Source organism: Ricinus communis, chromosome 3 (genome assembly GCF_019578655.1).
Source record: "Ricinus communis isolate WT05 ecotype wild-type chromosome 3, ASM1957865v1, whole genome shotgun sequence".
In the NCBI taxonomy this organism is placed as follows: domain Eukaryota; kingdom Viridiplantae; phylum Streptophyta; class Magnoliopsida; order Malpighiales; family Euphorbiaceae; genus Ricinus; species Ricinus communis.
Window position 1 is genome coordinate 851,806 of NC_063258.1, and position 72,089 is coordinate 923,894.

The 72,089-nt window shown below is 30.9% G+C and overlaps 5 protein-coding genes across 15 annotated transcripts; 3 read left to right on the plus strand and 2 right to left on the minus strand.

Moving 5' to 3' along the window:
- The first annotated feature begins 24,562 nt into the window (after window positions 1-24,562).
- LOC8260293 (VIN3-like protein 2) lies at window positions 24,563-31,978 on the plus strand. The gene is made up of 5 exons (XM_002530990.4): window positions 24,563-24,816; window positions 24,986-25,066; window positions 26,225-26,888; window positions 29,424-29,743; window positions 30,536-31,978. Exons 2-5 carry the CDS (start codon window positions 25,048-25,050, stop codon window positions 31,720-31,722), a joined length of 2,190 nt encoding a protein of 729 aa, XP_002531036.2. The 5' UTR covers window positions 24,563-24,816; window positions 24,986-25,047; the 3' UTR covers window positions 31,723-31,978.
- Window positions 31,979-38,176: 6,198 nt separating this feature from the next.
- Window positions 38,177-40,075, plus strand: LOC125368564 (pentatricopeptide repeat-containing protein At5g48910-like). Its single transcript, XM_048371739.1, has one exon. The coding sequence runs from the start codon at window positions 38,253-38,255 to the stop codon at window positions 39,843-39,845; it is 1,593 nt and encodes a 530-aa protein (XP_048227696.1). The 5' UTR covers window positions 38,177-38,252; the 3' UTR covers window positions 39,846-40,075.
- A 443-nt stretch (window positions 40,076-40,518) lies between these two features.
- Window positions 40,519-41,928, plus strand: LOC8260288 (ribulose bisphosphate carboxylase small subunit, chloroplastic 3). Its single transcript, XM_002530985.4, has 3 exons — window positions 40,519-40,809; window positions 40,893-41,024; window positions 41,485-41,928. The coding sequence occupies exons 1-3, from the start codon at window positions 40,657-40,659 to the stop codon at window positions 41,719-41,721; spliced, it is 522 nt and encodes a 173-aa protein (XP_002531031.3). The 5' UTR covers window positions 40,519-40,656; the 3' UTR covers window positions 41,722-41,928.
- A 1,389-nt stretch (window positions 41,929-43,317) lies between these two features.
- Window positions 43,318-47,888, minus strand: LOC8260286 (U4/U6.U5 small nuclear ribonucleoprotein 27 kDa protein). Of its 10 annotated transcripts, none has more exons than XR_007215061.1 (4): window positions 47,090-47,888; window positions 43,830-43,902; window positions 43,563-43,662; window positions 43,318-43,344 (listed from the first exon to the last, which is right to left on the minus strand). XR_007215061.1 is itself a non-coding variant. In XM_015726515.3 (2 exons), the coding sequence occupies exon 1, from the start codon at window positions 47,764-47,766 to the stop codon at window positions 47,125-47,127; it is 642 nt and encodes a 213-aa protein (XP_015582001.2). In that variant the 5' UTR covers window positions 47,767-47,886; the 3' UTR covers window positions 43,318-43,662; window positions 47,090-47,124. The 10 variants fall into 10 exon arrangements, 1 of the variants encoding a protein (XP_015582001.2); XR_007215059.1 differs by having other exon boundaries at window positions 43,318-43,357; XR_007215060.1 differs by having other exon boundaries at window positions 43,549-43,662.
- A 19,422-nt stretch (window positions 47,889-67,310) lies between these two features.
- Window positions 67,311-71,172, minus strand: LOC8260285 (AP2-like ethylene-responsive transcription factor AIL5). 2 transcript variants are annotated; one of them, XM_048372224.1, is made up of 10 exons: window positions 70,773-71,169; window positions 70,203-70,647; window positions 70,035-70,117; window positions 69,659-69,667; window positions 69,214-69,302; window positions 69,058-69,131; window positions 68,899-68,949; window positions 68,750-68,826; window positions 68,152-68,651; window positions 67,311-67,854 (listed from the first exon to the last, which is right to left on the minus strand). In XM_048372224.1, exons 1-10 carry the CDS (start codon window positions 70,897-70,899, stop codon window positions 67,831-67,833), a joined length of 1,479 nt encoding a protein of 492 aa, XP_048228181.1. In that variant the 5' UTR covers window positions 70,900-71,169; the 3' UTR covers window positions 67,311-67,830. The 2 variants fall into 2 exon arrangements, with proteins under 2 accessions (XP_048228181.1, XP_048228180.1); XM_048372223.1 differs by having other exon boundaries at window positions 67,311-68,651; window positions 70,773-71,172.
- Window positions 71,173-72,089: the final 917 nt, after the last annotated feature.

The following is a 72,089-nucleotide window of genomic DNA, read 5'->3' on the forward strand; positions in this document are numbered from 1 at the left end:
ATAGATGTATTGAAATTTATCAAACTTTAAATTTAATTAACTTAGACAAGCAGTTAAGCAAGGAGGAGTAATGCAATATTAAGTAAAAAAGGTAAGGTATTTTGTCATCCATAGAGAGGGATACATATACATAAAGGCATTTAATATCTCGGATTAACTTCACTCAGTCATAGACTAGTATAGAGAGAGAGAATACCTGCAAGTAATCCTAAGCTAAGCATATCCAATTGAAGTCATAATCCAGTATAAGTCCTAAGTTAAGCATATCCAATTAAAGTCGTAAACTAAGCTATTGTAATTCTAGTGGTAAGCAAGCCTAGGAAGGGAAAATTGTGACTATGCCAACTTAAGAATAACAACTTTACTGTATAAGGGGCTAGCTATCAAATATCATAGTAATTGGGCTAAGACAATCCATCAGTAACAAGTTCACAGCACAAGTAGGAAGTCATCGAAAGGGGAAAGGGCGTCGAATGGAATGGTCAATCTATCAGGCAAGAGGGGAATCCTCCCTTAATACTTATAGGTCGAGTTTTGGCTCGAGTGGCAGATTTTTTTATTGGAGATAAGACTATATGGTCAAAGAAGACCATCTCTATGGATGCGAGATTGCTGTTAGAATAGAAGCATCAACCTGGTCCATTTATTAGCCTAATGAAAAATCTAAGGAACTCAATCAAGCTGTTATGCTTTACTACTTCCATCGTTCCGAAGAAGACTGGCTTTCTAGGGTAAGGAAATAACTATTGGGCATGCAAGAGTATGTTGAAATCTTCGCTAAGATAATGGAAGGTGACGTATGTAGAGCCGACGAGAGTGAGGGTTGGTGACTGAAGGTAGTGATTATCGAATGTTCAAATGTTGTGATTAGCGATGAAACTAATTTACATTATAATAAGTTTACTAGGAATTTTAAAAATAAAAAAATATCCATTGGGATCCGTAACCTTCATCCGGAACCCACTTTCCATACACCTCCCATGGTGTGTTTCATTGCTTCAATATTAAAGGATCAGGTGGATAACACCTTTCCCACTAGATAACAGCATTCCACATGGACCGTCTCTTGAATATCTGATTTGGCAATCGAGATTCTTATATTTTCTTCGTCAATCAATTTCTAGAGAAGTATATCGAATCCACATCCATTACTGAGAAAAGGAGAGGAAGATAAATGGATAACAAAAGGAATGCAATTAGTCCTTCGAGATTCTTTTTAGTTCTTTCACTAAAGAACCACTTGTGCAGCACAAGCACTCACACTACAAGAGGCTTACAACACTCACGTGGCTAGAATATGCCACTCACTAACACACGTGGACTCAAAAAAACCAACACAGCAAGGCTTGTTATATGACTCAATAGATTAGGTTTCTCGTTGGATGAACTGCATTGTTGATATTGACCTACAAGGAGCTCTAGGAACTCTGAATAGTTGTTTGACTAACGAGTTATATTTATGTACCATCAATGTGAATCTTGGCATGTTTGGAGCGATAAAAGAAATAACTGATTAGTCCTTCTATTCTATTGTAGGCATTATTTTTTTTTTCCAAAAAATTAAGAAATATTCATGGTAACCATTTGAATCGACAAGATTAGTAATATTGTGGTACTTACAGTGAACACAAAACTACATGCTCACATATCGGATGTCGGATAAGATTGATATCATTGGGTATACTGACTGTGATTTTGTTGGATTTCAAGACGGTATGGAATCCACTTTGGGCTATATATAAATGCTAGTTGGAGGTGCTATCTCCTAGAAGAGTGCTAAACAATCTCTTATAGCCTCTTCTACTATAGTAGTAGAGTTCATAGCATATATTATGAGGCATATAATCATAGAATATGGCTGCAAAATTTTGGCATGGGGCTGTACATAGTGGATGGTGTTTATAGACCACTAAAGTTATTTTGTGACAATAAAGCAACACTCTTGGATTCCAACAACAATAGGAGCTCGACAAAGTAGAAGCATATAGACATTAAATTTCTAGTTGTTAAAGAAAGAGTTCAAAGTGGACAGTTGTTTATAGAGCACATCAGAGCAAACTCCATTGTTGGGGATCCGTTTACTAAAAGATTGCCACCCAAGATGTTTCATAAGCATATTGCTCATATAGGTGTCATGTCATTTGATGATGTTTAACTTTAGTGGGAGTTTGTAATTTTAGATGCTTATACATTATAGACATACTTTCAGTTATTTCGGTTATGGTATTTTGAAGTTTTCTTCTACAGAAATAAAGTTCTAGTTTATTCACTTTGATTTTGGTATGATTTGATCTCACTAAGGTTTAAGGATGAACCCGTAGGAAATAGACATGTTAAGATCACATTACATGAAATTTTCATGCTACACATTCACATCATGATCCATGTCATTCAATTGTGTCAACATACATGACCATTGATAGGTTGAATTATGAAAGATGTAATAAAGGCTGCCTTGATCTTATATTGGTATAGTTGATAGACCGAATTGGTTATCAACAAATTTTAGATATGACAGCAAAAGTGGAGCTCATACAATTATTTTGGCAATGCATAATTATAAGGATATACATATAGCCCAAGTGAGAAATTGTTGGATCCTTAATCCAACATTGGCTTATATGTGAGTAATTATGTATTACATGTTGTTATATAAGGTTGAGCCTAATTAAAAGTGATTTAATAAGGTTTATGTAATTTGGGCTCTAATGTATCTGATAAGATGCAGGCCTTTAATGTGTAGAGACATAAGGGTAATTTTTATTTTTATGATGGGTTAGTCTCCGGGTTACATGTGAGGATTTTTATTCTAAAGTGGTGTCTCACCATCAGTTAGAAAATATATAAAAAAAAAAAACTAAATGGCTCTTTGCTGAATACATGTTGATTTGGAAAGCTAACCACACGCCTCTTGAGCAATTAATCATTATAAATTTAGGTACGCTTTCACATAATTATACATAATTGGTTTTGTATTTATAAATGATGGTTTTTACCTAGAGTTTCAACCTAACAAGGGCTCCATAAAATACCGGCATTGACGAGGATCTACCAATAGTAAGGGCTCCATAAAATACCGGCATTGATGAGGATCTACCAATGGCAGTCAATGAAACAACATGCAATGGCACATTAATATTTGAGCAAAATAAGATCTAAAGAAACCCATAAAAATAAACAAAAATATAACTATAATATTTACAAATCCCATAACTAAACAATTAAATATGCACAAGGGTAAGGTTTTTGGGGGCTGAAACTATCCGGCAACTAAGGTTACTAACTATTCATAGGGGAATTATCTAGAAAGAGTTCCAATTATTTATGAATCTTCTTACTTAAATCACTTTAGATTGTTCACTAAAACAAATAGATTTTCTCTCACATGCATGAGGTTAATATCTTTCTCTCCTCATTTTTATAATTAATTATTCTTTATATTTGCAAAAATTCAACATTCAGAAACCGATGAACGGTGAGAAAATTAAGAAGGGCTGCTTTTTTATTTGAACCACCTACATATGTCTCTCTCTATCTATAAGAGTAATGGGTGAGAGTAAAACAAGTATGGTAAAAGTGTAAAAAGAAAAAGAATAATTTGATGCTCAAGTCAATATAGTATCATATAGTGAGAGTCTATGGTAGATGCATGATAAAGAAGATAAGCAAGCATAACATATTATGGAGTTTCTGTAAAAGAGAAAGAATGCAAATGTAATGAATATTTTTGCTACTAGTAGGTAGAGTTATGGTTGCTCAATCGACATTATTTGTTTTATGTAATAAGTTTATTTACATCAATAAGAGGCTTGCCTGCAGTTTGTCTACATCAACAAAAGACAATGGAAGTCTTTGGTAAGACGTCTTTAAGGAAACCCTCATGATGGAGCACATGCACATATTAGAGGCTAACACTAGTTCATGAATATCTTGGCCAATTAAAGTGGCATGCCATTATCATCATAAAGTAATATTTTGTTGGTATCGGCTAAGAGGAGGTATCGGGTTATCTTGGCTATTTAGTTGATTTCAACTTAGGGTTAACCTATTCATAAGAAAACCTGACTAGTCTAATTATTGTGAAAATCTTGCTCTTTCAAGTCATTTTTTTTATCTTAATAATTATGTAAAACTTGGTTTCACACGTAAGTGATAGTGTCCCAAATAATTTTGCTAAATTTATCTTAGTATGTAACATTTAACTGTAAGTTTGAAAGAAAATGTATTATTTTGCTTAATTTATATTAGTTAATACAATCTTATATTGGTTTACTCTTACAATAGAAGTCATTCCCCGCCTTCTAGTTTCTTTACCAAACTAATAAGATGAAATCCTAAGAATATAAATACTTTAAAAGAAAATTATAAAGTGATTATAATTATGGAATTCTCATTATATTAAAGCTAGTTAAATATGTGAAATTATCATTATGTTATATCACTTATATATGTAATAAGCAGTTAAGTGAATGTTCTGACACCTTTATTGGTTAAAACGTGGATGTATAAGACAATCTGAATAGTTCGAATTTGCTCAAATTCTACTTTTTTATTTTTAACGCATTCAAACTTGTTCAAAAATATGATGATCAAGCTTGATTTTACTTTTAATTTTATTAAGAATTTGACCCGCATTGAAAAATAAATGTTTGATTTAATATGTAATAATAAGATAAAATATATTAGATAAAGTTAAATAATTTTTTTTTTATTTTTTGTATTTAAACATACAATAATTAGTTTTAAAATTGTTTTACTAAAAGAAGACTTTTAATTTTATTCTCGGTTGACTAAGGTATTTTTATTTAGTTCTTTTAGAGAAGTGTTACTTTAGATTATTATTTTTGTGTTATTTTACATAATTAGTACAATATTAAAGAAATTATTTTTCTTTTATTTGTTATGATATATATATATGATAAAAGTAAATGAAGAATTTTAAAAATATAATATTCTAAATGGTTTCAGCTTGACTTGGATTGCGCTCGCTATTTAACTCGTTTAATATATCTCAGAATCAAGTTGATTTTAATTACTAATATAAATTCGCCAAGCCAAATTTGAACAATGTCATGTTGGGATTGGCTTGAGGTTTGAATCCTAAAATTTTTTTTTGAAGTTAATACTTAATCTTATAGATGAAATGATAGAATTTAGAGATAAAATACATTAATATCTTGTTATATTATATAAATAAAATTGATAAAACAAAATAATAGTAGAGTAAAATAAAACATAACATAACATATATTTTTTGAAGTTATATATACAAATATTACAGCATAGAAGAATTTTTTTCTTTTGATGGAATTAAAAAATTTATAATTTATTATAATAGAGAATATATTTATATTTATAACTGGTCTAAATTAAAATTATAATTTTTTATCACTTTATATATAAAATATTACTAAAAAAAGATTTTACTGCATTATGCTCATAGTATGGGAAGAATCATCCAAGCTAACCCAATAACACCCATCATATAGGGGAAATATAGATAAGGAATCACCACTAATAATTCATCCACCCCTACATCCTTACTCAGTTAACTACTTCAATTGCCATAATTTACCATAAAATAAGTGTAAATAAATCCACTATGCAAGACTAAGACCCAGAGACATCAAAAGAAAGCATATTAATTAGGAAAATATAGGAATAAGTATCGGCTGGCAAATTGAAGTGTTGGCCAACACTTCATCAAGTCGCTATACTCACTTGACCACTGGCCCTGTTAGCTACTTTATGCTCAACTTGCACCATTTAGGGTTATTATAAATCAACATTAGATAGATAACAATATTTTGACAAATCAAACAAACTCACTTTCAGAAGCTAAAAATAATTAAAAAAAAAACTTATTTTAATTAGACATCTAACTATGCATGTAAACATCATTTATTACTTTTCTCAATTTTAGGTCCCATTTTTTTAATATGTATAAATCCAATTCTGTTTTTCTAAAAGTGAACTGCAGTTCTTTTAATATTTATTTCTGTTGACTATTAATTTCTTTTATTTTTCTTCAATTTAATTAAAAAGCTTAATTGATAAAAATTTAATTTAATTCTTAAATATATTATTAAATATTAAACTTTTCTAAAATTAGAATTTTACCAAATTTGAGTAAAAATTGATTTTATTTTAGAACAATTTAACCTTAATTTTTAATTGCTGATTTTTCTAAGAAACATGGATAGCTCATTTTTATTTATTGTTTCTAATTTGTAAAAGATATGAAGAACTGCATTATATGAAGGCTTATACGCTTCTTACCCAAAATTTAGCTAAAATGGGGTTGATTGTATAGTTATTGTGTATTCAAAATTTTTGAAATGATAAAAATAATAATAAAATTGGATATAAATTAATATAATTTTTGTAAGTGATCTATACATAATAAGAACTAAATAAATAATAAAAATGAATCATCTGATGAAGAAAAGAATTCTTCTTTATTCTTCTTTTGGCCTCCAATGGTGAAAGGAGGGAATGATGGAGTTAGAGAATTAAGTAGGAAAGAGCGGATTCACGCACAGCTTCTTATTTTTTTCTTTTACGCGCATGCTTTTTAGGGGACCTGGGATGAATCTCCGACAGTAGCATAGCCTTCGCTGCCCTTTTAATTCTCAAAGAAAAATGACCTTACCAAACAACCATTTCTTGATATGTTGCCAAAGGAAAAAGAATGAAGAGAAGCCATTGAAGAAGCAGATTTAAGAAAGACAAATAAATTGGCTAGGTGAAGGGAGGGAGGCCACGCCTTGGAGCCTTTTTGCTTGTGACTAGATATTGTTGTTTCTTTTAATGGTGGATATTCACAAAATATAGACAACAACGTTTTAGTTAATTTTCGTGGATCACTTTCCTCATATAAAGTCTCAAGATGTATTCTTAATAAATTATAACAAAGAAGATTATTGAGTTCCAATTGGTTGAATATGTAATTTATCTCTTGACTAGTCCAATCACTAATTCAATTTTTAGAGAACACTAGTCTGAATTAATGGCAGCATGCATCAGAAATTGAAGAAGAGTTTCAGCAATTGGTTGAATATGTCACTCCCACAACATTTGACTGATGATTTCTCCTACTTTAAGCCGATTGTAGAAACTGGTTTTGGTAATGATGGACGCGTTTTCTACGGGCTTTTCATCTTATGGTAGTGACATAATCTGGATTGGCATTGTGGGGGAGTGAGAAATTCAAGGCAATATTTTGTTTTTTTCTTTTTTCATTCCGGCTACCTCTAAATCTAAACAACTAAGAGAATTATATTCTTGCCGGCTTTTTGAAATTTGATGATTGAAACTATCTTTATGGGGATAATTAAATCCGCCGTTATATATTTAGATTTGATTAAGCCATTCAATTTCAATTAATTTTATTTTCAGTTGTATAGTGATTACTTAACTTCAATTTATTTTATGAAAGTTACTTAATTTTAATTTAAGTTGCATATACTCATTTTAGTTTGAGTTTTAATTTTTTTCATATTCCCATCAACATTAAATTTAGGATATCTAATTTTTACCTTCCTATTCACATTATTTTCATCTTTATTATATTTTTTACTTTGCTCAATACTTTCATTTAAAACTATTTTATCTTTACTGCCGTTACCTAAAATATCTCTCTCACTACTTGTATCAATAAACTTTTCAAGTGGGTGATTTTCTTTTTAAAAAGTTTGTTGACATAGGTATTGAGAAAGATATATTATAGGTAGCAACAGTAAAGACAAAGCCGCTTTAAATGAGGGTGCTGAGTGATAGATCCAAATTATATATAGATATTTAAGGGTATTTTAGAACTTTAATGATATATTTTTATATATAATATGATAAAAATATGTGTTTTTACCTCACTTTAGTTTTCTTGTCTAATTTCAGGAAATAATAGCCAAAGAGGAAATTTTGAGCCAAAAATGTATAAATGGACTTTAAATGAATTGCGGCGGTAAAAGACTTGGAAATAAAATATGTGGGCTACCAATAGCGTGAGCCTAGTCGAACTTATCAAGGCCCACGAATAGGGAATTAATTAATTATGATGTAATTAATGGATAATTATATGTTAAGTTGTTTATTTTGTTTAAAACGATAAGAGATTACTATAGTAGTTATGTGCTGAGAGAAGGACTCTAAAAAAGAAATCTCTGCGATAAGAGGCTTCTACTATTCTCTCTGTAAGAATTTCTACAGTTCATCATCTTTTACATCTAGTTAGTATTGTTGCATTGTTCTTTCAAGAATCAAAGAAGCTTTTTAAAGACGTGGGGAGTGGGGATAAATCTTCTTCATTCCTTGAAGGGCCTTTGGATTTTTGAGGGAGTTTTAATTTTTTGTTCTGTGTATCTTATTTCTTTCTATTTAATTACAATGACCATTGAATTAAGTATGTCAGGCTGAGGTCCATAAGTGTTTAATTTGACTTTTTATTTATGTATGAACCTTATATATTATGAGTTCGATAAATGATTTCTTTACCTTCATATATGTATTACTTTCATCTATTATTATTGGTTGACCATCATATCAATTTAGTAATAATATTTGTTATGAAAATCTTAGGGTTAAAAGTATTAGAAACATCATCTTTACTTTACTCTATATTGTTATAAGAAACCTAGGTTGCATCATTAGCTTGAGTGACTTAGGAAAAATGCACAACACCATCTCTTTTATTAAATTTGGACTTAAGGGAAAATAAGGAGATTACTAAGTATAAACTAGACTAAATTGCTATTTTATCATATAGTTCACATTAATCATTATAGTTGCATATTTATTTTCTAATTATTTAATTTCTTTTATAAACCTTAAGATCATTCTCAAAATATTGGCTTAGAGTGCTTAAATTTATTTTTAGTATTTTGTGTGATACTTGGTCTTTATAATATCTACTCTATAATTCCTTATGAGATCGATCTCGTGGTGAACTTGCCCGTACTACCATTCGGTTCGTATACTTGCGAGTGCTAATTTAGACACATTACTGAGCAAAGTAAGAAACATAATAAAGATAATGGAATGGTGTAAGTAAGAAGGTAAAAATCAGATATCCTGAGTTTGATGTTGATGGAGACATAAAACAAATTGAAACTCAAACTAAAGCAACCAATATACAACTCAAATTAAAGTTAAATGACTTTCATAAAACAAATTAGAATTAAATGACTACTATGTAATTCAAATTAAAATTAAGTGACTTTCAAGAAATAAATTAAAATTAAGTGACCAAATTGAAACTAAGTGTATAGTTAAATGACTACTAGTATAACTATCCCATCTTTATGGTGATTCTAACGGAAAATCAGACACCCGAATTGTGATTTACTCATTGAAATGAGTTTGTTGGTAACCTCTAGATGCTAATCAGACATTAGCAACCATTAATGAGTTGATGAATGTTATATGCATCTATGTAAATTAAAACTACTAATTTATATTAAAAACTAAGGTTAAATTATTCTAAGAATAAGATTAATTTTATTTAAATATAATAAAGGCTTAATTTTGGATGAGTTCATAACTTAATAATAAGTTTAAGAATTAAATTGAATATTTTTATCAATTAAATTCTATGACTAGATTGACTAAAAAATAGAAAAGAATAATTAATAAAAATAAAAGCTAAGGAAGTAGCAATTCACTTCTAAAGAATATAGTTAGACTTGTAATATTGTCCAACCTCAAAGAGGTAATTCCAATTTTTCTAAATTCTATCAATATTGGTGGATAAAGGTATTTGAACTTGTGACCTCCGTAGTCTTTACATTATTCACAAGCATAAAGAACCATTATGTTGAATCCAATTAGCATTTACAACCTTTTATCTCACAATATATAATGCTCCATTACTACAACTAGCTATTTAGTTAAATTTTGATTTACTGGGATTAATATTTTTTTATAGTATCAATTAAATAAATATTTTATTTAGTTAAGAATTATGATGACGAATTTTTGGTGAGCTATTTGCTCTTTTAAGCCTAAAAATATTAATCTTAAATGAATACTATATTTAAACTAATTTAAAGGGATAATACCTTATTGTTTCATTGTAAATGATACTACTAGTAAAACATCTTTCTTAATATGAGTTAGGGCTCAAACAACTTCTAGAAACAATGTCAAGTACAATGAGTTTATAATGCATGAGTATTATGAGTATCTTTAGCCTCCAAATCAAGAATGTAATACCAAGACTTTTTTTATACAGATTAGCCAACCACCAATCAATTTAATAGTATGAAAGAATCAGTATTTAATGGAGGCAAATAATGATTGAAATATAAAAAGTAATTATATATAGGGAACAATACATATGTACCCCTGTACTTGTCAATTTTGGTCATTTTGCCCTCTCAACTTTTAAAAGAGTTATTTAAAACGCCTTCACTTGCCTAAACTCTTCTCCATAAGCACCTTTTTATATTGTTGGTAAATTATGAAAGCACATTTATTCTACTTGCGGCTACAAGTCCACAAAGCCCACTAAATAATACTTATGTGGCAAATAACTTGTAATTAGACATAATTTAATTGTATTAGAGAAACTTTTTTAATGTCTTTATGAATCTTTGTTTTGATAAAAAATAAAAAAAAAATTCTCCAATATTTTTTTGTAAATCTTTTCATCTTCTATAATATGTTAAGACATATAATCTAAGCCTTAAATAAAATTCATCTTGTTATTGTTATTAAAAACAAAAAACCTAAAAATTCTAATGTTAATAGTAACAGTGATAAGCAAAAATTTGTTAAGATTCATTTGCAAGTTATTGTTAAAGTATTATTCTATATTAAAGCAACTTGGTTAAGAAAGTAAGGAAAAAATAAGTAATTTTTTTACTACTTATTAGTATTTTTATGAGTAATTACTCAATTAATGTTAAAATTATGATATTTGCTTTAAATTTTTTAGACCCATGTATTAAAGTTTTTTGTTGTATTTTTGTGATTAAATTATTAAATGATTATAGTGTGATTAAAATTTGAAGTTTTTTTGGTTAGCTAATTTTAAAATATAGCTAACAGAGTACTAATAGCATTGTGTTAGCATTATGGTAGATATCCGGTTGGTGAATCAAACCCTATTTATGAACACACAAGTGAAAGTCTTAGAAAATGTGAACTTTGAAAGATTATCAATTTCAAAATTGATGAGCTATATGAAACAAGATTTTGGCTATAATTAAGCAAAAACTTATACAAGGTTGTAAATAATAACCTTCAACCTTTAGCGAATGATAAGTTCACTGTAGATCATGCACGAGATTTCAGTCATGAAAAGATGGCAAATCCAAATACTGCATAAGTGTTAAGGGCATATATTGCAAAATGAGGATATGAACTAATTAGTTTGTGTTTTAAGAGTTTGGAGTTAGGCCAAATTTAAATAGGAACTATGAGCATATAAATAGAGAAAAAGTGAGGTTGTATCTGAGGATGCAAAAATAGAAATGTGTTTGTGAAAAAGAGTTTAGGAAAGTTGAGGTATTTAAATAGTTATTTAAAATTTAAGACCAATGTTAGTAAGTATAAGAGGTTGCATATGTATTATTAACTACTTAAAGAATGGACCACTATCAACAATGATCTCTTTGTTGACTTGAGTTCCAATATTTTTGTAAAATATTAACAGTGCTTTTTGACCATTTTGTCGATAGTTAAGTCAACAAGGAGACCTTAAAATAAGAAAAGAACTGAGTTGTATTAGAAGTGTGTATCTATAAGTCTTGAGCTCATGCTTTTATATACGCTTTGGTATCATCTTCGTCCTATCTAAAGTCGGACAATCTATATGAAAACTCTCATTCTCTTTAGGATTAGTCTTGTCCAACGTGTCATGTATTTAAGATATTTTCATATCTTATTAAAATATTCTTATTAGAGTTCAAGTAGGATTAGTCTTTAGTTTAGACATGTAATCCTAGTAAGATTTGAACTAAATCAATGTTATTTATTTGATGTAGTCTCCTCAGTATATTTTGCTCGGTTATTGTTAGTCTCCTCCCCCTCCCCCCCTATGTAAGTGTATTCATGATTGATAATGATTTGACCTTTTGACTTCAGTTGAAATTATTTTCATGAGTCCCAAGCTCTTACAGGAAAGCTGAAACTAATGACTTGAGTGATCCACTATGTGTATCCTGACGTCTTTGAGCATTCTTTTCTTAACTCTACTTGCTATTTATCAGAAAGTCTCAAGCTCATTTGATGTTCGATCATTTAGGATTTAAAATAGGTAGCAAATGAAACAATTGAGTTTCTTTCTAATCATCATACTCCATATCTAACATAATGGTACAATTTCCCATGAAAGATGAAATACCCACTTTGCCTAGTTCTTCTTGAACTTTACAATATGCCTATATATCTCTTTATTTCTTCCTTTTTGCCTTATTTTTGCGATTTTACTCCTTTCTCTCGTATATTCTGCATTTGTCTCCTTACTCCCATTACATTTCCAATTTCTTTCATTTAGGTCCTCAAGTTTATTGAAGCAATTTAATCAGCAAGTCAATATCTCTTTGTTTTTCTTTTCTATTTCTTATTCTTTTCTTCATTTCTTAGTTTTCTTGTTCTAGGTCTTCCATGGCTTTTAGAACTAAGGGCCTTCAACCACTCTTTTCACCTCTATACTAGTTGATGAGAATATTAAGGATCATGTTTCTACCTAAAGGGAGGCAAAAATTCCCATCTTCTCCTTCTAAGAAGGGCATAAATGACCACCATTTGTATCCCTTAGAAATGAACATTGTCTAGATTGAGTTTGTATAAATTATAACATCCTTAAAAATTACAGTTTAAGAGAATATCGTCAGGATTTTTTAGAGAATGGTACTCCTAAGCTCAATTACATAATTACATATAAGGAGCTCACCTAAAATTTGGTCTCTAATTTCCTTTAGAGCCCTTCCTTAAGGTTATAACTATGTATATGAATGTCTCTCTTTCTCAACTTCATCATATTCTTACGTTTAGATATAGCTTTGTAAAATCTTAAAACAACTCCAGCTACTTATCTCTTTTTTATTTTGTATATTACAACTCGGGCCTTCGAGCATGCCTCCATGTACCTCTAAGCTCGGGCAAGTCATAAAATTATTTATGGTCTTATCTCTTCAACCAAGAATTGACTTGATCAATACTTTCTAGTTGCCTATCCTATAGACTTTACTGATCTCCCAAGATGGTGGCTGCCTCCATTTCAAACACTCAATAAATTAATCTTAAGGTGGGCCTAATGGACAAAAGAAGTTTTTAATCATTAGGAATAGATGGATACCACTTATGGTGTCTCCTATTAAAGCAACTTGTAGGTGAGTATAATACCGTTGAGTAAGAAAGTGATCTATGTGTCACTCTTTAGGTATGCTTACTCACCTTCTCTTATTTTATTTTTCTCATGTTTCCTTATTTTATATTTAATGCAATCTTTTTCTAAGTGATTGATTTCGAACAATTGAAGCGAGTTAACGCCTTAAAATGGCAAAAGAAGGTACTTCTGTTGCACGGTCACCTCCCTAAATGTGGCATCTCAGGAAGCAAGTACTTTTAGTACTCTTCCATCTCCCTCTCCAATCTCAATATATAATGAGTTTTATAATTCTAAACTTTTTATTATCGACTCACTAATCCAACTCTTCCACTAAGCAAAAGACCCCAAATTAAGGACGATCATGTAGAGGTGGATGCTATTCACTCTTCTTCTAAGTTCAAATCCTTACACATTCTTGGAGAGACAATACATGCACACTCCTTTTGTTCAGACTCATCCTCGCACTGAAGAGCTTGCTCGACTGATCAACTTTGCTAAGGAACTTCATACTCAATAAACATTATTGCTCTTCTAGGTAAGAATCGTTTTCCTCTTCTTTCTTTCCTTTTCAACTATTTTTCCTCAATATTATAACTTTTACCACTTGTAGGTAATCACTATAAAAAATTCTCAAAAGAAGCATGAGCAAGAGCTAAGAAAGTAAGCTTTTATGGGCTGAACTCGAGTTGAGAATGTTGGGTACTTGCTCCATAAACAAACATAAGACTTTGCTCTGAAAGAGAAAATAATAGGATGTCAAGCTTAAGTCTACCAATACTCAAGTTGAATAGGCTGCTACTAAACTTAATATGGTTATGTTTGAGAAGAAGTTTGCTGACTGAAAATTTTATAGAGTTGGAGCAATATATAACTGAGCTTGAGCTTGATTCCGGCAGCTCGAAGCCAAAACTTGATGATCAGTTCGCTACTAATTAGAAATTAGAGGCGATAAACACAACTTTTAGCAAAAGCTGTCTTTTTCTCTTACCGGCATTGAGGAGGATGTTAAAGAATCTATCAGTGCTAAATTGGGCGACTAAGTACTTAACTTTATGAATGAGCTATATATTAAAGAAATATAAACAAAGCTCCAAAAGAAGCTATAGGTTGAGATAGTTAAAAAGCGAGCTTAAGAAGCAATTGAAGTTGGCAAGCATAACCTAGGTTTTAATATAAATCCTTTTTCTAATGAATGAAATGATTTTGTTGTAGATAGAGATCTCCATTGAAGCTCAGAAAATGGTTTATAATGATCCCTAAGCCAAAACACTTGTAATCTTTTTTTCATAAAAGACTGTTTTCTAATTTCATAAATTCCTTCATGATTTCTTTAAAATATTCTACGATGAAAAATAATTGAAGAAGTCAAACCTCAAGGTATTAATAGAAATAGATGAGTATAAGAACTTTTACAGCCTTTGTAGTAGATATTTGAATAGCCTTATATATATATAGGTGAGTAAGAATTACTTAGCTTAATTTCTTTATATGGCGAGATTACATACATCTTTTTGCCATTCTCTTGATCATTTTTTTGCTTCAGTAATGCAAGTAAGTTCTTGATGCTTCTAGAATGAGCTTGATATGCTAAAAGTAGCGAGTAAACAACATTAAAAATATACTTTAATGCTTTAGAACTTATTTTGCCTAAAGTGGTGAGTAGAACAAAATAAAAAATATGTCTTAATGCTCTATAATAAGCTTTAGAGGCCTAAAGCAGTGAGTAAAACAAGATTAATGATATGCTTTAATGCTTTAGAATAAGGTTTTTATCTCCCTAAAGTGGTGTATATAACAACACTAGCAATATGTTTTAATGCTTTAGAATGAGATTTGAACACCTAAAGTGGAAAGTAAAACAACATTAGCAATATACCTTAATGCTCTAGAATGAGCTTTTGACACCTAAAATGATGAGTAGCACAACTCTAGTAATATGCCTTAATGCTTTAGAATGAGTTTTAAGCACCTAAAGTAGTGAATAGAATAAGACTAACAACATGTCTTAATGCTTTAGAATGAGCTTTGAACATCTAAACAATATTAGAAATATATCTTAATGCTATAAGATGAGCTTTAACGCTTGAAATGGCAAGTATAATAGCACTATAAATATGTCTTAATGCTCTAGAATTAGCTTTAAGTACTTAAAGTGACAAGTAGGACAACACTAGTAATATGTTCTAGTTCTCCAGAATGAGCTTTAAGCGCCTAAAATGGCAAATAAATAGTAATAGTAATATGCTTTAAAAGAATTATTTTGATGATAAAGATAAAAGATATATACATCTAATGATAATACTTTTTTGTTACTTGCACGTTCTATTAACAAGGAAGTTCTCTACCTGCCACGTCAATGATCTTTGTATGCGCCTCCTTTGAGCACTTTAATGACTATGTACAGTCCTTCCTATTTCAACTATAGTTTTTTTTACTCCAACTCCTACTTTATCATGTCAGCTCTTCTTATCATGAGCTTAACTTTACTAAATGTCTCGGGCTTGACTCTTTAAACATGATTTTTTGCTATCCGCTGCTTATAAGCTTCATTTCTTATGTTTGCTTATACTCTTCTCTCTTCAAGCAAGTATAAATATAATCTCATATTACTTTTATTCTTTTATTCACCATAATATTGCACTCTTAAAGTTGGCATTCCTATTTCAACTAGGATGACAACATATTTCCTATAAGCCAGCCTTAATGACGTTTCTCTTATTACTATTATAAGAGTGGTTCTGTATGACTATAGAATATCTTAGAGCTTCTCCACCTATTCGCCTCACCATTCTAAATTGATCTTTATAATTTACATTGTCAAAATACTTCTTGTTTTTAGTTACAATATATGTGATAGCAAATCTGTACATGATTTCTCTCTAAAAAATATGTTGTTTTCTTCTCAATAATAGTGGCTATTGCTTTAGCTTCCATTCATTTAGTAAAATGATCAATTGCTATCAAGAGGAATTTATTTTAGCTAGTTGCAAGTGGACAAGGTCCAAGAATGTTCATCACTTATGCAGCAGAACGTCATGGACTAGTGATTGGGATTGTAATACAACTAGAAGATTGTGATGTTCTAATGCTCTTGTCTTTTAGTATAGGTCCATACTATTTTTTTACATCCTTATGCGTAATGGCAAAAACTATCCCTATAAAAGCATTTCTAGCAATAGTTGTTTCTGCTTTATATGCTCCACAAATTTCTCCATATATTTCTTATAGCACATATTCACCTTTTTCTTTTGTTATATGGACCAAAGATCTAATAAAAAATTTATATCTAATATTCTCACTTGGAAAGAATACATAAATAAGCTCTTGCTTATCTTAGTCACTAAATTTTTATCTTCTTGTAATTTTTCTTTTTCTAAGTATTGGATGATCATACTCTTTAATAACAAGTGCCTTCTCTCTAGCTATGCTGGGTGCCTCAAGCAGATAAAAAGATATATTTATCCTCAGTTTTCCTTATAAGCCTAACTTTATTAAGATATTTGCTTCTTTATTATCATCTTTTGATACCTGAATGATGTTTCATTTGTCTTCACTCATATATTTTTCTTAATATAGACTTTGCCTAGTTTACATATTTCACTAGATCTCGATGTTTGGTCTTAAAAATATCTATGATTAGTTCACGAACAACATAAAGTCACTGATGATGCTTAGATGTTCAACTTGGATTATAAGGGTCATTTTTAGGCCAACAAGTAATGCTTTATATTCAACTACATTATTTGAAGCTTTGAAATCTAGCTTTGCCAAACATCTTAAGTAGATGTAGTTCGTCCCTTCCATTAATAGCCTGCCATTGCACATTCTATGTTGGAGGCTCTATCATTATATAAAGACCATTTAATTAAAACTCTTATAAATTTTCTCTTCAACTTTATACATATTCATTTTTGCTACAAATTGAGTTTCGTATCGAACTTCAAATGCTCTTGCCTGAATTGACTAATGTATAAACCTTTCAGACGTTTCTGATCTTTGTAATGCTTTCCTTAGTGGTTGATTAATCATGACCATCACTATATGTGCTTGAAAATATTATCATAGCTTAGTGATAGTCATTATAATTAATAAAGCTAGCTTCTAAATCTTTGGATATCTTATTTCTATCCCCTTTTAGTTCTTTGTTTGCATAATATGTAAGATTTTGCTCTCCATTATCTTCTCCTCTGAGAACTAATGCAATTATTTTAGTTATGCTGGACATATATAAATCTAAATTTTTCCCATGTATTAGCTTGCTAAGTAATACATGGTGGAGACCTTAGAAACCTTTTTAGTTCTTCAAAGGCTTTTTGACATTTTTCAATCTATTGAAAATCCTTGACCTTTTTTAATACCTTAAAGAATGGTAAGCATCTCCTAGCCTAACAAGAGATAAATGTTTAAACATAATTATCCATCTTTTGAATTTTGGTACTTCATTGATGTTTCTTGGTAGTCTCATGTCCATGATTGCTTTAACTTTTTTTCGAGTTTGCCTCTGTCCCTCTTTTAAAAATCATAAATCCTAGAAATTTTCCTACTTTACATGCACATTTCTCAAGATTGAGCTTAAGACGATATCCCACTAGGATATTACATGTCTTTTCCAAGTTCCTAGGATGATTTTTTGCTATGTCTGATTTGACAATCATGTCATCCATGTAAACTTCTACAGTTCTACCAATTTGGTTTAAAATATGGTGTTATCCGATATTTGGTAAGTAACCCTTATGTTTTTATACTAAATGCTATTATTGTGTAACAAAAAGTTCTAAGGTTGGCAATAAATAATATTTTTTCTTCATCTTCTTTGAACATAGGAATCTAGTGATATCCTTATGCGACAACAATAAGACTATAGACCTTATATCCACTAATTGAGTCCATTAACTGATCAATATTTAAGAGTAAATAACTGTCTTTTAGACATGCTTTGATCATATTCATAAAATCCCGCAAATTCTCTACTTTCTATTTGACTTTTTCTTACTAAAATCATACTAGCCACCGATTTGATGAATCTTACCTTTAGCAACTTGTTTACTTCCTCTGCTATAGAGAGCTGCCTTTCATATACGAAACTTTTTTTCTTCTATTTATTGGCCTGAAGCCATGATTCACATTTAACTTACATGTCATTATTCTTGGGTCTATTTCTTCTATGTCTTTTAAAGTATAAGCAAAAAGATATTTTTTTTAGCAGAACTTCTTTTGTGTTTTGTATGACTTGGTAAGGTAGTTTTGTTCTTACGTATACTATTTTTTATGAGTTTTCTCCTCGAGAGAACATCTTTAACTCACCCATTGTTTCAACCTTAGTTATATTTTCCTAATCTAGATACAGATTGTATCTATCGTAAAAGCTCCACATACTTATTTATTTTAATGCCATAAGATGGCATTCTCTTACTATATTTTTATTTCCATAAGTGTAATAACCTTTATCAATATTTTTACTTTCGAGTAACTGATGCTTGTTTTGCTTTTTTCTCCATCAACATAGGTCTTCTAGAAATCACATCTTATGTAAATGAATTATTACTACCATAAAGAATATCTTAAACTTCGTGGTTGAAACTTTTACTCTATGTTCTTTTCCTATTTCTTCTCTCAATTATATTGCCAGCTTCATAGTTTCTAAAACTTGTACCGGCTGACTACTTAGACTGAAAAAATGAGTTAAGACAGACTTTAGATTCATTATTGCTCCTCTAATGGCTTTATAGTATTCCAAAGTTATGATGTTAATTAAGCTTCCATGAACAACCTTTTGACCTAGTAGTACTCAATATACTCTAAAATAACCAAGGTATCTTGATGAAAAATCTTAATTTCTTCAGTATCTTTCTTAGAATACTAATGCTATGTCAGGGAGCTTTTGTTGTTCGGTAGTTAATACTCTATATTTCTTTGATCATCTTCTTAAGTTTTGGTAGAAAAATTGCTCCTCTAAAGATGATATTGACTTCTCCATTCTCTTTTCTTTTTTAGACACCTTGGTGATCTCTTTTCTCATAGGTATCTTTATCTCTACTTGTTCTATTATCTTTACGATCAACAGATTCTTTCAAGCGGCCATGTTGAATTAGCCTTTCAATACAGTCATTTATATCATGTCCATGGCTGGTGTGGAACTTATAAAAATTATCTTTATGTCTCATATCTACACTTTGTCCTCTAAGGGATTTAAAATATTTTATATCTCCTCTATTTCTTTGAACCTAAAGTAGAATATTTGTTGAAGTGTCAAGTGGAATAAAATCTCTATAATCACCTCTAGACTCAGGTTGTTTATTCTCCTTATTTAATCTTATTTTCATTTGAACCTCCTTTTGGTCGGTATTCTAAATTTGCAGGCTTTCCAAATCGATAATCTTCATTTAGTGAGATAAACTATCAGTCTATGAGTTTGACATACAACTTAGAAGAATATATAGTTAAGGAATATCTAGACTTGCTCATGCAAGTATTATCAGTTGTTGTATCAACTGTTAGGTCATGATTTAGCTTCTCAACCTAGACAACTTCTTTATTAAATCTTCTAGTGAATTCTTTAAGCTCTCATCTTTTCTCAACATATATATATATATATATTATTTAAGTCATTTGATCTCATTATAAGAAGGATGCTAGTAATGAACCTTGTTCTAAAAAGAGAACCCAACATCTCAAAATTGTATATCAACCCATCAAGCAAACACTAGTACCAGTTTTAGACATTTTCTTTTAAAGTAGTTGGAAAGATTATGCATCATATTGCATCTAATACATTATACAATCCTATTTTTATAGGGAAGTTAGAAATATGGCTTTGAGATCACCTAACCAATTGTATGAATCTAAAGGTGGTAGCCTAAGTTTTTCTAAAAGATGCTCATCTAAGATGGTCGGACATAACATATATGAAGCTAGAGGGATGCAATTTTCAATGTTTGATAGTCTTCCTAAGCATTTGACTAATATTAACTAGAGAACCTGTCTAAAGCAAAGACATATTTTATTTTTCCGAACTTTTATTGAGCATATTTCCATAACGACTGTACATCTTCTCTATTTGTCTATTATACTAGCCTAAATATTTTTTTTCTAGAGTTAATTGCCATATAGTTTGACTTTATGGCATGTTTACTGGATTAATTTAAGGTTCTTCAGATATCATTTGTCTAGGAAAAACGGACTAAGATAAGGGTGTATAAGGATAAGCTCCTATCTCTCTACTAATTACGGTTATATAATCTTCTATTGGAGGTGCTCCATTCCATGTTGCATTACCATTAAAATTTTGCTATGGTATTAAGTTTTGATCTCGAAAGAGTGGTCTCCTCAAAGGTTGCAGTATTGATGTTCTAAGAACGGGCTAAGTTCCTAATGGTAGTCTTAATGTGTTGTTAACTTTAGTTGTTGAGTTTACTCTAGATAGAGGAAATCAAATATTCTCGTTGGTTGCTATTGATTAGCTTGCGATTTGATTACTATAGAAGATATTTCTATATCCTTTTTCTCTACATTTAATAATCCATCAAAGAATGAATAATTATCAAGAAAAATCTTCTGGTTGACTTGAGCACTAAAGTTTCTACAAAACTTTATTAGAGTACTGAATAGCCACTTACTTTGATGAATTAAGTCAGGAAAGAGATCTTAAAAGTAAAAAAGAATTAAATTGTACTAAAAATGTGTATATGTGAGTCTTTTTGCTCATACTTTTATAGAGGCTCTGGTATCATCTTAGTCTTACTCAGAATAGGAAACCTATGTGAGAAACTTTCACTCCTTCTAAGATTAATCTTGTTCAATGAGTCATGTATCTAAGACATTTTCATATCTTATTAGGATATTATTATTTGTGTTCAAGCAAGATTAGTCTTCAGTTTGGAGATGTAATTCTAGTAGGATTTGGACTAAGTCAACTATTTATTTGGTATGGTTTGCTTGATATATTTAGGCAAAATGCATACTTAGACATCTAAACTATCATTTAGTAACTTTACACCTTAATTTTAAATTATTTTTATAATTTCTTAAACATTTTCTTGAACTATGTTTATGATAACAATAAAACACTTAGACATATTATATATGAATTTGTTGAATGAGGCACATGCCAAAAAAATGTTTAAATATCCCACAAAATATAAATTGAGATATCGATCAGATTAGCTCAAAAGTCAAAGTGATCAAATGAAGATGTCTGAATATGCATTTTGTCATACATTTTAGTCCATTATTATGGGTTCTTAGAACATTTTCAATATATCTTTTATATATATTAAACTCTTTAGTTTAAGGAGTCATATAACAAAAAGCTAAACTTTACTCTCTACTTTATATTTAATAAATGCATTACAAATTTCTGTATATTTGATTAATTGATACTTGTAATTTTTATTTTTCTATTGTAAAATTAAAAAGAAAAGAAAAAAATAAAATTATTAATACTTATAAAAATAAAAGCAAAATAAATAATAAAATATAAAAAATGCATTAGACTTATATATATAACATATTTTATTTCTTATATTTAAATATCTTTTAAAATAATTTTTATTACAAAAATTATACTCCTTAAAATAACATAAAACACCAATTGGAGATAGATTTTAATATCATATAACTCTTTCTATAGCAAGGTGTTTAAGTATTAATTTCTCATTTATTCATAGGTGACCTTAAGTCCTTCTATGTTTCATTTGTATTGCTCTTTTTCCAACAACTCTGACTTTTACTTATCCTTATTCATTCAATCAATTAACCACCTTGGATTTGGCTTCCAATAAAAGGATTTGACCGAATTTTTATATACTTGACATATAATTAAATAATAAAAATTATCTATTAAAAGCAAAAAGAAAAGGATTATGGAAATCTACTCATATTATTTTTTTTTTGAAGACTTAACTTTTATTTTATAAATTAGTTTAACTCAAATAGTAAGAATATTTATTTTTAAAAAATAAAAGATTTCAAATTCGAGTCATTTCCCTCATATTATATAAATTTTCATCGAATATAAAATAATGACTATTTTTTATTATATAATTTAAAGCCAATTAATCCTCTCACGAATAAGGAAAACAGGGATAATACATTTTCAAATTACTTAATTCTGCAAACCAAACCCACTCATTTACATGCTAGCAATATTTCATGGATGATACTATTCAGTTTGATACTAAAAGATGACAATGGTCAAATATGGACAAATCTTCATCTTCCAAACATAATTTTGAATCTTTTAACCTATTTTCAATTCATAATTCAAACTTTGTAGCCTAAAGTTGAACCTTGTAAAATAAATAAATATTTTATTATCATTGTAAGTATAATTTATTCTCTTATATTTAATATTAAATAAATCATTAATTATATTTATTAATAAATTTATGAGAAACTGATTTTGTTCTTTCTTAAATAATTAATAATTCTATTACTTAATAATTAATAAAAGTTAAAAAAGTAATCTATATAATTATAATTATCAGAGAGAATATTTAGAATAGAATGACTAATTATTTATATATTATTCTTTTTATATTATATTCAGTTGAAATGGATAAATTATAGAACTCATTCTCAAATTTAGATTTAATGCGTTTGATTGAAATGAAAGCTCATTTAGATTCATAAAATTTGTCGTAATTAAATTAAAATATAACATAATAATAATATAATTTATGAATCAGTTCCATTTATTTTTTTGCCATTTTCTTTCATATACTATTTTTATGAAACTTTTTATTATGAATTATTCAAAATACAATATAATTCCATTTAAAGTAAAACTAGTTATTATTTAACTCATAAAATATATGAATTTAATTATAAATAAAACGAATTTCTCAATAAATTTCAACTAAAGATATAATATTAGTGTTTGTTATTTTAATGCTTATTATTAATAATGAGTTTAAGATATAAAAATTACTAAATAAAAAAATTTTAAAGTCATTAAATACAAAAAAATTTACACATGCGCCACTAAAAGAAAGCAGTAAAATTAAATTTATATTTTTTATTAAAAGAACTTTTAATAAACTTGTAGTTATTGTAAAATTATTTTAAAATATGATTTTTTTTTTATGCCAAACACTTATAAAATACATATTTTGCCTGTATTTTTATAATAATTTTTTAAATTCATATAGTAACTTATTAATTTTCAGTTTATACATGCAATTTACTTTTAATATATTAATTTTATACTATTTTATAGTTTTATTCTTTGTGAATTTAGTATATAAATAATTCTAAAATATAATAAATTTTTTATTCATTAAATATTAATTATAAGAGAATTTACTTTTTTATATAATTAAACCTCATTTAGCTTTTATTTGAAAGATATTAATATAGACCTAGATGTTATAAAAGCCCAATTATTAAAAATAATCTAAACTCATAAGTTACATTTTAATTTGAGATTGTGTTAATGGAAAATATATTAATTAGTTTTATATATGTGTATATATATATTAAAAGTTTTATTTGAAAAATCCATTATATATAGTAGAAGTTGACTTTAAATAATAATTCAATGCAATAATAATTCTTACAAAACATAAATATAATCAATAAAAATCCGACTAAAAAATATAGTAATCTTATATAGTAAAATAAAAAGGATAAATAAAAAACTGTCTTACAATTTTTAGTACGACCTTTTAAATAAAAAGAAATACATCATCACGAAATATGAGAAAAAAGTATTTTATTATTAAAAAATTTTAATTATATAAAAATTTAATAATTTTTTACTTTGATAAACTATCATATATATATATATATAATAATATGAATTTAGAATATAATAATTTAAAATATTATTATTTAATCGTGAAATACTGATATAAAATCAAAAAAATTTTAAATTATGATTTGATAGGTAAGAACCAAAATTTTAATGAGATGTCTATCTCAAATAAACCTCTCAATTTAAATGACAAATGCTCTTATTATCCATAATTTACTCGAAAGAGGACTAGGAATTTCATGTCCGGACAATGATAAACCGAATGTGGTCTCATATTTCGCTATGCTAATGCTATGCAAGAATTTTTGGGTCGAAGGACATGCAATGAAGACCAAATATCGTTAAAAGGAAAAAACGATAAATAAATAAACACAAAGTAACGTACACTAATAAGGGTACAGAAAATGGGAAATGAGGCAAAAAAAAGAAAAGAAGACATGCAGCCGCTTTGCAAGCTGTTCTTCTTAATAGCACTATTTATTTGGTACTTTGCCTTTCTCTCCCTCCCCCTCTCTCTCATCTCTTTCTCTCACCAACAAGTCTTGCTCGAATCTCTTTTCACTAAACAGCTTTCGGGTCCTGAAAACAAAAGGAGAGGACCCATCAAACCCATAACACACACACATATTAATATTATATATTTAAGGGAAAAACAAAAAGGGGAAAGAGAGAACCTCTTATAAGTCATGGATTCGCTTGTTGTGGTAGAATTTCAAGCTCGTTTTCTGGGGTATCTCTTTCTCATTCCCTTTCACTTTCACTTTCACTCTCTCAAGCTTTCACCTCTTTTTCTTCATTTGGGTTCCTTCTGTTTTTTCCTTTCCTTTCAATTCCAGCATACAATTCCTTTATTTACTATTTTTGTTCCTATCCTTAAGGAATTTCCCTCTCCTCTGCAGGTTTCGATTTTTGTTGTAATGCGGTGAGCTTATTGGGTTGTGATTGTTCCTTAATTCTGAATATGGATTTCTCTTTTGAGGGTAAATTTCGATTCTTTTTTCTTTTTCTTAGATTCATTTGTTGGATATAACGGTTTCTGGGATTTGGTTTTGATGTGTTTTATAATGCCAGCAATCGAACTGTTGCGCTGTCTCCTGTTTATTGATTGTCTGAACGGAATTCCTTATTGTGATTTGCAATCTGCAAGAATTAGTTTTGTTTTGTAATCTTATTGATTTGGGTTTTGGTTAAAATTTCTGAATTTTCTTTGGCCTAAGAAAAATTACTGCTTTTAAGCTGTTAATTACAGAAAGTTGTTGAATTTTTGATAGCCAATCTCTTTGTTAGTATTCAGCATTCAAATATTCTTTTTCAAAAATATTTTTATTGTGGTAGGTATTTTTTGGAGGTGGGTGAACTCTCTTTTCTCTGCTTATTATATTCTTGCATTATGTTGAATTTTGTATGTATTTGTATGGTGGAAGTAGGATTATTTTAAATGATGGACCAGTATCCTTTTGGCGTACCATTATGTGAATTAAGGCTTGCTGATGGCCCCTGAGGGAGTTTAGAGGCACTTTAGAGCTGAAATCTTTTTTTTTTTTTCCTTTTCGTTTTCTTTTTTTGTTGTGTAATTCTACAATTAACTTGTGTATGCATGCTGGCTCTTCTTATAAGGTTACTCTATAAAATATACTGTGTTGATGTAGCTGGAGTGTTTTTATTAATCAAGTCAATTATTTGTTTATATGTTTGGTGTGTTGTCAAGCGAAGAAGAAATCTATACTAAAGAACTTCAATGATTCAATTAGTTATTAACAAAAGTTAACTTCATACTGGGTACATTCAGTTAATTAATTGAATTCCTGTGGTGTTGTCATCATCTTTTATGTTTCCCTTTTTTTAAAAAAAAAAAGAATTTTCGCATGTCAAGCATCTTGGTCCAAGACATCTTAATTGGAAGAAGATATAAACATTTTATGTTCATAATTGGACTTTTGATAATGCAAAGGAAGACTTATATGGTTATATGTGTTTTATAATTATTCATTATTTTCTCATCTTTTTTAGCCGTGTAAATATACATACATGAATGAATACATGGTGGTTTAAATTAAAACCTTTTTGCTTTTTCTGACTTGTTTTAGACAAAGTCTACAAGTGAGATTTTATATATTGTTTTTTCTTCCTGTCTCCAGGAACTGCACTTGATCCATCAAAAGGCACTAAGCTAAGCATGGATGAAAAGAGAGAACTTGTCTATCAATTATCGAAATGCTCAGGTGCCTCTGAAATGCTGCAGTCATGGAGCCGTCAGGAAATTTTGCAGATCCTGTGTGTGGAGATGGGAAAAGAAAGGAAATATACTGGCTTGACAAAGTTAAAAATCATAGAACACCTTCTGAAAATTGTATCTGAGAAAAAAGCAGGGGAGTGTGAGGTGACAACGGATGCTGAGACAGAATCATCTCCTGCATCAGTACGGAGATCTTCCAAAAGGCAAAGGAAAATTGATAATCCATCACGGTTAACTGTTCCAGTGAACTATACTGCAACTAGCAATGCGGGAAATGATTTAGCTAATGTTATATACTGTAAAAACTCCGCTTGCAGAGCTACTCTAAAACAAGATGATGCATTTTGCAAGAGGTGTTCATGTTGCATCTGCTACAAGTATGATGACAACAAGGATCCCAGCCTTTGGTTAACTTGCAGCTCAGATCCTCCATTTCAGGCTGTTACATGTGGCATGTCATGTCATCTTGACTGTGCCTTAAAACATGAAAGTTCTGGCATTGGAAAAGATGGATATGATGGGAGCTTTCGTTGTATAGCTTGTTGGAAAGTGAATGATTTACTTGGGTAAGTATTTTAGCACACTATTTTTATTCCTAATCTTAATTCTTTCGAAACCTGTTACCTCGGTCAAAGTTATTAGATCCTAAAAAAGTTGTGAATAGAAAATGATGGTCAGTCCTTTCTTCCTTTCTATTGTTGTAAGCGATTATTAATTTGATGGCCAATTTTAGTTTATGTTGTAATACTTTTATTCCTCAGAACTGTAGCTTTATTAGCAAGAGCTAAAAGAGGAGGGCCTTTTCTGGTATAAGGACTAGGAAACTGCATCACCTAGTTTTACATTGTTTTTGATTTAGAAAACATGATTCTTGTCATTTTGTGTAGTTGGTTTGACACCTTGATCACCAGAAAACTTCTGGCTTGATGTCGTGGAATTAAGGAATGTGATTACAGCCTTGTTCTGGGACCAATACATGCTTGTCTATCGTGATTGATGTGTTTGGAGTGAAAACAAAACATTTGACAAACAAAATGAAGTATATAGGACTTAGGATGCTTCTCCCTGGCTCTATATCGGATATCATAATGCTATGCCAAAGAAATTTAGCTTTAATTTGTGTGGATTTTTCCAATTAGCTCATTTATATTTCAGATTTGATTTCTAATCCTTCTAATATTTCCTTCATCCATTTATTCCTGGGTACTAGTCATGGCTCCTGTTGACTCTACGGGTGCAATACCTACAAAAACCGCCTTCACTTTTGATTTTCTGCTATACCTCTTATTGAACTAAGACAGCACATTTCATAAGATAGCTTTTGAAATTATTTTTTTCCAAAATTGGCTTAATAGTGAATATCCTGCAGCTCTCCATCCTGCATCATTATTTGACATTTCAATTGACCTCTCTCAGCTATTTCACATCAATTTTCTCATTCTTTGCTCTGTCTTGATCCTTTCTATTATTATACCTTTGCCAATTGCTCAGGGTCACAGACTACGGAGTACAAGAATGTGGGTTTAAACTGTCATCCACTATGGTTTGCTGTAGTCATTTTAACCATATTATTTATTGAGTTCATATAAAAATTCTGGGGAGGGGATTGTAAAAACTTGATTTATGTTTCTAGTTTTTATATGTGGGAATTACACACAGGTTCTACAATCAACAGTTTGTTTGTTTGTTTTAGCAATGACTGAGGTGTAAAGTTTTGTCATACTCAGTAGAGGCCCTGACAAATTAACCTGATTGATGTGCATGTGAATCTCTGATTTAATTGACATGATGTGAAGGATTGATCTATCAAGTAAAATTGCTGGAATTGGTTTCTAAAATTATATTTGAATCGATTATTTCCCACTCCTGTTGTTAGGACACCATGTCAAATACTGCTATATCCTCTGTCCATGTGGTGCTTAGACTAGATACCTGGCAGGTTTATCATCTTGATCAAAAGGAAGGAATTTTAAGAACTGCCCAGAAGCTCAAACTTGAAAATTAGTTTTGCACATTGTTCTCGTATTTAGTGTTAACTGTTGTTTTAAAGCTTTTGTTATGTTAGTTGCTGCCAAGGAGAAAATTGAAGCAACTTTAGTAAGAAGTTTAGCTATAGCTTTAATTAAATGGGCAGTGTTTTCATGGAACTTTTAAGTCATCTTACCTTATTAAAATGAGAAACTGCACCTTCCTGGAGCTCTGGGGGAGTTCAGAAGATCTTCTGAATATTCAAAAGCATGTGGCATAGTTAATCTCATCAATATGGTTGTGATGAATGTGGGAGAATATGTTTTAGCACTATGGAATTATGCCCATCAGTTGTGCTTCTAGCTGGTCTTTTTCTCTCATGTTTAACAGTGATGCAAGGCTTGTTTAAGTGTCCTCCTCCCCTTCCTCCTTAGATTATGTATTTTAATTTTCGTGTTCATAATCTACTTTGATGTATTCTTATCAACTTTTCTTCAGATCTTTTGCCATATTAACTTATAAAGGTTATTTATTTTTGGTGGGAGAGAAAAAAATAACTTGGATATCTTTTTGCATCTGTGATTAATTCCCCCCTTTTTTTAATCTAAAAAGAAAACCTTATGTTAAAGTGCCTTATGAAATTATTGGTTTAAAATCTCTTCATGGAACTTTCCCACATTCATGAAATTATTTGGAACTTTTCTTATTCTTGCCAAATCAGTCAAGTCCTTTACTCTTGTCATTAGATTGCTGAATGTTCATCTATAACTTATGCTGGTGATCATATCCTGTTCATGGCTTGGGAAATAAGGATCTTAAGAATTTAACTTATGTACTGACTTTTAGACTATGCAAATCCAAAAGTGCATAATACTTTGCATCTCTTTGCAGCTTCTTGAAGAACTTGGAAAAATCTTTTCAATGTTATATTATGAAACTCTAAATTTCTTAGAACTTTGGCTACATGTGTTTGATATGGAAACCTTTTAAGGTGACCTTATGAAATTTTGGGATGTAAGCACATACCATAGTTGTAAGTTGCTCTGTTATGCATTGTTTGTTGCATTGAGTGAAACTTTATGAACATAATAAAGTTTATCTAATTGTGTTGTTGGCATCTTAAATATCTATAGATGCTGGAGAAAACAATTATTGATGGCAAAAGATACCAGGCGTGTAGACATATTATGTTATCGCTTATCCTTGAGCCAAAAACTTATTAGCAGATCTGGAAAGTATCAAAACCTTTATGAGATTGTAGATGAAGCTGTGAAGAAGCTTGAAGATGAAGTGGGCCCATTAACTGGCTTACCTGTAAAGATGGGTAGGGGTATTGTCAACAGGCTTTCTTCCGGACCCGAGGTTCAAAAACTGTGCGCTTTTGCTTTGGAGTCCCTGGACAAATTGCTTTCAAGTACCACTGCGCATTCATTTTCGGCTCCTGTGATAACAGGTAGTTCTTATTTTTTGGCACCACTATGTTGTGTGACTATTGATTTTACATAGATTAAATAATATTCAGTTGCTTCAAAGCTAAAATTTCGTACAAATTCTTTCATTTATTCAATTTGAAGATATTTGCAATTTTCCTTTATGATGCATCCCAATTTAATCTTTGAATCATGGAAAGTTATTAGGCTGTTGCCAGTGGAAATATTTATGTCTTGTATGCTTGTTCTGAAAGTGAGTAAAGTGGTTGGTATCACGACTCTGTATCCATTTGGTACCAATACTTTAAGTTTTTTCTTTTTGGTACTAGTTTTCCTATTTCTGTTTCAATTTAGGGTACCTATAACTTCTTTGGCGTATTTTTACTGACGTGACCATTGAAAATGGAATATTTTAATTGATTTGCCAGATCAGCAATTTTAACTCACTAATAATTCATCTTACTAAAAACATGGGGCCCACCTTTAAATGTATATAGTTAGAAAAAAAAATTTAAAGGGGAGTCTCATATGCTTAGTAGGATAAGCTATTAGTGAGTTGACATTGCTGATATAGCGAATCAATTAAGAATATTTTATTTCCAATGGCTACATCAGCAAAAATTCATCGAAAAAATAATAGGTACCCTAAATTGAAACAAAAATAGAAGTATTGGTATCATAAAGAAAAACATTAAAGTATTGGTACCAATTGGATATTAGGTCCAAAGATTTGGTACTTAAGAGGCAATTTGTCCTCTGGAGGCATTATTTAAGAAAGCTATTAATCTCTTTGCTTCTTGTGTGTAACAATGCAGATCTAAATTTAACTGCTTCAACAATTGTCAGAATTGAAGATGTAAATTCCACTTCACTTACTGTGGTTTTGGGTTCTGAAGATACTTCACTAGATACTGTTGTTGGCTATACCTTGTGGCATCGCAAGACTCGAGATACTGGTTATCCAGCAGAACCTACATGCACACTGTTTGTACCAAATACAAGGTTTGTTGTCACTGGCCTTTGTTCTGCTACAGATTATCATTTCAAAGCTGTTTCCTTCAATGATGAAAGAAGGGAAATGGGCACTTGTGAAGTTCGGTGCTGTACCCAGGATGAAGTTCCAAACTGCTCGGCCGTAGAAAGAAGTCAAAGCCCAGCAACTAATTGTAGCAGTCTTTCTAATCCATCTTCAGTGGAAGATGAAACTAATCACAATGCTCCATGTGGCGACCAGACCGTTAACCGAGCATACAATTATCCTAGTTACTGTAAAGATGGTAACAAAATTGTCTCTTCCAATGTACTGAATGGTATTATAAGTTGTGCTGGCATGGGGGAAGGTAGAACCCTTACAAATGCAGTTCCCTTGTTAGATGAGGAACATACCGTGCAGGTAGTTACCTCCATGCCTTGTTGTGATATGCAAAAGCTTCAGAACGAGCATTCGCACGAGGACCAAATAGTTGATGAGACGAGCACCGAAAATGGGTCCGATGCCCCTATTCACACTGACCTGGAATGTGTGCCATTTGAGGGTAAGGGTAACATAGAAACTAGCTTGCCCATTACTCCCTGCAAGTTGGACATGATCAAGGACGGGCAAGGAAGACATGGAAGGTCCAAGTCGAGCAACAAAGATCTGTTAAATGGGACTGGGAAAGGAGAGGAGCCCCAAGATGCAAGCACTTCAAAGAAGCGAAGCGGGGAAAGACGAGATGAAGAGTGTACTCATTCAGACAGGGATTTTGAGTATTATGTGAAGGTGATCAGGTTGTTAGAATGTGAGGGACATATAGAGAAAAATTTCAGGCAGAAATTCTTAACTTGGTATAGCTTGAGAGCAACCCCACAAGAGGTAAGGGTTGTGAAGGCATTTGTTGATACCTTCATTCAAGATCCAGCATCTCTTGCAGAGCAGCTTGTGGACACTTTCTCAGAATGCATCTCAAGCCGGAGATCATCTGTTGTGCCGGCTGGCTTCTGCATGAAGCTTTGGCATTGACAGCCTTACTATATTCCTTGAATCAGATAACATAGTTCGGGGCGCAAACCTGCCGGGGTTTCTTGTAGCAGTAATTCTTTAGACTCGATTAACATTCTTCATTCAGACTGTTATCATTTACATTTGTCATCAGCATGGTGTAAGAATGTCATTATTCGTTTCTCTTTCTCTTTCCAATTATTTTAGCTTTCGGAATCGGTTTAATTTATTTGCTATACTGCTTATGAATCAATATAAGTTGCTATACTGTTGGGAATCTGAGTACCCGATATTTTACTTAAGAGTCGAACCCACTATTTTACATGGGATGTAATCAGAGGAATTTGTTCGAAAAGCTTAGCTCGAAAAAAAATTTATTCAAATTTATTTGATTAATTAAACAAATTGAGCTAGAGCCTTAAAAATAGTTGTTTTTATTAAGTTTGTGAGTTGTTTCTTCCAATGAATTATTATATATTACCCTATATATATATATATATATCTATATAGGGTACATGCGCGTGTATTGATAGAGTTCAAGTAATTTAATATAAATTTTGTATAAATTTTTATAAAAATTAGAGACAAAAATCATTAAAAAAATATATGATATTTTAAATTTTTTTATTAACATATTAATTTATGTTATTATTATAATACTTCATCAGTATATAATTATTTACTATTTAATATTATATTATCTACTAATTTATTAAATAACTTATATAAATGGTGAACCCATGGAGCCAATGCCCATTGCAATCCTTAAGCAAGCCACCGCTACCAACGGAAGCACTATGATCCTTATAGCTCCCATAAGTATTCAAGAGGACTTAACCTGCAGGCGGAGGATTCCAGTTGATAAGAGAAGAAACTTTACGTAGAGAGGAGCCAAACACCTGAGCATTAGCTGAGAAAGCAGCATTAATTTCTTGCATATAATACCAAATCCAACTGATTTTGATGTTAGTGGGTAAAGAAACATGATTAAAAACTGTATCATTCCTCCAGCGCCAAATCCACCAAATGATAACAAAAAAAAAAAAACTATCCATCTATTCAAGAGGTCGCTAACAGAGTTAGAGAAAAGGTTACAACATTCCAGAGATAGAATCTTCCTCTAAACAATATTAGCTACACCACACCTCTGAAGGACGTGCTCCACATTTTCGATGGGATGCTAGTAAATAGAGCAAGACGAGTCAAAACTAAAGCCCCTAGCCACTCTTTCCTCGTTACACATAATCATCCTATGATAAACTAGCCAAAGGAAGCTACGAATCCTTTGAGGGGCCTCAATTTTTCAGATTCTCTTACAGACCCTGCTCTCTTCAATACGATGCTACCCAAGGGACAACTCATAAGCCGAGCTAATGGAAAACAAACCATTCTTAGCATATAACCCCAACACTACTTATCCTTAACTTTCAAGTCCTCTCTTAGAATGAAGGCATCAAGCTTATTTTTTATCGGTTCAGGAGCATTCCTTCCAACTTACGCCAGTCCCATCCTATAAAAGGAATCCAATAATCATTAACGCTATAGAAAAGCTCATCATCCCCAATGGCTTTAAGAGCAAAGGCAGAAAGCGGAGCATCACCTAGCCAAACATCAAGCCAGAATTTGGTAGAGACACCGACTACTGATTTAACCCCCTTATAAAGGATAGGAGCAAAGTTAGAAATACCTCACCATAATCTAGAAGCCCTTCTTTTAAGCTGAAGATTCGCGATCTCCACTTCACTATGGATATACTTCGCACAAAGGACTTTAGCCCAAAGGCTATCCTTCTCCCGAACTGTTCTATAACTAATCTTAGCAAGAAAAGCCATTCTCATTTCATGCAGCCTACGGATGCCCAAACCACCGATATGCTTAGGCATGGTCACCTTATTCTAGCTGACAAGGCTAACCAGCCTCTTGTCCTCAGATTCGCCCCAAATGAAGCACCCAACCTTTTGCTCAATTGCATTACAAAAATAAATAGAAATCAAAGCAATTTGCATAGAATAGAGAGGAATAGAAGAAATAACTGACTGAGCTAAGATAGTTCTTCTACAAACGAAAGATATTTGGTCTCTCAACCATTAAGATAAGAAGAGATTCTCTCAAGCACATGATTATAATTGCTCATCGAAACTCTGCAATGGATAGAAGGGGCTTCGAGATACATACCAAGATGGGTAGTTAAGGGAATACAATAGACACAAGAAATATCAAGAGCAATACTTTCGTCAACATTGTTAGACATAAGAATATTGGTTTCTAGTAGCTAACTCTCTAAACTGAGGCTTCGCAAAAATATTAAGTCAAGACATAAACACATTAATCTAATCAACAGAAGCCTCAACAAATAAAACCAGATCATCAACAAAGAAAAGATGTGACAAACATGGACCATATCTAGACAATTTGATTGGTTTCCAAATTTCTCGTGAGATAGCATCATTAATAGTATGACCAAGACATTAAATGAAAATAACAAAAATGTAAGGAGAGACAACATCACCTTAACGAGTTTCACGAAAGGGATGGAACCAATCCAGTTACGTCCTATTCTAGAGATTCGACATCCTAGAGGATTGAACACAACTCATGATATTGCGAACCCAATTGTCATTAAGGCTCACCTCCCGAATAGAATCATTAATAAAATTCCAAAAGATTCTATCATATGCCTTTTCTAAATCAATTTTTATAATCATATGACCCACCCCTTTCCTTTTCTTTCGTATAGAGTAAAGCACTTTCTGATACACAATATTATTGTAAGCAATTCGCCTTCTTGGAATAAAACCGCATTGATTAGGAGAAATAATATGCGGCATAATAGATTTAAGCTTGTTTTTCATAATCTTGGTGATGACTTTAGATCCAACATTACAAAGCCTAATTGGACGCATTTGACTAACAAACTCTGGATGCTTAACTTTAGGAATAAGCACCAGGCTAGTATTATTTGAACCCAACGGTAGTCTACTAGAGCTAAGAAAATCAAGAACAAAATTGCAAAGATTATGCCCAACTATGGGCCGCAAATGCTAATAAAAACCAGCATGGAGACCATCCAGGCAGGCACCTTTAATAGGGCCATATTAAACAACGACGACTTAACATCTTCAACAGAAAATGGACTATTAAGAATACCTACAAGATAACTATAAAGATTAGGAAACATATCTTTACACAGCAAGCTAGGATTACTGTGCATATCCTCGTAGAAAAGATTCTAATGAAAATCATGGACCATCCATTGAAGCCTTTCCTAGTTAGAGACCTACTCACCAACATTGTTTTTAAAAACCTCTATATCATTACTGCTCCTACGAACCATAGTTGAAGCATGATAGAATTTGGTGTTCTGATCTCCAGTGTAAATACAATCCTTCCTAGATTTCTAGAACCACAATAACTCTTCCTGCTGAAGACAACATCAAGATCCTGACTAAGTTTCTTTTACAAGTGGATAATTTTATGAGAATGGTTAAAATCAAGAGTTTCTTAAATGCCATTGGTACGAGCCATCAATCTTTTCTTTCTTTTATAAACACTACCAAAAGAGTTATGATTCCAAGTAGTAAGACTGTCAATAATATCTTTGTTATTCTCAGTAAAACTAACATTGAGATCCCATTTATCCTTAATTAACTTGAAAAAATGAGGATGGGTCATCCAAGCCGCTTGAAAACTAACATTGAGATTCCATGTCTTTGCTTGGCTCCAATTCTCTTGGACCTAGATTGACCCCATTAGTTACAATAGACTTTCCCTTATCCAGCCCACTTTGCACACCCAATGTTTGGGCCTGCACATTAGACCTTTTTATTGCAAAGCTTTTTCCCTTTACTAAGCCCACTAAAGTTTCCTTGAAGATAAGCCCAATCTATTTCATAATCCTTTCCACTGTATTTCGCATGCCCATTCTCTCATTATCATCCGTAGCAAGATTACCAATTCTAGAAGAAGTCCCAAACTTACGTGAAATTCCCTAGGGGATGCATGAGAATTGCCATTAGCATGCATACTAGCTGTTTGCATTTTTTTTTCTTGCCTTTTCTTGTTATTGCAAGATTTACGAGATGCCAACATCCAAGGGCCAAAACTCTCCATAATCTCTGGATTAACCAAAATCTCCTTTTTTTCCTTTTCGGCTTAGCATTGTTCCTCTTTCGGTTCCGGTTGCTCAAGAAAAACTGAGCTTGGACAAGTATACTTCCAATGCCCATAGCGACCACACTAAAAAAAAAAACAAGATGGATTCCTTCATACTAGATTTTCTCCACCTGTCTGCGAAGCTTAAACTTAATAAGCAAGGGTATGCTAACATCCACTTCCACACAAAGCCGGGCAAATCTTCCTCTAGGGGCATTACTGGTGGCATCATCAATCTTGATTAGTTTCCCGATTTTGTTACCACTTTCATTAGGAAATCATAATCATAATATTCAATAAGAAGACACAGAATACGAACCCAAACAAGCAAGCAGTCAATCTCATCATTTTCAAGATTATAAAGTCAGGACACCAGGGTCTGATCGTGAGATAATGATCTGCCACCATCCAATGACCCTCATATTTAGCATACTCATTATCATCCTTAGATCCAAACTTGACTAGATAAAAATCATTATCAATAGCAATAAGGTCCACTAAAGCCTGAGAAAATTATAACCAATGGAGCGCTTCGAGAGTTTGACCATAACTGTTTGTCCCTAAGGTTTCCTTAGTTTGATTTTTTTCTTCTTAGAGATTCTAATAATAGGACAATCTACACCCCTCCCCCCCCCCCCCCCCCCATCATCCTTCGAAACTTGATCCTCATTGAACATACATTGACCTTTTCTGTCAGCATTCATTTTTTGGATCCAAATATTGAGAAAATCACAAAAAATCCAATGATGAAAGTTATTGCCTTCTTAAGTCTCGAAAGGTTAATGATGGGCGAATCCCGATTATGGTTAAGAATAATTGAACCAAAATTACTTTTCTAGAATCAATTTGGACCTAATTGGCAGAAAAATTAGGTTTGAAAGGTGAAACATCGGTTTTTACAAGTTTAGTAACTAAAATGTACAATTTTTCATAACTTTTTTGCCTCCTAAGCCAATCAGCTCTGCATACAACTGATCGGCTATTTTTCAAAATCCAACACTGTTTTATGTATATTTTTGACCTAAAATGCCAAAATTGGTTAACAAAATAAGTTTCTGGAAGATATTAGTGATAATTATTAGGATTTTAAAATATATTTATTGATAATTATTTAAATTTTGATGATTTTAATTTGTTTTATTGGATATTAATCTTAAAAAATTTAATTATCTGATAAAAGGAGAAGATAATTATTTTTTTTAATTTAAATAATTAAATACTTATTTATTCTTCTAAGGTTTTCTAAAATCCTACTGCTATAAATAGAATGATATACCTTAGGTCTAGGGTTAACTACAAATATTAAGCTACACTCAATTAATAATTAGCAATTAAAGTCTACATTCATTAAAAGCAGAAAGCTTTAGGAAACAAAGAAATAGATTACTAAGAAAGTAGTTCATATTTTGAAATCCTTTTTTTGGACGCTAAAAGATTCTCAAACCTAAGTACCACTTATCTCAATGAACTCAAAGATCAGCACTCTCAAGTGACAACTTGAGGATTCCCCAAATCTATCATCATCATCATCTTCATCTCGTTTAAACTAGTTCTTTTACTTTATACTTTAGAAACATGATTAGGATGATTTTCTATGATTATTTTATATAATTCACATGATTTACATGATTAGATTTAGGTTTTTATGAATCAACATCTACTAATTCATTGATAAATATCTAAACCAACAACAATCATTTTTACCAATAAAAAAAAAATTATCTTCCTAATAAAACCTAGATCTAATCATGTATAATGGGGTTGTCTGCTCAAAATAATTCACTAAATGCTTTTTTAAATTTATATTGTTATTTGGCCCTTTTAAAATTAAATTAAAAACTGTTAATTAATTTTATTATATGTATGAATACAAGCAAATATTATTAGTAAATAATTTTTAGCTTATGAATTTTATCTAATTTCTTATATTTTTTAAGATTGAGAATACAGTAAAGATAAATGAAGGCGATAATTCAAGAGAATTTAAAAAGAAAAAATATAGATTTTCAGAAAAAGTCTATTGAAATCTTGAAGAAAAGTAAAAGATAAATTTTAAAAATTTTTATTTATGAGAATGCATAAAAATTATTAAAAATATATAAAAATTTATATCTATAAAAAAGTTAATGACTTTTTAAATACTAATTTATTTTTAAAAGATTTTAATAAAAATTATAATTAAATATTTTTAATTTTTTAAATTTTTAAAAAAATTTAAAAGTTAATATTGAATGTTCTATTCCTTATATAAATTCTTTTAAAATTACTGTTGAATATTCCTTAACTTTGAAACTCCATAAGAAAAATTTAAAAGTTTTAATTGATACTATTTGACCAAAAACTGTGTCTACTTTAACTCTATTCATTTCATATTTTCTTGTCCCTATGCTGCTTTGCTTATGACTAAAATCCTCTCATCTTCAGTATCAACTACTCCAATTCTTGTTCTTCTGCGAAAATGCAAGAACGTGGCGGAGATAAAGCAAATACATGCCCACATAATCACCAATGGATTGGCTCGTTTCACCTTTATAACCAGCAAAATCTTAGCATTATATGCAGTGTCACAAAATGGAGACATAAATTATGCACAAGCTGTTTTCAATCAAATGCCATTACCCAGTTCCTTTGATTTCAATTCCATGATATTGGGTTTCTCTCAAAACTCACTTTCTCAAAAGGGTATTTCACTTTTTGCACGTATGAATAGTATAAGGATTGAAACAAATACCCATACTTTTACTAGTTTGCTTAAATGCTGTTTTTGTTTATCTTTGCTTGATCAAGTTCATTGTCAAATATTGAAATATGGATACAAATCTGATGTTTATATCAACAGCTCTGTTATCAGTATGTACTCAAAACATGGAGCAGTGGAATATGCTCGTCAAGTTTTTGATGAAAGTAGTGATACAAATGTGGTTTGCTGGACTAGTCTTATTAGTGGGTGTTGTATTAATGGATTGATTGATGAAGCACGTGAAATGTTTGACAGAATGCCAGAGAGAAATGAAGTTTCTTATAGTGCAATGGTTTCTGGGTTTGTTCGGAATGGTTTCTTCAATGAGGCAATCGCGTTGTTTCGAGAACTGAAGATATGTGGTAACGTAAGGTTTAACGCGTCTCTTTTAGTTAGTGTTCTTAATGCTTGTGCAGCAATAGGTGCATTTCAAGATGGAAAATGCATCCATTCCTATGCAGATATGCATGGGTTTTCTTGTGAGCTTCAGATAGGTACTGCGTTGATAGATTTTTATGCAAAATGTGGACATATAAATGATGCAGTTGACTTATTTAGCAGGATGCAATATAAAGATGTTACAACTTGGAGTGCTATGATTTTGGGGTTGGCAATCAATGGAGAGAATCATAGAGGAATCGGCCTTTTTGCAGAGATGGAGAGAAAGGGACCTAAAGCAAATGCTGTAACTTTTATGGGAGTTCTTACAGCTTGTAATCACAAAACTCTGGTAAGCAAAGCTTGGTGGTTCTTTGGACGTATGATTAAAGTTTATAGCATTGCACCGGAGATTGAACATTATGGGTGCATGGTTGATCTTTTGGCTCGAGCTGGAATGGTCAAGGAAGCAGAGGTATTGATAAATGTAATGCCAATCAAACCGGATGGAGCTATATGGTGCTCTTTGCTTAATGGATGTCTGATGCATGGCCATGTTGATATGGGGGAGAAGATAGGGAGAAATTTAATCCAATTAGAGCCTCAACATAGTGGAAGGTATGTCCTTCTGTCAAATATGTATGCCACTAAAGGCTGCTGGGACGAGGTAATTAGGTTAAGGAAAATAATGAAAGAGAGGGGAATAGTTACCGTTTCTGCTTGGAGTTTCATTGAGATTGATGGGATTGTTCATAAGTTTCTTGTTGATGATAAGGCCCACTCTTATTACAGAGACATGTACAAATTTCTGAATCAACTTAATGAGCAACTCGATTCCTATTCTGTTGCAGAAGATTCATACTTATGTAACTAGATTCTCCTCATATGCAGAGCCTAAAGGCCTTCTGGGGCAACAAAAGTAATTACTATGGTAACAACAGTTGCATAATGTTAAAGCTAGTTGTTTGCCTTGGGCATCATCAGGCAAATAAATACTTTGAAGAAGGCGGTTTATGCCTGCAGTCGTCTCTCTTGCAGCAGTTATGAATGACATTAGCATTTTTCTTATTTCATTGCTGCAGGTAATTAAAGCCTTTCCTATTACTTTTAAGCTTATTTTTAATTGTTTAGTCGCTATAGAGTTGGTGGCGAGTACAGTAAGCTGCTCCTTGTTTACCTGTCCAAAAGATCAAATCTCATTCATGCGAAGGACTCCACTTGATACCCTTTTTGCTATTTTTAAAATACTATCATTTTGGCAATTTGCTTAACAAGAAGCTGTTGAAAAACCCATGTCCACTTCTTGCCATATTATATATTTCAGCCACTTGTCAAAGCAAGCCAATGGAAATAGAGATGGGCAATTCCCCCATATTATAAGCATACGGTTTCGCTGATGTCTTAGGACGGATTTACAGTATAAAAACTCCTCAGTGGCACCAGTGGTTGGTGGGTCCCCAGACTTACAATGCCTGCCAAGTATACTATGGCAAAGAAAGATGGCAAAAGGTAGGAAATGGTGATGATGCCAAAGCTAGAAAGCCTAACAAACATCCAAGCAAAACTCGTTTTGTCCTTTTCTTGAACCGTTTCTATCAATAAACTATCATGATCACTCAGTACTCTTACTAGTCTTCTACCCTTCTCAGCTGTACTCACTTTCTTTAGCAGAGAGTTTAAAGAAGATGTCTGCCGGAATCTTTACAGCTCCGGTTGCTGGATCTGGTTACCATGGCTTGAAAGCCAACTCAACAAAACAAGTGTTCCCTGCCAAAGATTCTTCTGTTGCATGGAGCCGAAAAACTGTCTCCAATGGTTCCAAGACTTACTGCATGAAGGTAATGTGACCAAGAAATAGATCCAGAAATGCCTGTATTATTCTCCTTTTAGATCCTAACCTTCTTTATTGTTGATCAAATAGACATGGAACCCAATTAACAACACGAAGTTTGAGACTCTGTCCTACCTCCCACCACTTTCTGATGATTCCATTGCTAGCGAGATTGACTACATGATCAAAAAGGGTTGGATCCCTTGCCTTGAATTTGATGAGGTAAGAGTGAATTGAAAGTATAAATGTCATGTCATCTTGCATTAGAAATGGATTTCATTCTCATGTACAGAAGATGCCAAGCGAGTGGTGGTACAGTCATTTTCTTTATGCCTCTATTAAATTAAAATCAAAGTCTTATCAATGATTTGGGATTGTGCAGTGTATTCCCATTACTGTTGAAGTCTATATTAATAACATGTGGTGGTTTAGGGGTTAACATATTTTGAGGGCTGTGATCTATTCTTCACAGTCCTTGAAGTGTTAAACTGTTAAAACCAGAGTAAATGTTGCATTTTTGTCCCTTGTTCTTATGTGCTAGCAGAAGGTTTTAGCTTGTCTGAACACACTACCATATTGATTATTTAACTAGAAGTAGAGAAAGGGAGGCTTTGCATGAGTAGTAATCTTGATTTCTACTAGGTTATGATCTTTTTTTTATGTCTCTTCCAAAATGTTACAGAAAGGGTATGTGCATAGGGAGAATAGCAGGATGCCAGGATACTATGATGGAAGGTACTGGACACTATGGAAGCTCCCCATGTTTGGATGCAACGACTCATCTCAAGTGCTTAATGAAATCAACGAATGCAAAAAGGCATACCCAAATGCCTATATCCGCTGCTTGGCATTTGATAACACCCGCCAGGCTCAGTGCATGTCCTTTGTCATCCAAAACCCTAAAGCTACCACTCATTGAGGCATTTTGTTTTGAGCATTCCTTTGGGGAGAACCCTTATTTTCTTCTTTTGATGTTTCATCATGGTTTCTGTTAATTTCCACTTCTGTTGTGCGAATAAGATGGACATGATTCTTGGGGTTTATCAAAGAGTGTCTCGTTTGTGGAGTGTAAGAATATAAAATAAGCTGTTTTTGGATGATTAAATTCTTTATTATGTTCATGGAAGATGTGAGTAGCACATGGTTTTGAGCTTTCTTTTTGAGGACAAAAACGATTGGAATGCCCATGGTTTTGCTTTAATAGGAACAATTTTCTTAGCTTATGTGTGCTAGGGAGATGGAGATGCGGACCCAGTACAAAAAAGGAAATAAATAAATATAACTAGTCTATACTATTATGACCCTGATACAAATCCCTCCTCCTTTCCATCCTTCCAAACAAACACAACTTTATCCCTAAAGTAGTTGGGTCTTCCTAAACCAGAGAACTCGCATGCGCGCACTCAAAATACCCATTGAATCGATGTTCGCTTAGAATACTGTATCAGATTCTAGAATTATTTGAATGGAATGGAATATGTACAAAATAAAAATAATAATTTCTAATCAATATAATAAATAGATATAAAACAGTTATTCCTGAATAATTTTTTAAAATAGCTATAGAATAGTCATTGTTTTGAATTAGTATTCTACATAATTGAAGAATAACTATTTTATGGAACAGTTATTGATTGTTCAAATTTGAACTAAATCATCATATTCTACTCAACTATTTCATGAGCCGAGCACAACCATAGTGTGATGAGGCAGAGTGATTTCGACCACTTTCATACTAAACCACTACCAATTAGCCACTTGATATTCTGAGGTCACCAATGGCATTGAGAATAAACCTCACATGGCACATTTGCCCTAAAATTCTGGCCCAACTACATTCTCAGCAGTTCCACCTTTCCTGTAGTTTCAATAAGGCACTAGCTCAAATGGGAACATAGTTGAGACAGTAGAGTAGACAAGGAATTATTTGAAAAATCAAAGAGCAAAGCAATTGTAATTCTTTCAAGATAGGATTGCATTACACCCAAATGCCCAAAATTGAAACAAGAAGCTGTACTTTTCAGCTCTTGAATTGAAGCAAACAATTACTAGTACCTCTAATTTTATAACACCGCCTATGAGGGCACCAAACTGTATTTGTCAGTGCAATCTCCATCACGGCCGGAACTCCAATTTATTCACGTCTTAAAACCCAATCCAATGTATCGTAATCGACTAGTTAACGAGTTATCCTTATTCCGAAACACCGAATCTATCTTGGTGCACAAATGTACCTGCAGTCAGCTGCATCTAAGATTCACATGAAATATTAGACAAAAACGCCATACACTAGGTGCCAAACCATCCCCTATCAAATTCGTCAGCCTTGAGATCAAAAGCTCTTTGTTTCACGACATAATGGCGATTACCTAGCCAAATAAAATTAAAACAAAATAGATGGATAAATTAATCAGAATAATCTCTGCATGGTATCCATAACACTAGTAATCCATCAAAGTGCTGACCTGCAGTAGCTACTGATGAAAAAAGGATCCACCCATAGAAACAAAAGGAATTAGCTGCCCGACAAATCGATATGATCCTGAGGCATATTACTGTCAATGGCAGTTAGAACTATAAACTTAAGTGTTCACAGATTCAATAGTTAACATCTTCTCATGTGCCATTTATAAAGTACATCTGATTTGACTTGAGAATATCAATCCCAAAATCCATGTCTAAATCTAATCACTCTGATTACTTTCTTAAAGAGCAATTAAAAAAATCAAAAACAGTACACCCATACAATGATAGAAAAACCTCATCTCAAGGCACGCCATAAACCTCTTAAACGATCTTCCAGAGGATCCTATTAATCTGCTTCAACCATTCAAGTCACCTTATTGTCAGATTCTTCCATCTGTAAATAAGGTAGAAATGAACAATTAGGTAAAAATGGTAGAGTATAAAGAAAACTGAAACATGCATTGTTCACTATCATCAGTTACAAAAGAATAATGCATATGAATCAGAGAGATCCTACATAACAGCAATGTCATAGGAACCAAAATTTAATGAAAAGGCTACCTATTCCTTAAAATGGCAATTGGTTTTCACCTTCTCTCTCCACACCCAATCCCAAGAGAAGAAAAATAATTGTCTGCATAACACATGAAAGATAAAATCATTCTCTCATTTTTATTAAGGAAAAGAGTATTATTTCAAGCACGTAAAAACCATGCTATTACTCAAGAAAGGCCCAGCACTAAGTACATCAACCCCACAGCCGCTTGCACTCACATAATAATAAGATGTGATCTGCTTGCAAACTCAGCAATGTGCTTACAGATGAAGCGTCTAAGAAATAGGTTTGCTCTTGAATAATACTGATGGTCAGGGAATTCTTTCCCGAGTAGCTCACCTAGCCAAACATTGCAATCCTAGGAGACCAAAATGCCTCTATGTAAAATTAAAGGACATCATAAGCATTTCCAATAACAGATTGATCTATAATCTTACTTTCCCAATTCTTCGAATGATCAAATACAACTGCAACTCAAACAATTATTTTAGCTCCAATTCTTACAAGCCACCTCATTTAAACTCATACAAGAATTCACCACAATATCTAATTTCTTGGCAACCCACAGATAGTATGATCCCAAAACAAATAATCTCTACCTCCCACATTGAATTAGTAAAATGAAAGCAGATCTTGTAACCTTTTATTACTATATATACACATATATATACATTAGTTCCGTCATGTACCTTGCAACAATGGTTTCTGTGTTTATTATTAAGTCATAAACCTTCAAAGCCAATTAATTCCCAAGCAAAGTATACTACAAAGAATCAAAGTTTTAATGCCCAAGCCCCTCTCTCAAAAGATTAGCTAAACTTTTTCCCACCTAGCCAAGTGATACTTAAACTCCTCTCATCACAGTTTGAATCTCTGTCAACCTTTTGGACCACCAAATGGGATAGGAGAAAAAGTTAAAGGGAGGTAAAACAAGTGATCAATTCTGAGTGAGTTTCCCTCCCTCTAATAGATGATATCTCTCTAATTTAGTTTCAGATTCAAAACTAATATCTTCATCTTTGCTCCTAAAAGCCCTAAAAAGTCAAAAAAATTACCCACTTCACATCTGTTAGAAGTTGCATTTATCCCACATCGCTTGATTACTGGGTTGTTATAGTGTATATAAGTGAATTAGGTATCCTCTTCCCTTGAACTAGCTTTTCGGAATGAATTCTATCCAAGCCCATTTATCATGGTATCAAAGCCAGCCTTTTATCTACGACAATGGGTTTGGAGCCAGCCAGTTTGCATGTCACGCTAAACGTGAGGGAGGGTGTTCAAATTGTATTTATCCCACATTGCTTGGTTAATGGGCTGTTAATAATGTATATAAGTAGATTGAGCACCCTCTTCCTTTGAGCTAGCTTTTAGAAATAAATTCTACCCAAGCCCATTTATCAACATCTATCCCAAGCCTCCAGTCAATATGTAACAAAAATCATCCTTCATTTTCCTAAGTTGACTTTCAATTAAAACACTACTCCAATGGATTATGGAAGATAAAATATATATCATAAGGAAGCTTGTTGACATCTCCTTGTATGCATATCAGAATCATCCTAGAAAGATGGAAAAAAATGCAATTTTCTATGAATGCCTGGTCAAAACCACTTACCAAATCCTTTTGTAAAGATATAGTCAATACTTCATTATAGCCTTCCATCACTAGTAGTAACAAACAACTTCAAACGACATTTAGAATCTGCTTTCATCCAACAAAAGCATTTTGAATTGAGCCTCAGTAGGTCATTACTAGTTTAATACCCTCTTTAGCCTCAAACACACCTTTAAAACAACCTTAAACTTCCTCAATTCAACTTAACTTTAATCCTACGATCGGTTAAGGATTCCAACCTTGATACGATCCGATTATGTTATATTCATCTCAAAACAGTTTACCCCAAGTCATTCTAAATTTGCCTCCCATCTTCTTTAGAACTGCACCTCATACAAACAAGCATCTAGCCCCAGCCCACTTCCTGATGCCTTTCCATCACCCTCTGATAATTACCTTTCCCCACCTTTAGCTAAATAATAGTCGCAAAAATAATCCAACCTAATACATTATTTGTAAAGTCTCTATTCCTTGGTAATCAAAACCGAAAGATCTATGAACCAGTCCGTGTTTGACTAGCCAAGCAGACAAACGACCCTGCATCTTTTTTCTCCCTCCCGCATTTTTATTTGTATAGTAATTTTAATAATTATTTTTTGTATAATATAAGTATTTTACATTCACGATGAAATTTATGAAGATTGGATACATTTAACACCTTCAATGTAAACCTTGGAATTCCTCCTGCTTTACTGTATGTTGTTATCCAGAAACTAACAATTTTGAAAAGACAAATTATTCTTGAATGCTCACGAAGCGAGAACATTTGAGACTATGAAACCCAAAAATCCAATCATTGCAATGTGGTGCAAACCACAACAGCCTACCCACAGTCACAGGAGCTAAAGTCATCTAACAGAAACACAATCCAACCTTAGGGCTTTGCAGACCAGAACATGCTTCTATATTTGCCATTGACAGGATCATATCTACTGAAACATAAATGCCAACCATTCTCCAGCTTAAACTAGCAAGAAATGCAATGAGATCCTATTACACAATATACCAAATCCACAACATTGTATTGGAGAACACAACTGGACTTGCAGTGATCTTGTTTCAGAAAGAATCTACGTTTATCACTTCTATAATTCTAATATTTTAACTCTACATTTATTAGTTCTGTAATTCTAGTACCCGAAAATCTTCTAATCAACACATTATATTAAGATTTTACTTCAATTTCCAAAATTCAATGGTATTACCTTCTTAATGCCTCAGGAAACTCTAGTCTACTATTGTTTGCATTATAAATGCAATATTCAAGTAAAGAGCAGAAACTTGACAAACTAGAACACATATAACTAACTGCATGGCTCATAATTGGGAAACATTTGTAATATTCAAGAACAACTTATGAATTAGAGGAAAATAAATAAAGTAGGAAAGTGCTAATTCCATACAAAGAAAACTTCCCAGTTTTAAATTACTTCATCACATTATAGAGCAACGTTTAGTGCCTAGAACTTGAGAATTTCAAGTTGAACATTTTTACGGTCTCCCAAATCCAAAATCTAAACTATTCAAAGAAAATCTAACAATACAGTACAAAATTAAGCACAATAAGCCTGGAAATTTAAGAAGGCAGCATGTTTAATCATTCATAGACAAATAAATCAATAACCACAAAAACAAATCAATATCACTAACCTTATCAGAATTCCACAAGCGACATAAATAAACATCTAGCGATTGCGTTCAGGAGGCAACGGCCGGTTGAACCCTCCTCGTCGATTCATGTACTGCCTAGGCTGCCGCTTAGTAACGGGTCTAACGCCACTCACATCAGCACCAGGCACAGGCTTTCCTTTCGTCGAATCAAAACCAACTGGAATCCCTAATTTCTTCATCATCTCAATCTCATCCTCATCCACTGCCACGTCCTCCCCTCCTCCTCCTCCTTCTTTCACCTCTCCCTCCACTACCTCCCTTGCTATTCCATCAACAAAATCTGACACTATTTCCCTCTGCCTATCCCTCTCTCTCTTTCCGTCTTCACTTCCGTGACGATGCCGTTTTCTTGGCGGCGATGGTGACGGTGTCCGCTGATGCCGATTTCGCCGCTGAGATGGTGTCCTGGACCGTGAACGAGAACGAGCGTGTCGTGACCGTGTATGCTCTGGCGACCTTGTATGGGAACGTGTGCTACGCGTGCGCTCTCTATCACGTTCACGTTCACGTTCACGATCTTCTTTGTCTCGGCGTCTGTCTCTGTCCCGGTCCCGGTCTCGGTCTCGGTCTCGGTCCCGGTCTCGATCTTCTTTGTCTCGGCGTCTTTCTCTGTCACGTTCGCGGTCGCGGTCGCGGTGTCTGTCTCTGTCAGCCATGTGATGTGAGGCGGAGAATGAGAATAGAGTTAAAAGAGAGGTTTTGAGGGAGAGCAGAGGAATTGAACTCTCCACCTCCGAAGGGTTTTAGGTAATAACGAGGGGTTAAATGCAAATTTTAATTTGGCTCCTAAATTTAGCACTTAGGTTACGTTCTTTTAATGGGATTTTAAATAAATAATTCTTTTTTGAAACTTAAATTTTTAATTCTTATAAGTTTTAGATTTTTTTTTTAATTTCTGAAATTTTATATTAAATATATTAGTTATTATTTATAATTTTAAATTCATTATTATCTTTTTAATAAAATTATTTAATATTTATTGTGCTTAAATGATATTGATCGTCTAATTTAAAAAAGTAATGGTCTAAACTAATTTAAAAATTAAATATTTATATATTACATAAGTTTCAACATTGATCTTTAAGATGTTTATTAAAGTAAAAAGAATTGTAATTTTTATTTGTACAATATTTAAAATTTAAGAATTTTTATGTTATTTTAAAATTTATATTTTTATATTTAATTTTTCAAAAATTTAAATTATTTATCCTAATTATTTATACATCAGTAAAATTCGATTAAGTTATCATAACTTATGATACCCATTTTATTTTTGAAAATAAAAACATTAAGGCTAATTAATTAGTCCTAAAATTAACTTTCTTACTTATTTAAGCTATTACCATTCGCTATTTGCCTAATTAGTTCAATTTTTTACTTAAAGAAAGTTGGAAATTCATATTTTTGAAAACAGCAAAAGAAAAAAATAGAGGTAAGTAAAAGATAAATAAATAAATAAGCGGTCATCTTTATAAACTAATTAGAAAGAGAAATTGTGATATAACAAAACTGTTTCTCACTGCTTTCAGTTGAAGAACTTCTAGTTTTAGCCAACTCTTGAAACCATTTTACTTGGCATAGTCCGTTCCAGATTTCTCAAGAGAAGGCCATTGCATAGTATCATAGGCCAAACTGTCTCCTACCCAAGTTATTCGGAGCTCGGATCAATAAAAAGGTCATTCGAGGTTGTTCGTTAATTTAAACGAGCTATAATGTGCCTAAGTTAGTACTCGCAAGTGTACGAACCGTTTCTATAGTAAAGGTAAGTTCACCATGGGGTCGATCTCTCAAGGAACTATGAGGCCACTTATTATAAAGACTATTTATCGACACAAAACAATAAAAGTACATCTAAACACTCTAAACCAGTATTTTGAGATAATAATATTTATAAAGTAAAGTAACTAAATAATAAATAAATATGCAATGCAAATGCTTATGATTTAAAACTATATACTAAAAATAGTATTTATCCTAGGTATTTATTTAGTAATTTTTTTTGTTTTACTTTAAGCCTAGATCTAATGAATGAAAAAGTGATGTGCATTTTCCTTTAGTCACTCAAACTAATTATGCAACTAGAGTTTCTTATATCTATATAGATTGAAGCAAAGTTTGTGTCTCTAATACATTCAACCTAAATATGTTCATAATAATTACTATTGTTAAATTAATATGATGGTTAACTAACAATAATAACTGAAACTAATAAAATATAAAGGTAAAAAAATCGTTCACTAAACACTCATAAATAACAAGATTCATATAAAAGTAAAAAAAAAAAAACTAAACTAAATACTTATGAAAACTAGCCTAACATATTTAATTCAATGATTATGGTATTAAATAGAAAGACATAAAACAATAAAGTAAAAGCTCTCTCTAGATCTAAAATTTCTTCAAGTAGAAAGATGATTGATCCTCACTATCCAATTGTACATATCATTATTAGATAATTTAAAAATTCAAATTTTTATGTCATAAAGCAAAAATAATACACAAATAATAAGGAATCAATATTTGGGCTCTAATATCAATGTTAATAATACGAAACTAAAATAGATTAAGTGTGTAAAATAATTACATCTTGAAAATTTCACAAGTTCTTAGTTGGATCTTCAAGATGCTTGATCTTTGTTTAAATTCCAAAATACACTAATCTTGACAACCTAAATCTTATATGTATATTGTTATAATTGCATAGAGAGTTGATTTAACACCTTGAATTTTTATTTTATCTAAATAATATTTTTCTATGGGTATTTTAATAATTTAATATTATTTTCAAACTATTATATAATTAGGGTTACTATATTTTCTTAAACTAAATTATTTTATTACATTGCATTTATTTATATCTCTATTTAAATTTTTGATTCGATCTAAATTGACTTAATCAATAAATGTATATTATTATTTTAAAATACTTTAAAAATTATAAATATATTTCGGAATTTAAGTATTAGAAATTAAAGGTCTATTTTTCTCAAAAGATATGAAATTACCATTGCTAATTCCTAAACGATTTAATTGCTAAATTATATATAAATATATATAACAAAGATAATAATTTTGGGCTACTCTAGCACCAACTTGTTAAAAGGGGGAGCTATATGCAATTTGCACTATAGCAAATAACCAAATAGGTCTTTCCCTGTTTTCTCTCTCTCTCTGATCCTCACACGCAGCCGACCTTCTTCCCTCCGCTCATCCATTTCCAGCCACCTCTCACCGCTATATTCTCACCAGAACCTCTTTTTGATGTTTCGAGCTCACTATCATCGCTGGTTTCGCTAGAATTCGCCTAGAAACGACAATTCGATTGTAAGCACCTGGTTTTTCGAATCTAGATATCAAAGAAATGACGGAAAATCTAATGATGAAAGTTGCTACTTCTTCCGGATCTCGAGGAGTTGAGGACGATTAAAATTTCAACTAGGGTTATGTGTGATTAAGCCAAATATTTTTTTTTTGAAATTAATTTGAACTAAATTGACAGAAAAAATTAAGTTTTAGAGTGAAATAGAAATAATTGGAAATTTTAGGGGCTAAATTGCAAAAATTCCCAAAAGATGCCAACTTAGAGCTAATTGACTTTGCGTACAGTCAGTCGACTCTGTGTAAAGCTGATTGGCTTGAAATATGAATTTTTATGTCGTTTTGGGATTTTTTTCAATTATAAACGCCAAAAATTATTAAAGCATGTCTTCTAAAAGGTTTTATTGATAATTATTCAAATTTTAAACATTTTTATGATTAATTCAATACTTATAAATAATTATCGTTCAGATCAATTTTTGATAAATCCTTTAATTATTTAATAATTATGATGATTATCAACAATTAAAGAGATGTATATCTTGGCTTTAGAGTTTCCTCATTCCTTCTTTATAAATAAAAAAGGAAACTCTAGGCTAAGGGGTTGATAATTCTTGGTAGAAATTGACTGGTAAGCTTTTGAGGCAAATGTATTGTGACTTCTAAAAACTAAACACTAAATCCTAAACACTCTAGATACCTACCTAATCTTTGAATCAACCTTCTCCTCTACTCTTGAGAACCGAGGATCTACTCTATAGAGTGACAACTTGAGGTTTTCTAAACTCATTGCATCATTCTGATTCCTTTCTTCTTTTATGCTTTTATTTATGAATCTAGCAACATGCAAAGGGTTTATATGATAAATGATGCTTATTGATTGTTTTTATTTTCTTGCGTGATTAGATCTAGAAATTCCATGTTTCAATTTGATAACTTGATAGTTTCATTATAAAAGCATAATAGGGTTTTGAAATCTGATAACTTTTATAGAAGTATATTTGTTGGATTTGGATCTAATAATTTCCATATTTATTATTAGATCTAAGGTTTTGTTATAAAATTTAAATGATTAGTTTATATTTCTTGCTTTTTATGTCTTTTAAAAAAATTGTTATATCCAATGAATCTACGTGTTTATTGTGAGTCCATATTTTATTCTTTTGCTCTAAAATGACTTATTTATGTGTTTTATCGCATCTTGTACATGTATTAACCAAAGTTCATGTGTTTTGATGCATGTACATCAACTGCTTAGGAGTATGGAGCGTCTATTCATCAATTTCAGCCTAGGAAAGCCTTTGGAACTGATCGGCTCTATGACAAGCCCATTGACTGTCCATCCAATAGTCATCCATTTTGCTGAATTTTAAAGATTTTAGATGATTTTTGGCCTTTTATGCGTAATTTAGTCCATTTTTGAGTTATTTTAATTGTAGGAGGGCTGTACTGGCTTATTAATTTTTTTGCTTTCTTTATTTTGCTTTACTTTTGTAACCTATGATGACAAATGCATATTTCACAAATTAATAATTAAAAAACTAATCACCTAGAGTTATGACTTCTTAATTTTGATTATTAGCATGAAATTTGTAGTCCATTAGGTTAATAAGATGGTAATTAGGCCTAAAAGTAAAATTAATAATACTTAGATAGGCTTTGTTATGCTAATAATAAATTAGGTGACTTAGACTTAGGTGAACTAAAACATGCTTTGGCATGTAAAATAAAGTCCATTTAGGATTAATAGTTAGTAATTGAAACATAACATAATTGAGCTAGACTAGGCGAGCCTCTTTTGCATAATTGAATAATTAACTAGGTTAATCAAATAAAAAGGGAATCGAGCAAAGTAGAGATACACAAATAAGCAAGTTGGCTTCCGGATCCATCTCTAGATGTGGCGATGCTACCTTATAGAATTTAGTTATGCCACTCAATTAGAAAAAAGTGTTCGGTGATTTATCGGGGTGGCAACTCTTTTTCTCTGTGTTAGTCTCTATTACTAATTAGCATGTTTCTGATTAGGTTGAAAAGCCTTGTTGTGTCGTGGTCGCTAGAGACACTTAGGTGCGTGCCTGAAATCGCCGCCCATATCGACGAAGCAATATTTCATACCCTTGTTGATATGTAGGACTAGGTGGAGCTAACATATTGTATTATTTGATATATAGAAGATTATTATGTTGTATTATAGAGAATAGGTTATTATCTAATCAAATTGTAAATGGTGATATACAAATAAGGAAGTTGGCTTCCGGATCCATCTCTGGATGTGGCGATGCTTCCTTATAGAAGCTAGTTATGCCACTTAATTAGAAAAAAAGTGTATCGGTGATTTATCCGAGTGGCGATTCTCTTTCTCCGAGTTAGTCTCCGTGACGAGTTAGCGTGTTTCTGATTAGGTTGAAAAGTCTTGTCATGTCATAGTCTCTAGAGACACTTAGATGTGCACCCGAAACCGCCACCCACATTGACGAAGTAAAGTTTTCAGACGCTTGTCGCCACCGTAAACACTGCCACCTTTTGACGTTCTTTGGTTGATATGAGGCTAGCGATCGAATCCCCACCCTTGAGAACCTTTAGGCAGCGAACAACAACCCCCAATGTTTGCGTTTCTCTAGTGAATGGAACATCGCCGGACCCGAAGGTATTTCTATAAATTTAGGGGATTTTGATGACAATTAGGCAGAAATATTTGTACTCTTGGGCTCCTTGACTCACGATATAAGCGTAGGCGTATTCGGTTGCATTGTCATCACCGTTGAGAAATTTCTCGACGATCAGGCTTAGTGACCTTGAGATGCGTGTCGTATTTCCAATTTAATGTTATTAGTCTCTTGTGTGATAATGTCGAATTTTGATTTGTCTTGGTATGCAATCTCAAATTCGAACTCGATTTTAATTAATTAATTATTATTTATTTATTTTATTATTAGATTAAATATTAATTACTAGAATTACGATTTAATTATAAATTATGGATAATTAGAAATTAATTGATAGTTAGATACTTAATTGAGGTTAATTGGATATTAATTAAGAAATTAAAATTTTATTGGTTAAGTTATTTTTGTTAAAGATTTTCATTTGTGGATTTACCGATTTCAAGAATAATGATTACTTAATTGCAAATTATGGCCAATTAACATTTAATTTAATAGTTAGTACTTGATTGAATAATTAAGGATAATCAAGTGAGTTATTATATTTTGGAGACTTTGTTTTAAGGAATAAATAATATTTAGGTTATCAAGGATTAATTAATATATAATTTATCTTTAAATTATATAAATCAGTGATTAATTGATGTTGGATTAATTTTAGAAAATGATTGAGATTAATGGCTCTAGGATATTTATTAGTGGAATATAGATTTGTGTTAGCTGATTCTAAGTCTTAGTAACCAGTAAATTCTACTGATACCGGATAATCTGTTAAATAGAATTTTAATAGGGTATAACCCATAGTTTCTTTAAAAAATCTAGGTTTAGATGGATTTTTATATATAGATATAAGTAGTAAACTAATATTTGCGGAATTTTTAGATTCTCAGTCTCATCAGCTAGCTGTATTGGGATCCGGAGTAGTGAATCAGAGAATACCACTAACTTGTGAGTTAAAGTCATATAATTAAGTAATATGTGTTGATTGTCATGCCTTATAATGATATAAATATTTTGTTATCATCATCATCATTATTACTATTATTATAATTATTTATCACCATTATGTTTACTATTGTTGTTAATATGGATGTGCTTCTACTTTTAATAATTGTTATTATTATGTAAACCATTATGATGAGTACGTTGGGATGAGAGCTTCAGTAGAACGTGCCACCTGATGGGCTATATCAGAATCGCGTGTGCACTGATGAGAATCAAGACAGTTATGAATATGATATGTATGAGATGCCCTGGTCAAGCAGAGACTCTCAAGCTTATGAGGATCAGTAGTAGTCGTATCTAAGGTCCATGATCGAGCTTAGTTCTCTGTGCGCCTTTTATAATGAGAATAAGTGACCCGACTGGATCTAAGGTCCATGGTCAAACTTTGCTCTATAAGCGCTAGTCATAATGGAATAAAAGAGTCTACTGGCTAGTATAGTTAGAGTCTAGAGTTCTATTATTTTCTCGTCCTAATCTTTATTTAAATGGATTTCAGAAAAAATGGCATGATGTGGGTGTGGATAGTGGGTGTGTGTGTGAGAGAGAGTATATATACATATATGCATATATTCATAGCTTATGCGGTTGTTCGATGGCATATTTTGATTATATGCTTTTAACTCACTCTCAAAATTGACAGCCTCAATTTATGTTAGTATGTTGAATATAAATATGTATAATTAGGAATTATTTAAGGTTAGATTTATTGCGGGTCTCGATAGCTTTATGTCTACCCATTTTTAGTGTCGGTTACGGGCCCACAAGTCGGGTTGTGACAGTTGATTTATTACAAAGAGAGGTTTTATTATATTTTTAGTACTCGCATATTTTTTTAAAAAGAATTAGTAACTTCTCTTTTTCTGCCTTATTCCACAATTATCAAATAATTAGATTATCTTTTTTTATTAATTATAAATGGATTCGAATGAATTCGTCATAAGTGACTTGAACCAAATTCTAACATATTTTATTAAGTCTGTTATGTAAAGAAAAATAAAACTTATTTGATGTTATTATAATTGAATTTTGTAATAACTTAAATTCTTTTAACAATATAATAATTTAAATTTCACAATAATTGAATTTTACATGTTTAAATGTTAAATGCTTAAATGCTAATATGAGTTTTGACAAAATAATATAATTTCAAATCATATAAGTATTATAAAATAATTAAGCTGAGAGGCCCTATAACTAAGAACTCTCATTATTTAATCTTAATTTTCTTGAGTATTATTTCGATTTTATAAGTATATTAATAATTGAAGGACTTCATTTGATATATATTTTAATTAATTGAATATAGAATATAGTAAATAACAATAACAAACTACATTGTTTCATTATACAATTATGTAATTTTCTTGTTTAATGCATAGTTTCATAATACAATCATGTAATTTTCTTGTTTAATGCATAGAATTTGAAGTCCTTTAATTATTTGATTTTTTATTATATAAGTATATATGACATTATTAATATTAAATAATTATTTATTTAATTAACAGTGAAAAAATGGTGCTATTATTTTACGGGGCAATAATCCAATTTCAACTAAGATTAAGGCTATGTTGCAAACAACCTTTTATTATTTTGTCAACCTAACCATGAGCATTAACATTGTTTTATTTTATAATTGACTCTAAATTGTTGGATTGCTTTTTAGCCAATTTTGTTACACATTTATTAAGTGCAAGCTTATGTATATCGACTCCACTTGATATGGTTGATGAGTGATAAGAAACAAATATAATAGGAATAGGCTGAAAATAGAAATAAAGTTAATGACTAAACTAAAGTCTAAATTCAAAGTATGATAACTATACAATCACTGTGATTAAGGAATACATAAATTACTATGATTAAGGGTTAAATTTTGTCCAAGCTCGGCCTGGCCTGAACCTACGAAAGCCTGATATCTAGTTTAGTTAGAAAAAAATATGTCATACTCAACACTCAAACCTGTGACCTTCTGCTTATAATTAAGTGCCTTATACCATTTAGCTATTTATTATTTATGTTTATAGTTTTGTTGCTTCTTATAATGATACTATGATTTCTATCGTTAATGGTCGTCTCGCAACAAAAGAGTTTCTTGTATGTAATGGAGAGTTTTTTCAAATCTGTTGTTGTGCTCATATTTTAAACTTAATTGTACAATTGGGTTTGTATAGTATCAGTGATATTATTAATAAGATCAGAGAAATTATGAAGTATATTGATAAATCACAAATTCGTAGAAAAAAGTTTTTTGATGTTGCAAAGAAAAGTTTTCACTTAGATGTTAGGAGAAGATTTAGGTTTGATTGTCCTACGAGATGGAATTCGACTTATACAATGCTTGATAATACTCTTTACTACAAGAATTTGTTTGATTATTTTGGGAGTAGAAGTCATGTACTTAGATCTTATGAAATCTCAGAAATTGAATGGAAACATATTTTTATGATTCATAAATTTTTGAAGGTGTTTTATGAAGTGACAATTATATTTTCGGCTTATAACACTCCTACTTCAAATTTATTTTTTAGAGGAGTGTGGAAAATCCATTCAAAGTTATTAGAAGTTGCAAATGAGCCATCTCACCTTCTATGCAATACCACTAAGGCTATGCAACCTAAATTTGACAAATATTGGGCTAATTATAATGAAATTTTGAGTTGTGTTGCACTTTTAGATCCTAGATGCAAAATTAATTTTTTGAAGTATTGTTATGGTAAAATATATGGGAAAGACAAAATGGATGAGATGGATGAGATGGTAGAGAAAGTTGTGACTACCCTCCGTAAGTTGTTTGACGAGTATAGACAAGAAACTAGTTCTAGTATTGGAACTTCAAATGAGGAACCATCAAGTGGTGGCAATTTTGTTAGTGACATGGGGGATGAGCAATTTGAAGATTACAAAGAATTTTTGGGTGAAACAACTACCATACATGGTAAGTCACAATTAGATCTTTATTTTGAGGAACCAACTCATAATTTGACTGAAGATTTGGATGTTTTGGAGTTTTGGAATAAAAGTTCAATGAGATATCCCGAACTCTCAAAAATGGCACGCGATGTTTTATTAATTCCGGTTACAAGTGTTGCTTCGGAATCCACTTTTAGCATTGGAAATAAGATCATTACCGCTTCTAGAAGTTCTCTTAATTCTAAGACGGTTCAAGCTTTAAATTGTCTCAAGGATTGGATTCGTATAGAAGGTAATAAAAGTTGTTTATTAATAATTCAATCTATTTTCTGAATTTTATTTTCAAAATTAAGTTTTATAATTGACTAATTTTTATTTTGTGAATTTTTGTCTAGATGATTTTACACCCAAATTTGAATCCGATAGCTCAAGTGAGGATAATATTAGTGGAATTGATGGCAAAGAAGAAACTGAAATTATGGATTTTTAGGTAAATTTATTATTTATATATTGATTTAGCTTACTAGTTATTTTTATTTATATAAAATACTTATTAACTTAAATATTTTTTATTTTATAGGAAATGTGAATTTGCCTTGAAGGAGTTTTCATCTATATTGTTGTTCTTTTATTTCAGTTTTTGAAGTTTTATTTAGATGATTAAAAATATTAATTGATGTTTGTATCTTTATTATTATGATGAACATAATTATTGGGTTTAAATTTTGAATATTTGTATTGAAATTGGGTTTAAATTTTAAATATTTGTGTTGAATTGTTGGCCGGACCCGGTCAGCCCCGGCCCGAGCCCGCCCAGACCCAACCAATGAATAGAGGTTTAATAGTTGGCCGGGCAGTAACCTTTCAAAAAATTTCGGGCTCGGACTTGGATAAAGAGATATTAAAAAATCTTCGGGCTTGGGCGGGCTCGGGCTTGTTCAAAAAAAAAAAATCAGGCCCGGCCATGAACAGGTCTAAGTGCAACTAGCATATAAATCATCAACAATATAAGCAACACAATTTACAAGGTTTTTCTACTTTCGAACAACTTCTTGTAGCATCTTATTCTCACAAATTAATGTTTTTCATTTAGTTGAAGAAGGAAATCAACCCTCCCGGCCATCATTGTATTCTTCACAGTAAGATCAAATCTTTGAAAGCTCATTATTGCTATTTTGAAGTGCCTTATTTATCCTTTGTAGTTCTTTTTTTTCTATCATTGACACAACTCAATTGTTTTTTTTATGGATTCTCAATTTATGTTCCAACAAGTCCTCTTTCACAGTTTTTAACTTCAACTCAGCTTCAAGTAAATTCTTCTTGTGCACTATTTCGAAGAAACTACTATCTTTTGATGAGGAGGAAGACTGTCATCTAGCCACTTAAAATATTCAAAACATTCATATTGCAATGTGACATAGTAACACTAATTATCAATGACTCAACAAAGAAAACCATAACATAGTAACAGTTTTATAATTTTCACCCAAATCTTATTATCTTCCTCAGTTTATAAGGTGTAAAGCTCAGCATCCATGTCATACTCCAAACATTTGTTCCATGGAATCGAGCTTTTGTACGTTGCATTTAAATGATATAAGGATAAGACACTGCTACTTGAGGAGTTCTTCGACATACACATAACTACTCTCCTTTGGCACTCCATAGCAACCTCAATCATGAATATGGACTGAATTTGCTTCCTTCTTTTCCTTTCTAGACCCAACTTTAATCAATTCGGTCGCATCAACTCTAACCTTGTTTAGTTCAATTAAATTCTTCTCTTCTTTTTCTCATCTCCACGCTGCCACCACTAGCACCACCATAACATGTCTGCTGAAGAGAATAATAAATCTTTCTGAAGTGTGGTTTAGTAAAACTTTATTATTAAAAGAAGAGTGAAAATTGGTGAAAAAAATAAACAAAAGAGAAGGTAAAGAAAAAAGAAAGAAAAGTTCACAACACGGTACAAATGAAAAAGGAAAAGTGAAAAATAGTATAATTGTGTTAAATGCATGCTGGGTCAGTACGTTTGGGCTTTGGCCCTCTACAAGACTTGGCAACAATAACTATTTGGGACTTGCCATCCTTTGCAAGGCCTTGTACTCCTCAAGTCCTATGGCCTTTTCAACGTAACTAAATTAATTAATGAAGACGCAGAAGTGGGGAAGATGATTTACTAATTCAACTGTTGGGCTTAAATTGGGCCGACATGCGAATCCAGCAAGCAAAATAGGGTTTTTAAATGATGTGAATTATGCTAATTATTGCTTTTAACTGGCATTTTGTAATAGAAATGATTAGCCTCAATCTTTGACCACACGGGACAGACAATCCAGAGGTGCTTTCCAATCAATGGATCTGTGAGGAACTACACGTCAAACGCACGCTTCACTGGATCACCTTAGTCAAGGAGCACGTGTGGCCTCATTACTATATGATTAATGCTAGTAAAAGAAAAAGAGAAACTAAATACATTGTAATGATTTTGTGTTTAGACCTTACATTTAAAAGAAAATTAATAATCTTTTTTAAAGAATTTAATGCTTATAATTCATTTACTTTCCACTTACATGTTTGGTACTTACAAGATATGATTATATAGAAATGCATCTTACTTAGATTTGTTATTTAATAATTTAAATTTTAATGTTTAAATTTACCATTAAAAGTTTGATAATTTAATATTATTTTATTATAATTAATAAGATATAATCAATTTTTATTAGAATAGTCTAACTAATTAAACCGGTAAATAGCATCTTTTATCGGTTCAATTTTAAAAATATAATTATCAGAATATATTTTTATTAATAAGAGTTCAATATAAAAAATATTACAAAATCTTAGCCACCATTTATAGATATTCTCTATTTTCTTTTTCATTATGTATGTGGCTCTATTCTGTTATCGATAATAGCCAACTCCACCTCTTTTTAATATATTTTTTATTAATTTTTAATATTATAAAATTATATTTTTATTTTGATCAGAATTTATGAATTTTGATAATAAAAATAAAATATTTTATATATTTTTAGTAATAAATCTAAAAAATAAATACTAAATGAAAGAAATATTGAAGAAAATCCACAACTGTTAAACATTTAGAAATAAATGAACATCTGCCAGTAATAAAGATGAATTATTTTAGGTGATAAGTTTCAAAAAAGTAAGCAATGAAATGGGAAGGCATAAGTCCTTTTTGAGTAGTAAAAAGATATATGATAATTGCAACTATAATAATTACAAAAAAAAACAAAAGAAAAAGGTTTAAGATAAGCATGATGCATGTGTCCTTGAATTACGAAATCTTGTTCACATCAATGAAGGCAACAAGCCCTAACCCTATAATCATACAATAAAATATATAACAAAAAGTGGGTTCTATAGCTAAGATATGATATGTATATATAATAGAAATAGAAGTCATCTCGGTCAAAGCAAGCAAGATGTCAAGGAACAAATAAAAGTTAATTATTTGGGTGGGGGTGTGGCCGACATCCCTTATAGACAACCAAAAACAAAAGGGTACCAAAGGATTGAGACTAAACTCAAATTAAAATAAAATTATGGACTTCCACAAGGTTTAAAAGAGATTAAAATAAGAACACACTTGAATTTCAGCTTTTCTTTTTTACTTTCTTTTATATTACATAGTTAATTCTTATGATGGTTGTGAAGAGATAAGTATTGTTTATTATGTAGTCTTAGTTTTTAGGGGTTCATTGAATAAAAAAATAAAAAATAAAAAATATTTAACAAAAAAAAAATAATACATTTGCAATGTAAAATTTGCCAATATAGAAAAAATAAGCATTTTAGAGATTACTAAATATATCTATATATGATCGCTAAATTCATTTCTGAGATATCAAAATTAATATTTTTTTTAAATTATTATAATTATGAGATGTGTGAATTTCTTCTCTATTCTTATGTGTATATATATTTCAAAAAAAAAAAAAAGAAGAAAAGTGATAAGTATTATTTATTACGTAGTTTTTAGGAGTTCATTGAATAGAAAAATAAAAAATAAAAAATAAAAAATATTTAACAAAAAAAGGTATATGTACAATGTTAAATATGCCACTATAAAAAAATAACAGTTTAAAGACTACTAAATATATTTATGTGAAATATGAAAATTAATATTTCTTTTTAAAAGTATTATAATTGTAAGACGTGTGAATTTCTTTACTATTTTATGTGTATATATATTTAAAAAAAAAAGTGATAAAGAGAACATTAACTTTTGGAGCATTTAGATTTGACTAATAGTTTGATACAATTTTTTTGAACCTAACCTTTTCAGGAATTTGCATGTGCTTGGGACCTTTGCTTCAAAAAGAAAAATCTTTAAGTAGGTCTAAGTACAATATATAATTACAATTTAGGCTAATGTTTTGGCATCTTCTCCTTTTTCAAAATCAAATTATTCATTCTTTACTCAACAAAGTAGAAGTTTAACTTACCCTAATAACATTTGACACAATTGACAATAATCCCAATTAAATTTATTATTCTTTTCCTATGAGTTTTACCATTAAAATGTACACAATTTTCCTTAAAAATGTACTTTTCATCTTTTGTATTGCCTTTTCCATTTTTCAATTTATCTTTTGGTTATCAAAGTTCCATTTTGATCAATAATAATAATGCAAAAAAAAAAAAAAACTTATACTTAATAGCTATAAAAATGGTTCTTCTACATTAATAATAACAATAATTCAGAATTAATTAATAAAGGTTAATTCTCAATCACAAGAGGAAAAAGAAAAATGCACTTTCTAGAATTGACTTTTTATTTTTATTTCAATAAGACTACCCTTAAAGGTTGGGAATCAAGTATTGTTTCCAATGATTGAAAAAATAAAAAAAAATAAAAAGAAATCTTTTATTGCACAAATGTCTTGGCATTTTTTTTTTTTCCTTCTAGGACCTCTAAGTCACGTGAGCTTATTATGATAATCATTTCTCTAATATGCTTGGAAGAATCAATCTTTTTTCTTTGTAAATTCTAATTTAATGATGAGAAAACTTAGAAAATGTATTTATTCCTTTTTTCCTTTCCTCAAAAATTAAAAATCCCCTTTTATTCTATTATATAATTCTTCTAACTCTTAGAAATATTGAATTTCTTTTTTTATTTGACAATAAGATTGAAACCAATTTCATGTATTATATATATATAATATACAATTAAAAGAGAAAAAAATCAAATAAATTGAGAAGTCATATATGAATCTTAGTTTAATCAATTAAGATTATAGTTTAATTGAGAAGTCATATATGAAATTGAGAAGTCAAATTTCATGTATTGCATATATTTATACAATCAAAAAAAATGAAGAAAATGGTTTAATTAAATTTTTTTGGGTTAATTTCTGATATTTTTAAATATTATTTTTAGATTTCATATAAATAAAATATTTGTGAAAAATATATGTGATATGAAATTATATAAATAGCTAATTTTCTAAAAAGATACATGTAATAGATTATATAAAATATTATATTTAAATAAGAAATAGACTAAAAAGTATACATATAATTTTTTTTTAAAAGAATAATCAGTCCAGTTAATTGTCGATTTTTTAATTAAAAATTAAAAATTAACTGTTCAAAAGATATTTCTTAACAATAAAATTAAACAATCAATCAATTTAGTTAATCAATTCTTTTTTTTTTATATTTAATTTCCATCAGTTTGGTCCTCTTCTTCTTTATGTAAATCAGGACAAAACAAACCGGACATTTTCCCCCCAATTACTAACAAACTACTGCTGTCTGGCCTGCTAATATTATGTTTGTAAGTATCGTGGGTACCTTATTCTGCTAATTTTAGGTTTGGTAGGAGCAGCCGCTGGCTATGACCAATTGCCATCACATTGTTTTTTTCTTTTTCAATTTAATATTTTAATTTAAATAATAGCCGATATAATTTTTACAGTAAATAAAATATTATTTTAACATTTTTTAACGGAATTATTATTTGATTTTTTTATTGTATTATATATTATATATTTCTTTTTTACTGACTCATTTAGGAGTCCAAATAGCATACACAATAAGAGGAGAAATTATAAAATTAAAACTTCTTTGTTTCAAACTATCATCACTCTTCAAACTTATGTCTGAAAAAGGAACCATAAAGTTACTATGAATTTGTGATTCTAATTTAGCATATAAATGAAAAAAAAACACATATAATTTCTCCATATAAGGACAAGAATCTCAGTAATAATCTCAAATTAATTACCATATAATATATATATATATATACATAGGGTCAAAACAATGGTCAAATCAAGAAGGCATGATGGTGGGGAATGTTATCTATTGAGCGCCGAAAGGTACCCAAAAACAAAGAAAACAAAGAAAAGAGAAAGGAAAGGAACTATCATCCAAGAAGAGGGATACAAGAGACAAGAAAAGGACAAGAATTTTGAATTGAAAACTTGTTATTACTTGTGTCTATATAATATGCAGAAAAAAGGAAAAATCAAAAAACATATGTTTGATGTTTTGAAAGGGACACACCAAAAAGCTTTATAGACAATATTAACAATATGGGTTTTGTTCCTGTCCTGTTCTATATTATTATTATTATTATTATTATTATTATTATTTATTATACTTCACTTTTGATTTTTATCTTACTTTTTTCTTTTGGTCAAGCTACTTGTCCCTTTAATTAAGAGTTTGGACTGCCTTTTTTCTGTTTGTGGAGCATTCAAGATTTAATTTCTTTTTTACTTACAACGCATCAATTTGGTCTCTATCCCTCTTTTCATCATTCTGTTCTTTCCTTCTTTTCTTTTTCTTCTTCCCCCTTTTCAATTCGAACAAAAAATATGAATATTTATATAGACCATCTGGGCTTCTCTTTTCATAACACAAAAAAGACTGTTTTGTGGTTCAAAATCTGCTTTAAGAAGAATAGAGGAATTGATATTCTTGTACGTTCGGATAGAGATTTTTCCAAGAGTTTTCATAAAGTTTTGAAATGTTTTAATTTTTAAATATCTCGAGAAATATTTAAATTCTAATTTATTTAATCGGTACATACGTCGAACAAGTTATAGTTAAAAAAGTTTCAGTTTCTTCTATTTACGGTCTATTTTTTCTAAATAAAATTTTACTTCTATTTATTTTATAAAATATTATCTTCCCTTACTTTTTATTCTTGCCAAACAAAGTGTAAAAGTAAATTCATCAAAAAATCATTTTTAAATATCCGATATAAACTAAAACCATATTTTGTAAATGTAAGTAGCTAGTGTGTATGTCTCATTATTTTATGTTCTGAAAAGTTCAATTATAGTGATAAATAGGCTTTGGTAGAACTCATCCGAAAAACTAACTCAAAAGAAAAGGGTGTCCAATCCACTTATATACATTATAGTATTCTACATTACATATTTGATGATATTAAATAATTAGTGGTGTAGGGTTAATATATAACTATAAATATACATTATACTCAAATGAAAAGAAAATTAAAGAACCATATAAATAATTTACTTTAAACAATTATCTAAGTAAATTTCATCTGGGGTTCCTGTAATTTAATTTAATAATTCTAAATTTGGGTTTGAGCACATTAATAGACCATGTTTGCCTTTTTTGTTTTGATAAGTTGTTTTGTGAATTCTAGACAGACATTACAGTATTAATTGTCGCAAAAAGAATAAATATTGTTAGACGCATGCAATTAGGAATTTCAAACTTTGAGAAAAAAGAAAAGGCAATATTTCTTTTTGGGCACAAGGAAATAAAGCAAAACTATATTTTTATTTTACTTAATTCTCTTTTTTCTTTTTTTTTTCTGTGCTTTCTGGTCTTTATAAAGTCATTTCTCATGCACGTCGGCAATCCCTTGCTATCAAATTTAGTCCGTTCATTTTTGGTACATAGTTTAATGGATTATTAAGATACTGTTTATGTATATATCATTCAATTTGGATAGACTATTTTTAATTTATACAATAATTAAGGAATTAAGTTTTTTTATTATCACCATTTTTAGTCATTTTCTTACTAAAATACCTTGTAGAATTTTTAATATATTAATGTTCTTTAGTATATTGCATAATAATCCAAATTTTGGTTGGCAATAGTATAATTTTTAAATTTTTAAATAAAAAAAATAGTATAACAATATGTAATTTTAATTAAAGTCAAGAAAGAAAAGATTAATTATTAGTATTGATATTTATATTAAGTAATGAAAGACATTTTAAACATTTAATCATTAAAAAGAAAAGTAACCTATATTTTTGGATGGACCAAAAAGAATAGTCTATTGAAAGGGGTATTATGATTCATTTAGCTACAGTTTAGATAAGAAAACTCTACTTGAGTGAACAAAGTCAATAAATTGAAGTTATAATTGCATAATTACACATAGTATTATTAATTAGTAGTTATAATTATATTGGTTAGCGTTTAATCATGAACGATTAATAGTAATAAATAAGTCAACTATTTAATACAAACTAATAAATTATATAATTTGCTTTGTCTATTATTGAAAACTTTGCTAGTCCGAAAACTACCATTATATGAATTTGCATGCATGCATACATATTACTAGTATTAGATTTAGAAATGTGCTTTCAAAATTAAATAATGACGTTATGTGCCATGTTAATTATAACTTATTTGTCCCTTAATTTGCTGTTAATTTTTAAACCAACCTTGCCCAATCACTGAATCGGCTTCAAATATTGAAATATCGGCTCGCGAAACGATTCTTCATAAGATAAACCGCGAATCAAGCTGATTAAGAATGATTTAATACTGATTGTTATATTTATTTTTGTTCAAATTATATTTCTTTATAATATTTATTATAATAACTAACCTTTTTTTATGAAATTTAAATGTCCAAAATTAGAATACTACACACACATAATTATTAACTGTTTATGATTTAAGAAATGATGATTAATAAAGAAATAAATTAGAATTTATATCTATATAAATATGTTAATTTTTTAAAGAATTAAATTAGTCTAAATTATCGATTTAAATTTAAAATCAGTTCTGGTACAATACGGAATTAAATTTTAGTCGGCATTCTTTTTTATAGTTTACGAGCGGTTCATAAATCGAAATTATTACTCAGAATCAATTTTAAATTTAATCAAGTGATGTTAATTTGATATAAATCCAAATTAGTCCTTTTTTTTTTTTTTACCAATTCTAAATTTACCTATTTTGATAAGTTCAAGAATGCCCCATCATATGCTTCAATAAACCAACCTTTGAGCATTGAAAAAGAAACGAAAAATAAAATAAAGAAAAGAGTAACCATTATTTGGACCAACTCTCTAAATTACTTACTACCTTGGTGGTAATGATAGACAAAGGGGAACTATTGTTGAACAAGTTTACAAGTATCTATCTCATTAAATAAGACAAGATTTAGTGTGATACATATTTGATATCTTTTCCATAGACATCTTACATTTTATAGACATTCACACTTTCAAAAGAATACCTTAAAAAATGTTGAAAATAATGTGAAATTATCCTCTAAACTGTAATCTCAGGAGTGAACTTCACAGTGCAAATTGACAATTACTTAACAAAATTCAACTTTAAATATTTGGAAAAAAATGTATGTTTTGGAATTATTTATTTTTTTATGTTGCCATGATTAAAATTTATGAGACTACATACCACCAATTAACTGTTTTCTGCCAACACCAACCATGGAGAAATGAGTATATATATGAAAAAGAGCAGAAGGATCATGATTATGTAAGCACTTGCAGGTTGCAGCTAGCAGATTATAAAGCTGAAAATGAGGCATTAGACTCCCAATTTGTGGGCATTTACAAATATTGCCAAACTCATTATTATATTTTTGAATTTCTTGAATTTTACTCATTGAATCCCTATATTTTATTTTATTCTATTAATTTTTATTTTTTTATTTATATATAAACTAAAAATTTATTATAAAAATCCATGATTTTCTATTGAACCATTATATTTTGTTAACAACTATTGGGTTTTTAATAAAGTAAAAATAAAAATAAAGAGCTTAAAGCAACAAAATATAAACTAAAAAATTTAATAAAATAAAATTAAAAAAATTGATAAAGTTAAAAATACACGTGTGTATATATATATATATATATATATATCTATATATATATATATATATATATATATATATATATATTCCAAAAAGGTTAATTACACAATCAAAATAAATCAATCACAGTGCCTATGAATCAATGGTAATCCCTATAAGTGTTAAAGACTTAAGATGAGACAAAATGTGAATGTGAAATTGGCAAAAAACCATTCTTCACAGAGATGCCAATAACAAGAAAGAAAAGCTTACAAAAGGATTTCTTTTTTCTTTTCTTTTTTTTTTTTTTCCTTTTCCATTTTATACCCAAGTAAAATTCATGTCAGTAAAGTGAAAAGAAAATAAAAAAAGAAAAGCAAAAGACAAATAAAATAAAAAAAAAAACAAAAAAGATAACCAACGAAAGACCATAATAAAGCAAAGTAAAAAAAAAAAACAAAAACAAAAGCAAAGCAAAGTACGGTCAGCTGCAGCTTAGCTCCTGTCAAAATAGCCCGTCAGTCCCACCCAACTGATCTTTTAAGTAAAAAGGAAAGAAGAAAAATTTGACCCACCAATCTGTTCATTGTTCATGCATGCTGCTGGCACCAAACACCCAACACTCACTCACTCCTCTTTCACTTTGATTATTCTTTTGCACAGATTCTCATTCCCTCTCTTCCTCCCTCCTGATCTCATGTAAATTTTGTTTCTTTGTCCTTTTGAGCTCATTCCATGCCAAAAATTGGTGTCTGAAACATTGAAAGATTGGGTTTTGCAGATTGTAAAGAATGTAAAGATTGTGCAATCCAGCTACCGTAACTAGAATTCCCATCGTAGTTGCTGCCAGTGCTATTTAAAGCAACTGGTGTAGCAAATGGGATTGAACTTGAAGTACTTGTACTACCACTGCTTATACCGCCACCTCCACCGCCACCGCCACCGCCTTCGCCATGTTGGTGAAGGTTGTACCCACCATTATATAACAACACATTGTTGTTATTGTTATTATTATTGTTATTGCTTTCATTGACCGAAGAACTACTTACATTGATCAAGTCCATGCCGAAAGCTGTGGTGCTTGGAAATGCCGCGGCAGATGGGAACAAAATGCTTTGCGCAAGGGTAGTAGTAGTAGCGTTAGTGTTCTTGGCACTGTTCAGAGTAGTGCTACTAGTAGTAGCAGCAGCAGTAGGATTATGGCATCCGAGGATGTTGGACCAGTAATCAGACGGGTCTTGCTTGATGGGCATTACAAAGTTTAGTGCAGAGGTTGTTGTCGTGGGCTGATGGGATGCGAAGGTTACTACTGGGGATGATGCTGAGGAGAGATCTCGATCATCCGATCGGCAACCACCGTCAATGCTCTTGCTGTCAGAGGCTGAGTCCTGCGAGTTCTTGGGCTTGCCTGATATTCCTCCTATGGGGAGATTGCTGTTGGCTATGCTTTTTACGTCATACCGACTCATGTCAAAGTTTGTCACGGCATTCAGGCCTCTAAATTTGATCGCTGCAATGTCGTAAGCCTCAGCTGCTTCCTCCTGGGTGCCTGTTTTAACCAAGTAATTCGTAAACATACATTTGCATAAACAGTTCAATAAAACATGCATGAAGCCATAAACATATCTGCAAGAACTGGAAACTCACTGAAAGTCCCAAGATAGAGATCTTTATTGCCTGCAACTCTTCCGATCCTTGCTTGCCATCTACCATGTTGATGATGTCTGAAAAGAAAATGTACCGTCTTAGATCGAAAAATATATTTAAAAAAAGGCTGTTCAGATTCTATCACAAACCTTGTCACCCCTCTATAAATTGAGGCTCCTCGTGAGAAACCACTGCTTTTCCTGTAATATAAAAAACCACTAATGTAAGTATAACGAATTGAAACGATTTGCAGAAACTGCAAAAGTTTGATTAGCATAATTAATTAATATAAAATAGTAATTAATTACCTTCTAAGTGAAGCAACAAATTCTTGCCTAGTCATGTGCTTCATCTCTTCCAGTTCCTTCTCGTAGTTAGAAATCTAACACAGTATATGAAGTTTCAATAAGAAAAAAAGAAGAGAATCATGCAAATAAAAAATGACAAATATTTGAAGGGCTTACCGGAAAGTTTGTAGTGGTGGTCGGACCCCAATATTTGAGAGCTGCAAGATCATAAGCTCTAGCTGCTTTCTCCTCCTTATCGTACCCACCTTAAATGAAAAGAAGGAAAAAAAAAATATTATTATTATTATTACCAAAAACTATAATTAAAAAGGAAATGATGATAATAGTATATACTAATGCAAGAAGAATCTAAGGAGAGATTCTGGAATTGATGAGACATTCATGAAAGAAATAAATGGAATCTTAAGATAAGTTATATAACAGGGACAAAAGAAAGAAATCTAATGAAAGTCCAATCTGAACTAGTTATAAATCATGATGATGATGATGATTATGATTTCATTCATAGAAGAAGAATATTATTTATTTTCAGTAAAAAATAAAAATGATGATGATGATTTTTAATCATACTTAAATAATCATAAGGAATAAATAAACTCACCCAAATAAACTGTAGGAAAAACAATGATGATATTCGTGCAATCCATGACCAGCAATCATATTTCGTCATGTACATGCCATATAAAGCAACGGATTGAGAAAAAGCAGATCAGAATCTTCATAAATGGAGCACTGTAGCAAACACATTAGCAGAAACCAATGTAAAAGAAAAATGTAATGCGCGCCTGCTGTGTTCAAAAATCCCAGAAGATCTAAACCCTTTTCAAACAGGTTTACTTCATTTTCTTGGGTATTTTTCTAAAGCCTTTCACACTTGCTTAATTAGACTTACCCAGATCTTCAAGATCCTCCAGAATGGTAAAAGAAATTAATGAAAAAGGAAACCAAATAATAATAACAATAATAAAATTAAATACCTTGTCTTCCTTTTCTACTCTGGCCTTCTCTTCTGCAGCTATTATCCCATAAATGAGCTTCATATCTACCGGTCCACCTATGCCTACAGATCAAAATAAAGTTTTTCTTAAAAAAACTTGCTTTTAATTTCTTTTATGTCTTTTGTTTTTTGTTTTTTTTGATGTTACCTAGTGACGCCTCTGTAGATTGAAGTACGTTGGCCAAAAGTATCAACAGCTTTTCTTGGTACAGATTGATCAGCTAGTTGAGCTAAGGATTGATGAGGATGCAGCTGTTGTTTATGGGTAATATTTGTTTGTTGTTCAGCAGTAGAAGAAAAACCACGAAGAAAATTAGCTGCTATGGATTTGAGCTCAGAGTCGTATATCTCACAAGTGCTGTCAGACCCAGTAGTAGTAGCAGCAGTACTAGTAGCATTAGCAGTAGTAGTCACGGGTGTTTCAGTAGAAAACTGATGATGAGTTAGTGAGTGTGATGGCAGTGGTGGTGGTGGTGCAGCGGTAGAGCCACCACCTAGAAAATCCTCAAGCTTTGGTCCAGCAGCAGCAGCGGATCTTGTGAATATAGAGAGGTCTGTTGCATCTTCGTCATGTCCTCTATCCACTACACTAACTATCTCGTTCAGAAGAAACAAAAGATCATCAAATATTCCTTGAGCCAAAACATGCATGTAAACATATAAAATATCTATAATATTATACAGAAAGAAAGAAAGAGAGAGAGAGAGAGAGAGAGACCGGATGTGGGTGCTGTGGGGGAGGTGCTAAAGGCTTCAAAGAGACAAAGCTGAGAAGAACTCATGTGATGATGGTTGGAAAGAGAGAAACCAAGCCAGTTCTGATGAGAAGAAGAATCCATGTTCATGCCAAAGAAGAGATTACAGCTTATATTGGTTTCGTTTTCACTTCTTTCTTTTACCTTTGGAAATAGCAACTATATATATATATGTTATGTGTACATATATATAAAAAGAGAAAAGAAAGAAAAGAGAGAAAAGATTATTGTTTTCAAAACCAGAGGCAGAGAGAAAGAGAGAGAGTTACAAGAGAAAGGAAAGGCTTCATTGTATGAAAGAGAAGTGGGAGAGAAGGGTGACACAGATATAGAGGAAGGGGAAGAGAGAGAGAGAGAGAGAGGTGGTGCACGAAGATCGAGGGTTTAAATTTTTCTGTGAGGAGAAAACATTAATAATAAGGAGAAGAAGATATTAAATGGAGGATTGAGGGAGAAAGAGTGAAGCAAGCAAGTGGAAGCTTTCTACGGGACGAGTGGGCGGTCTTCACTAAAAGCATTATCATCCATTATTAACTTCATCTAGCGAACAATTTTCCTTTTTTTACACCAAACAAAAATCATTTATATATAAAAAAAATTAATATTTAAACACTGTTTAATTATATTTTTATTAAAATTTTCTAATTTTTTCAAATTTTATCTATAAAAATCTTAATTATATATTAAGCCATCTAAATTTTAAAATAATTTAGTGTTAGTTTGTTGTTAAAGTAAATTATTGGACTCTAAATATATAACCTATTATTATTATATTTTTAATTTTATGTATATTTTTCTTTTAAACACATAATAGAAAAAACTTACAAAAATTAATATGAATAAATTCTAATACAACTTGAAATATAATATTAAAATCCACCTAAAAGAATAATAATATTAAATAAATATAGCTAAGTCAAAATTCTAGATGCGAGTACAATCTACGAACAATAATGTATGTTTAACTTTCTAATATGAGGATGGAAATATACAATCTAAACTCCTACTTTTAGGAGTCTTTATTAGCTTCTGGGAGTTGCAATGTGAGATGGGAGTATGTGCCGATGATTTTCAATTGTTTTAGCAGTGGTGATAACCATATTTTTCATAAATAATTATATTTAACTTATGTAATTCTTCAGTCAATGTGTATGAAAGGTGTGTTGAAGTTTTTATCCATTATTCTTACTGGACTTAACAATCTTATAAATCATATACATGTTTTTCCTCCACCTTTAATAGTATAAATTAAATTGCTTTTGAATGTGAGTATCCTAGAA

Coding starts and splice junctions, on each gene's coding strand:
- LOC125368564 (XM_048371739.1), top strand. CDS start 38,253: ATGACTAAAATCCTCTCATCTTCAGTATCAACTACTCCAATTCTTGTT.
- LOC8260286 (XM_015726515.3), bottom strand. CDS start 47,766: ATGGCTGACAGAGACAGACACCGCGACCGCGACCGCGAACGTGACAGA.
- LOC8260288 (XM_002530985.4), top strand. CDS start 40,657: ATGTCTGCCGGAATCTTTACAGCTCCGGTTGCTGGATCTGGTTACCAT. Junction 40,810..40,892: donor CCAAGACTTACTGCATGAAG/GTAATGTGACCA, acceptor TTGATCAAATAG/ACATGGAACCCAATTAACAA. Junction 41,025..41,484: donor CTTGCCTTGAATTTGATGAG/GTAAGAGTGAAT, acceptor AAAATGTTACAG/AAAGGGTATGTGCATAGGGA.
- LOC8260293 (XM_002530990.4), top strand. Junction 26,889..29,423: donor AAAGTGAATGATTTACTTGG/GTAAGTATTTTA, acceptor AAATATCTATAG/ATGCTGGAGAAAACAATTAT. Junction 29,744..30,535: donor TTCGGCTCCTGTGATAACAG/GTAGTTCTTATT, acceptor GTAACAATGCAG/ATCTAAATTTAACTGCTTCA.
- LOC8260285 (XM_048372223.1), bottom strand. CDS start 70,899: ATGAACATGGATTCTTCTTCTCATCAGAACTGGCTTGGTTTCTCTCTT. Junction 70,648..70,772: donor CCCCACAGCACCCACATCCG/GTCTCTCTCTCT, acceptor TGAACGAGATAG/TTAGTGTAGTGGATAGAGGA. Junction 69,132..69,213: donor CCACCACTACAAACTTTCCG/GTAAGCCCTTCA, acceptor ATACTGTGTTAG/ATTTCTAACTACGAGAAGGA.